General features: G+C 45.0%; 1 pseudogene; it reads left to right on the top strand.

Annotated features, from left to right (window-relative positions):
* Window positions 1-34885: 34885 nt before the first annotated feature.
* LOC120992857 lies at window positions 34886-35004 on the top strand (annotated as a pseudogene).
* The last annotated feature ends 37085 nt before the right edge of the window (window positions 35005-72089 follow it).

The raw sequence follows: 72089 nt of genomic DNA, 5'->3' as shown, positions 1-72089 counted from the left end.
GTCTTCATGTCATAGCAGAGAATCAGGGTTCACGTCACCCACCACTGGAAGAGGCCACTGTCACACATTTAGGCCCAGGCACCCAGGCAGAGGAGAGAGGTCCCGTAACAGAGATTCAGGCTTCATGTCAGCAGAGAATCAGTCTTCATGTCATAGCAGAGAATCAGGCTTCACGTTACCCACCACTGGAACAGGCCACTGTCACATATTTAGGCCCAGGCACCCAGGCAGAGGAGAGAGGTCCCATAACAGAGATTCAGACTTCATGTCAGCAGAGAATCAGTCTTCATGTCATAGCAGAGAATCAGGCTTCACGTCACCCACCACTGGAACAGGCCACTGTCACACATTTAGGCCCAGGCACCCAGGCAGAGGAGAGAGGTCCCGTAACAGAGATTCAGGCTTCATGTCAGCGCAGAATCTGTCTTCATGTCATAGCAGAGAATCAGGCTTCACGTCACCCACCACCGGAACAGGCCACTGTCACATATTTAGGCCCCGGCACCCAGACAGAGGAGAGAGGTCCCATAACAGAGATTCAGGCTTCATGTCAGCAGAGAATCAGTCTTCATGTCATAGCAGAGAATCAGGCTTCACGTCACCCACCACTGGAACAGGCCACTGTCACATATTTAGGCCCCGGCACCCAGGCAGAGGAGAGAGGTCCCGTAACAGAGAATCTGGCTTCATGTCAGCACAGAATCAGTCTTCATGTCATAGCAGAGAATCAGGCTTCACGTCACCCACCACTGGAAGAGGCCACTGTCAAACATTTAGGCCCAGGCACCCAGGCAGAGGAGAGAGGTCCCGTAACAGAGATTCAGGCTTCATGTCAACAGAGAATCAGTCTTCATGTCATAGCAGAGAATCAGGCTTCACGTCACCCACCACTGGAACAGGCCACTGTCACATATTTAGGCCCCGGCACCCAGGCAGAGGAGAGAGGTCCCGTAACAGAGATTCAGGCTTCATGTCAGCACAGAATCAGTTTTCATGTCATAGCAGAGAATCAGGCTTCACGTCACCCACCACTGGAACAAGCCACTGTCACACATTTAGGCCCCGGCACCCAGACAGAGGAGAGGTTCATTCAACTTTGGGTTGCCCCGCAATATAATGGTAAAATGAAATTAAAAATAGGATTGAATGAGGAAGTGCCCTGGAGTACAATAATATATTGTTAAGGGGAGGTAATTAATGTCTAATCTGCACAAGGGATGGACAGGTCCTGTGGGATAAATGCCTGGTTCATTTTTATGAACGTCAGCTTGTCCACATTGGCTGTAGACAGGCGGCTGCGTTTGTCTGTAATGACGCCCCCTGCCGTGCTGAATACACGTTCAGACAAAACGCTGGCCGCAGGGCAGGCCAGCACCTCCAAGGCATAAAAGGCTAGCTCTGGCCACGTGGACAATTTGGAGACCCAGAAGTTGAATGGGGCCGAACCATCAGTCAGTACGTGGAGGGGTGTGCACAGGTACTGTTCCACCATGTTAGTGAAATGTTGCCTCCTGATAACACGTTCCGTATCAGGTGGTGGTGCAGTTAGCTGTGGCGTGGTGACAAAACTTTTCCACATCTCTGCCATGCTAACCCTGCCCTCAGAGGAGCTGGCCGTGACACAGCTGCGTTGGCGACCTCTTGCTCCTCCTCTGCCTTCGCCTTGGGCTTCCACTGGTTCCCCTGTGACATTTGGGAATGCTCTCAGTAGCGCGTCTACCAACGTGCGCTTGTACTCGCGCATCTTCCTATAACGCTCCAGTGTAGGAAGTAAGGTGGGCACATTGTCTTTGTACCGGGGATCCAGCAGGGTGGCAACCCAGTAGTCCGCACACGTTAAAATGTGGGCAACTCTGCTGTCGTTGCGCAGGCACTGCAGCATGTAGTCGCTCATGTGTGCCAGGCTGCCCAGAGGTAAGGACAAGATGTCCTCTGTGGGAGGCATATCGTCATCGTCCTGTGTTTCCCCCCAGCCACGCACCAGTGATGGGCCCGAGCTGCTTTGAGTGCCACCCCGCTGTGAACATGCTTCATCCTCATCCTCCTCCACCTCCTCCTCATCCTCGTCCTCCTCGTCCTCCAATAGTGGGCCCTGTCTGGCCACATTTGTACCTGGCCTCTGGTGTTGAAAAAAACCTCCCTCTGAGTCACTTCGAAGAGACTGGCCTGAAAGTGCTAAAAATGACCCCTCTTCCTCCTCTTCCTCCTGGGCCACCTCCTCTTCCATCATCGCCCTAAGTGTTTTCTCAAGGAGACATAGAAGTGGTATTGTAACGCTGATAACGGCATCATCGCCACTGGCCATGTTGGTGGAGTACTCGAAACAGCGCAACAGGGCACACAGGTCTCGCATGGAGGCCCAGTCATTGGTGGTGAAGTGGTGCTGTTCAGCAGTGCGACTGACCCGTGCGTGCAGCAGCTGAAACTCCACTATGGCCTGCTGCTGCTCGCACAGTCTGTCCAGCATGTGCAAGGTGGAGTTCCACCTGGTGGGCACATCGCATATGAGGCGGTGAGCGGGAAGGCCGAAGCTACGCTGTAGCGCAGACAGGCATGCAGCAGCAGGGTGTGAACGCCGGAAGCGCGAACAGACGGCCCGCACTTTATGCAGCAGCTCTGACATGTCGGGGTAGTTGCGAATGAACTTCTGCACCACCAAATTCAGCACATGCGCCAGGCAAGGGATGTGCGTCAAACCGGCTAGTCCCAGAACTGCAACGAGATTTCGCCCATTATCGCACACCACCATGCCGGGCTTGAGGCTCACCGGCAGCAACCACTCGTCGGTCTGTTGTTCTATACCCCGCCACAACTCCTGTGCGGTGTGGGGCCTGTCCCCCAAACATATGAGTTTCAGAACGGCCTGCTGACATTTACCCCGGGCTGTGCTGAAGTTGGTGGTGAAGGTGTGTGGCTGACTGGATGAGCAGGTGGAAGAAGAGGAGGAGGAAGCTGAGTAGGAGGAGGAGGAGACAGGAGGCAAAGAATGTTGCCCTGCGATTCTTGGCGGCGGAAGGACGTGCGCCAAACAGCTCTCCGCCTGGGGCCCAGCCGCCACTACATTTACCCAGTGTGCAGTTAGGGAGATATAGCGTCCCTGGCCGTGCTTACTGGTCCACGTATCTGTGGTTAGGTGGACCTTGCCACAGATGGCGTTGCGCAGGGCACACTTGATTTTATCAGACACTTGGTTGTGCAGGGATGGCACGGCTCTTATGGAGAAGTAGTGGCGGCTGGGAACAACATACTGTGGGACAGCAAGCGACATGAGCTGTTTGAAGCTGTCTGTGTCCACCAGCCTAAATGCCAGCATTTCATAGGCCAGTAGTTTAAAAATGCTGGCATTCAGGGCCAGGGATCGAGGGTGGCTAGGTGGGAATTTACGCTTTCTCTCAAATGTTTGTGAGATGGAGAGCTGAACGCTGCCGTGTGACATGGTTGAGATGCTTGATGACGCAGGTGGTGGTGTTGGTGGTACATCCCATGTTTGCTGGGCGGCAGGTGCCAACGTTCCTCCAGAGGCGGAGGAAGAGGCCGAGGCGGCGGCAGCAGCAGAAGAGGCCGAGGCGGCAGCAGCAGAAGAGGTAGCAGGGGGAGCCTGAGTGACTTTGTTTTTAAGGTGTTTACTCCACTGCAGTTCATGCTTTGCATGCAGGTGCCTGGTCATGCAGGTTGTGCTAAGGTTCAGAACGTTAATGCCTCGCTTCAGGCTCTGATGGCACAGCGTGCAAACCACTCGAGTCTTGTCGTCAGCACATTGTTTAAAGAAGTGCCATGCCAGGGAACTCCTTGAAGCTGCCTTTGGGGTGCTCGGTCCCAGATGGCGGCGGTCAGTAGCAGGCGGAGTCTCTTGGCGGCGGGTGTTCTGATTTTGCCCACTGCTCCCTCTTTTGCTACGCTGTTGGCTCGGTCTCACCACTGCCTCTTCCTCCGAACTGTGAAAGTCAGTGGCACGACCTTCATTCCATGTGGGGTCTAGGACCTCATCGTCCCCTGCATCGTCTTCCACCCAGTCTTGATCCCTGACCTCCTGTTCAGTCTGCACACTGCAGAAAGACGCAGCAGTTGGCACCTGTGTTTCGTCATCATCAGAGACGTGCTGAGGTGGTATTCCCATGTCCTCATCATCAGGAAACATAAGTGGTTGTGCGTTAGTGCATTCTATCTCTTCCACCACTGGGGAAGTGTAACGGTCACGTACACACACACACAGGGGGAAGGGAAGTGACCACTGCGCTCCACCCTTAGCCCTGGCCCTGCCTACTTGCCTCGCGAGTCCTAATGACAGGGGACAACTGGATGGCAATCCCTAACTTGGAGTAAGTGCAGGGATGACAGACAAACAACAGGACGAGAACGGACCGAGTCAATACCAGGAAAGCTGCAAAGTACAAATGGAGCAAGCAGAGAATTGTCAGGAGAAGCCGGGGTCATAAATACCAGGAGAGCAGAGAAGTACAAGAGGAGTCCTAAGAGAGTAGTCAGGTGGGAGCCGAGGTCACAATACCAGGACGGATGCGCAGTACAGGAGGATCAGGCAAAAGGATGGTCAAGGAACAGGATCAGGTAAGTATTCAGCAGTCCAACAAATACCAGGAACCTAGAAATTAACAGGCAACCTGTAGCCAGCAGGCTGCCTGTATTTATAGTGGGGAGTGAGGGTCATGTGACGTGGCCAGCGTCACATGACCGACAGACCAACCAGTCGAGCACCGAGTGATCAGCTCGGCGCTCAAGGCAGACTTAGGAGCAAGGAGCCACCCAGCTAGTAAAGCCGCCCTGGGAATGAGGTCAAACACAGAACCTCATTCCAAAAGCTAAGCAACAGTTCTGCGGGCAATGGGGGACCGAGTGCACCTTCGGAACCCCGTGACAGTACCCCCCCTTTTACGAGGGGCCACCGGACCCAAGACTTCAGGCGATGGCTTTTCAGGGTGTTCTAAATGAAATTTACGAACAAGTCTAGGAGCATGAACCTCCCTGGCAGGTACCCAAGATCTCTCTTCAGGTCCATACCCCTTCCAGTGAATCAGGTACTGCAAGGAATTAAGCACCTTCCTGACATCCACTATTTTAGACACCACATACTCGACAGCATCATTAACAAGAACTGGCGGAGGCGAGGCTTTTGATGGTACTACCGGTTCAAAATATTTTTTAAGCAGAGATTTATGGAACACATTATGAATGTGGAATGACTCAGGCAGCTCCAACCTAAAAGATACCGGGTTAATCACTTCCGTGATCTTATATGGTCCAATAAAATGAGGAGCAAATTTTTTAGAAGTTACCTTGAGAGATAGATTCTTGGAGGACAACCATACTTTATCCCCAACCTGAAAGTTTACCCCCCTTGAACGTCTCCTATCGGCCTTGAGTTTTTGAGAACATTGAGCCTTTTCTAGGTTCGATTGAACCCGGGCCCAAACTGTGCACAGTTCGGAGGAGAGTTTATCAGCTTCAGGGTTAGAGGAGGAGACGGACGACCCAGAATGAAAACGGGGATGAAAACCATGGTTACAAAAGAAAGGGGAGACCCCAGCAGAAGAATTGACACGGTTATTCAGAGCAAATTCAGCCAATGGAAGGAATTTGACCCATAATTGCTGGTCATCAGCAACATACAACCTCAGGAATTGTTCCACAGACTGATTAAGGCGTTCAGTCTGCCCATTACTCTCAGGATGGTAGGCGGAAGAAAAAGACAACGAAATTTTACATCTTTGACAGATGGCTCTCCAGAATTTGGACACAAACTGCACACCCCTGTCCGAAAGAATATTTTCCGGGATACCATGCAATCGAACAATTTCTTTCACAAAAATAGACGCCAGGGTTTTGGCATTCGGGAGTTTAGACAGGGGAATGAAATGGACCATCTTGCTAAACCTATCCACCACTACCCACACTACAGTCTTACCCTCCGCCAGCGGTAGGTCAGTTTAAAGTCCATCGAGATATGGGACCAGGGTCTACTGGGAATGGGTAGGGGTCGTAGGTTACCAGCAGGGCGAGTCCTAGGTGTCTTGGACCTGGCACAAACCTCACAGGCTGACACATAGGACTTGACATCCCTAGTTAGAGTGGGCCACCAATAAGATCTAGAAACCAGATCCTTAGTGCCCTCAACACCCGGATGTCCACAAAAGGCAGAATCGTGACACTCACCCAACAGCTGGAGACGAAATTGTACGGGAACAAACAACTTATCTGTTGGGGTGGATACCGGTGCCAGATGTTGTTCCGACCTAATGCGAGCCGAGATATCCTGGGTAAGAGCTGCTAAGAAGATTTTTGCTGGTAGGATGGATTCAGGTGGTACCTCAGTAGGTTGAAAAGCCTGGAAGCTCCGAGATAATGCGTCCGCCTTCACATTTTTACTTCCCGGCCTGAACGTGATGGAAAAATCAAAACGAGTAAAAAACAGAGCCCATCTGGCTTGACGGGGATTCAACCTCTTAGCAGACTCGAGAAACATAAGGTTTTTATGGTCAGTGACAACAGTTACACAATGCCTTGCCCCCTCCAGAAAATGCCTCCACTCCTCAAATGCCCATTTAATGGCCAGCAGCTCCCTATTCCCTATGTCGTAGTTTCTCTCCGTGGGAGAGAATTTCCTGGAGAAGAAGGCACATGGTCTCAGATTAGTGAGGCTGGCAGGACCTTGTGAAAGGACTGCTCCTGCGCCGTCCTCGGACGCATCCACCTCCACAATAAAAAGGTTTCTCCTGATCAGGCTGGATCAGAATGGGAGCGCTACTGAATGCCTTTTTTAATTTTTCAAATGAAGAAATGGCCTCAGTAGACCAATTCTCCAAATCCGCCCCTTTCTTAGTAAGGTCGGTCAACGGTTTAGCAATTACGGAAAAATTCATAATAAATTTACGATAGTAATTGGCGAAACCTAAGAACCGTTGTAAGGCCTTTAAGGATGAAGGTCTTACCCATTCCTTAATTGCTAGTACCTTACCAGGATCCATCTTGAAGGCGTGAGGAGTCAGAACATGCCCTAGAAACAGAATCTCCTGCACACCAAAGACACATTTCTCTTGTTTAGCGGATAGCTGATTCTCCCTCAACACCTCTAACACTTGTCTAACATGAGACACATGGGATTCGAAGTCAGGAGAGAATATCAAAATGTCATCAAGATAGACAATAACAAATTTACCTAAGAATTCCCTAAGAATGTCATTCATTAAGTTTTGGAACACAGCTGGGGCATTGCTGAGTCCAAAAGGCATCACCTGATATTCAAAGTGTCCTACCGGAGTATTGAACGCCGTCTTCCATTCGTCTCCCTCCTTGATTCGGATTAGATTGTATGCCCCTTTCAGGTCAATTTTGGAAAACCAGGTTGCCCCCAGGACCTGGTTAAATAAATCCGGAATCAATGGGAGGGAGTATCTATTCTGGACAGTGATTTTATTTAATCTCCGGTAATCGATACATGGCCTAAGACCACCATCTTTTTTCTTAACGAAGAAAAACCCCGCCCCCATAGGAGAGACAGAAGGTCTAATATGCCCTTTACCAAGGCTCTCCTTAATATAATCTTCCATGGCCTTGCGTTCGGGCATAGAAAGATTATAAATTCGTCCTTTAGGAAACTTGGCCCCCTCTACTAGCTCTATGGTACAATCATAAGGTCTATGGGGGGGTAGAACCTCTGTGGTTGGTGATGAGAATACATCAGAATATTCTCTAACAGAGGGTAAAGTATCAGACTTTACTGAGACCCCAGCCTGTACCACGGACAGGCACGAGTCACACTTAGGCCCCCATCTCACCAACTCCCCATTGGACCAATCTATAGTGGGGTTATGTAGTCGGAGCCAAGGCAACCCTAGTACTACCTCAGCAGGTAGGTTCTCCAGGACTAGAAGCGAACATCTCTCTGAGTGGCACACACCCACGGTTAGAGAAATCTCCGAGGTACATAAGCTCACCGTACCACCAATAAGAGGAGTAGCATCAATAGCCATGACATGGATAGGAGTTGGTAAGGAAAACATAGGAATACCCAATCTAACAGCATACTCAGAGTCAATAAAGCTAGCCGCTGAGCCAGAATCAATAAAGGCCTTACCCGCCCATTTATCTACTCCCAGAGAAATCGTAATGGGTACCGAAAGCTTACATTTAGAAAATTCAGGGTGTACCTGGTCTTTAGGTTGCCTTGCCTTAGGAGACTTGACAGAGAGGACCTTCTTAGGACACTGGTTGATCCAATGGTCAGAATCTCCACAGTAAAAGCATTCTCCACGTCTGCGGCGAAGATTTCCTCGGGTCATGCCAACCTGCATGGGTTCCTCGGTGGAGACCTCAGCATTGTCTCTGGGATAGGCCTCTGGCTGGACCACCATCTGGGAAGAGAACTGTTGTTCCTGTCGTCTCTCTCTAACCCGTCGGTCAAGTCGGACAACAAGGGTCATCATCTCCTCTAAGGTCTCTGGAAGTTGATAACTGACCAGAAAATACTTTAATTTATCAGACAGACCTGACCTGAACTGACTCTTCAGGGCTGGTTCGTTCCATCCTGAGGGGACACACCACCTTCTGAATTGGGTGCAATAATCCTCCGCTGGTAAATTGCCCTGAACCAGTGCCTTTAGAGCCGTCTCGGGTACTAGAGCCCTGTCTGGTTCATCATAGAGGGTACCTAGGGCCTGAAAGAACCCCTCCACAGAATATAAACAACTGGCGCCAGCAGGTAAAGAGAACGCCCAGTCCTGGGGATCACCCTGTAATCGGGAAATGATAATGCCCACGCGTTGACTCTCGGGGCCAGAGGACACGGGGCGCAAACGGAAGTAAAGTTTACAACTCTCCTTAAAAGAGAGAAACTTCTTCCGGTCTCCAGAAAAGGTTTCTGGGAGCTTAATCTGGGGCTCAAAATGCGGACTGGAGGCCTGAGGAGTGGAAAAACCTTGCCCTAACTCAAAAGAGCTGAGTTTTTCCCCTAACTCCTGCACCATCTGCGTCAGATTAGAGACATAGTTAGTCAGGGTCACCAGAGGATTCATAATACAGTGGTTATTGGGCCTGTTAATCTGTAACGGTCGCGTACACACACACACAGTGGGAAGGGAAGTGACCACTGCGCTCCACCCTTACCCCTGGCCCTGCCTACTTGCCTCGCGAGTCCTAATGACAGGGGACAACTGGACGGCAATCCCTAACTTGGAGTAAGTGCAGGGATGACAGACAGACAAACAACAGGACGTGAACGGACCGAGTCAATACAAGGAAAGCTGCAAAGTACAAATGGAGCAAGCAGAGAATTGTCAGGAGAAGCCGGGGTCATAAATACCAGGAGAGCAGAGAAGTACAAGAGGAGTCCTAAGAGAGTAGTCAGGTGGGAGCCGAGGTCACAATACCAGGACGGATGCGCAGTACAGGAGGATCAGGCAAAAGGATGGTCAAGGAACAGGATCAGGTAAGTATTCAGCAGTCCAACAAATACCAGGAACCTAGAAATTAACAGGCAACCTGTAGCCAGCAGGCTGCCTGTATTTATAGTGGGGAGTGAGGGTCATGTGACGTGGCCAGCGTCACATGACCGACAGACCAACCAGTCGAGCACCGAGTGATCAGCTCGGCGCTCAAGGCAGACTTAGGAGCAAGGAGCCACCCAGGGATAGATTTAAAGTAGGCCTGATATAGCATAAACTACTTATTTTGAGAATGGCAAATTTGGGAATAGTTTTTCAACCCAGAACAAAAACTGTGCTTTTACGGTCACTACAAATAATTTGACCAGCTAAAACAGTACAGATTTGGTTGAATAGAAATGTGAGGCCTATTTTTTTTGCGCTGTGTGACAGATATACCTTTAATCACAGAAATAGACTTGTATCTGCACTGTAGCGTGTGTGTTAAGTTTTTCTGAATGACACTATCAGCACCTTCAATCTAAGATATCCTTTTTGGGATAGATTTAAAGTAGGCCTGATATAGCAGAAACTACTTATTTTGAGAATGGCAAATTTGGGAATAGTTTTTCAACCCAGAACAAAAACTGTACTTTTACGGTCACTACAAATAACTTGACCAGCTAAAACAGTACTGATTTGGAGGAATATAAATGTCAGGTCTATTTTTTAGGCGCTGGGTGACAGGCTCAACTTGCCCCTGATGTAGTATATGGCCAAAAAATAACCACACTATTGATGGTTAAATACACTTGGGTGACACAGGCTCAGCCTGCACCAGATGTAGTATATGGCCAAAAAATAACCACACTATTGATGGTTAAATGCACTTGGGTGACACAGGCTCAGCCTGCACCAGATGTAGTATATGGCCAAAAATTAACCAAACTGTTGATGGTTAAATGCACTTGGGTGACACAGGCTCAGCCTGCACCTGATGTAGTATATGGCCAAAAAATAACCACACTGTTGATGGTTAAATGCACTTTGGTGACACAGGCTCAGCCTGAACCTGATGTAGTAAATGGCCAAAAAATAACCACACTGTTGATGGTTAAATGCACTTCGGTGACACAGGCTCAGCCTGCAGCTGATGTAGGATATAGCAAAAAATAACCACACTATTGATGGTTAAAAGCACTTGGTGGTAGCTTGTGCTGGCGCACCACAAGCCACAAAATGGCCACCGATCACCCCAGAAAAAAGTGATATAAAAACGCTCTGTGCAGCCTAAAAAAAGTGAGCAATTCGATATTAGCACTTCAATGATCCACAGCTGGAGATCGATCACAGAATGAAGTCTTTTGGAGGAGTTAATCTGCCTAATCTCGCCCTAACGTCGCAGCAGCAACCTCTCCCTATGCTTGAATCAGCAGAGTGACGTGCAGCACTACGTGACCCAACCTTATATAGAGGCTGAGTCACATGCTGCTCTGGTCAATCACAGCCATGCCAATAGCAGGCAAGGCTGTGATGGCCTCTTGGGGCAAGTAGTATGACGCTTGTTGATTGGCTGCTTTGCAGCCTTTCAAAAAGCGCCAAGAAAGCGCCGAACACCGAACTCGAACCCAGACTTTTACGAAAATGTTCGGGTTCGGGTCCGTGTCACGGACACCCCAAAATTCGGTACGAACCAGAACTATACAGTTCGGGTTCGCTCATCCCTAGTCCCTATCACTAAATATAACTGCCTCACTTTGGACTTAATTAAGCCTACAATATTCAGGGCAGTGTAGGAACCAGCTACAAACATACTCTGCTCAGAAGTCCCAGGTAGATGGGCGTGTTCAGTCTAAAAGAGGTGCTACCAGTGGCGTAGGGATCGCCATAGCAACCATAGCAGTGGCTATGGGGCCCTACGCCACTAGGGGGCCCGTCCGACCGCATTCAAATTTTTTTTTTTTTTATTAACACACACAGACACTACACACAGGCAGCCAGGAGGTGGCGTAATTACCGGGGAAGCAGCCCGACAGTTTATTTTCAAGTTAGTTAAATATCGATGTCTTACTGTTCAGGGCCCCTTCACAGCAGCGGTCTTAATGTTCCCTCTCTAATGTGCTCTAATCTTACTGTATATACTAAAGTCTCCTGATGTGTCTGGGATTCGAACCCACAACCTCCAATGTATCAGTGTATCAGAGGCAAAGCATTAACCCTCACAGCCATAAAGAAGGCATTGCAACTGACTGAAAAAATTTGACACTTCTACTGTTATAGCTGGCTAAGTGTACATCTATACACATGACAGCTGCCCCAACACACCCAGCACTGCTATATCTCTATATGACAGCTATCCCAGCACACTCAGCTCTGCTATATCTCTATATATGAGCAGCTATGTGTATAGATGTACACTTAGCCAGCTATAACAGTAGAAGTCTCATAATTTTTCAGTCAGCAGCAAGGCAGCTGTTATGGTCTTGAGGGTAGGTGCTCTGCCTCTGATACAGAAGGTCGTGGGTTCGAATCCCAGCAGAAACCTTTTCTGAAATACAAGCAGTGACTCCATATATGGACATACAGGGCGGGACACAGGAAGAGGCTGCATCGCATCGCTGACATGGAGGTAAGTAGAAGTGTTTATTTTATTTTTTTTTAATACCCGACTGTTACTGCCATGGGGGGAGCGGGGGGAGCGGGGGGAGCGGGGGGAGCGGGGGGGGGGGGGGCACTTGATACTGGCACATGGGGGGGGGGGGGGTTGGCACCTGACCTGATACTGGCACCTGGGGGGGGGGGGGGGTTGGCACCTGATACTGGCACATGGGGGGGGGGAAGAGAGAGAGGCACCTGATACTGTGGATGGCACTGTTCAGGGGAGGGGGATCTGTGGATGGCACTATTTAGGGGAGAGGGATCTGTGGATGGCACTATTTAGGGGAGAGGGATCTGTGGATGGCACTATTTAGGGGAGAGGGATCTGTGGATGGCACTATTTAGGGGAGGGGGGATTTGTGGATGGCACTATTTAGGGGAGAGGGATCTGTGGATGGCACTATTTAGGGGAGAGGGATCTGTGGATGGCACTATTTAGGGGAGAGGGATCTGTGGATGGCACTATTTAGGGGAGGGGGGGATCTGTGGATGGCACTATTTAGGGGAGGGGGGATCTGTTGATGGCACTATTTAGGGGAGGAGGATCTGTGTATGGCACTATTTAGGGGAGGGGGATCTGTGGATGGCACCATTTAGGGGAGAGGGATCTGTGGATGGCACTATTTAGGGGAGAGGGATCTGTGTATGGCACTATTTAGGGGAGGGGGATCTGTGGATGGCACTATTTAGGGGAGGGGGGATCTGTGGATGGCACTATTTAGGGGAGGGGGATCTGTTGATGGCACTATTTAGGGGAGGGGGATCTGTGTATGGCACTATTTAGGGGAGGGGGATCTGTGGATGGCACCATTTAGGGGAGAGGGATCTGTGGATGGCACTATTTAGGGGAGAGGGATCTGTGTATGGCACTATTTAGGGGAGGGGGATCTGTGGATGGCACTATTTAGGGGAGGGGGGATCTGTGGATGGCACTATTTAGGGGAGGGGGATCTGTGGATGGCACTATTTAGGGGAGGGGGGATCTGTGGATGGCACTATTTAGGGGAGGGGGGATCTGTGGATGGCACTATTTAGGGGAGGGGGGATCTGTGTATGGCACTATTTAGGGGAGGGGGATCTGTTGATGGCACTATTTAGGGGAGGGGGATCTGTGGATGGCACTATTTAGGGGAGGGGGGATCTGTGGATGGCACTATTTAGGGGAGGGGGATCTGTGGATGGCACTATTTAGGGGAGGGAGGATCTGTGGATGGCACTATTTAGGGGAGGGGGGATCTGTGGATGGCACTATTTAGGGGAGGGGGGATCTGTGGATGGCACTATTTAGGGGAGGGGGGATCTGTGGATGGCACTATTTAGGGGAGGGGGGATCTGTGTATGGCACTATTTAGGGGAGGGGGATCTGTTGATGGCACTATTTAGGGGAGGGGGATCTGTTGATGGCACTATTTAGGGGAGGGGGATCTGTGGATGGCACTGCTATGGGGAGGGGGATCTGTGGATGGCACAGAGGGGGGGGGGGGCCATAATTTTTTTTTGCTATGGGGCCCATGCATTTCTAGCTACGCCCCTGGGTGCTACCCTCAATATATTGCAAGAAAATTTAGACTAGAACCTTCAGAATCACGGGTGCATATCCATGAAGCAAACATAATTACAAAAAACAAAATGGCTGCACACCGTTATATATGCAAACAATAGAGCTAAGAAATGGGGGTCATTCTAGATAAAAGTGGTACAATACCGACTATAAATTAATAATGGAAGCTCTTAGCACACATACGTGTCGGGCCCATCTACCAGGCATCAAGGTGGCTTCCGCAGATGGGTCCCTATCACTAAATATACTGTCTCACTATGGACTTAATTAAGCCTACAATATTCAGGGCAGTGTAGGAACCAGCTACATACATAGTCTGCTCAGAAGTCCCAGGAAGATGGGCGTGTTCAGTCTAAAAGAGGTGCTACCCTCAATATATTACAAGAAAATTTAGACTAGAACCTTCAGAATCACGGGTGCATATCCATGAAGCAAACATAATTACAAAAAACAAAATGGCTGCACACCGTTATATATGCAAACAATAGAGCTAAGAAATGGGGGTCATTCTAGATAAAAGTGGTACAATACCGACTATAAATTAATAATGGAAGCTCTTAGCACACATACGTGTCGGGCCCATCTACCAGGCATCAAGGTGGCTTCCGCAGATGGGTCCCTATCACTAAATATACTGTCTCACTATGGACTTAATTAAGCCTACAATATTCAGGGCAGTGTAGGAACCAGCTACATACATAGTCTGCTCAGAAGTCCCAGGAAGATGGGCGTGTTCAGTCTAAAAGAGGTGCTACCCTCAATATATTACAAGAAAATTTAGACTAGAACCTTCAGAATCACGGGTGCATATCCATGAAGCAAACATAATTACAAAAAACAAAATGGCTGCACACCGTTATATATGCAAACAATAGAGCTAAGAAATGGGGATCATTCTAGATAAAAGTGGTACAATACCGACTATAAATGAATAATGGAAGCTCTTAGCGCACATATGTGTCGGACCCATCTACCAGGCGTCAAGGTGGCTTCCGCAGATGGGTCCCTATTAGGGATGAGCGAACCCGAACTGTATAGTTCGGGTTCGTACAGAATTTTGGGGTGTTCGTGACACGGACCCGAACCCGAACATTTACGTAAAAGTTCGGGTTCGGGTTCGGTGTTCGGCGCTTTCTTGGCGCTTTTTGAAAGGCTGCAAAGGAACAAGCGTCATACTACTTGCCCCAAGAGGCCATCACAGCCATTCCTACTATTGGCATGGCTGTGATTGGCCAGTGCAGCATGTGACCCAGCCTCTATTTAAGCTGGAGTCACGTAGCGCCGCACGTCACTCTGCTCTGATCAGTGTAGGGATAGGATGCAGCTGCTGTTAGGGCGAGATTAGGCAGGGATTTACTCAGAAAAAACACTTAAAGAAGTGATCGATCTACAGCTGTGAATCATTCAACTTCTGCTAGTTAATTGCTCACTGTTTTTAGGCTGCCCAGAGCGTTTTTCTGTCACTTTTTTCTGGGGTGATCGGCGGCCATTATGTGTCTTGTGGTGCGCCAGCACAACCTGCCACCAAGTCCATTTAACCATCAATAGTGTGGTTTTTTTTTTTTGCTATATCCTACATCAGCTGCAGGCTGAGCCTGTGTCACCGAAGTGCATTTGGGGTGACATTCAATTGCCAAAATAGCAATACCCTAAATCAGTGGTTTCTGCTGTTGCAGGCCAAGTGAAAATCTGTCCGTAAAAGGGTATATTACACTCAGCGTGCATCTCCAAGTCAAATTTTTCCGTAAAAGGGTATATTACACAAATTGTTAAATTACAATTGCTGAAAGCATAAGCCTTTAAATTTGCACGCACTATTGTGCATCTCACATAGTCTATTTCTGTCCGTAAAAGGGTATATTACATTCAAGGTGCAAATTCAAGTGCTGATAGGGCCATCCTTAATAACTTCACACGCTACCGTGCATCTCCAAGTCTAATTCTGTCCGTAAAAGGATACCTTTCATCCAGGGCCTAAATACTAGGCCTACAATTTATATTCCCCTAAATCTGTGGTTACTGCTGTGCCTGTATTAGTGTAATACGGTTCTTAAATAGATAGCCAGATAGTGTTAGGTGCCTGTAAAAAAGGCCTGAATTTGAATTCAATACATTGGGACAAATAATGTTTTTCTTATTGTGGTGAACGGTAACAATGAGGAAAACATCTAGTAAGGGATGCGGACGCGGAAATGGTCATGGTGGTGTTAGTGGACCCTCTGGTGCTGGGAGAGGACGTGGCCGTCTGCCACAGCCACACGTCCTAGTGAACCAACTACCTCAGGTCCCAGTAGCCACCAGAATTTACAGCGATATTTGGTGGGGCCCAATGCTGTTCTAAGGATGGTAAGGCCTGAGCAGGTACAGGCATTAGTCAATTGGGTGGCCGACAGTGGATCCAGCACGTTCACATTATCTCCCACCCAGTCTTCTGCAGAAAGCGCACAGATGGCACCTTGAAAACCAAGCCCATCAATCTGTCACATCACCCCCATGCATATCAGGGAAACTGTCTGAGCCTCAAGTTATGCAGCAGTCTCTTATGCTGTTTGAAGACTCTGCTGGCATGGTTTCCCAAGGGCATCCACCTAGCCCTTCCCCAGCGGTGGAAGACATAGAATGCACTGACGCACAACCACTTATGTTTCCTGATGATGAGGACATGGGAATACCACCTCAGCACGTCTATGATGATGACGAAACACAGGTGCCAACTGCTGCATCTTTCTGCAGTGTGCAGACTGAACAGGAGGTCAGGGATCAAGACTGGGTGGAAGACGATGCAGGGGACGATGAGGTCCTAGACCCCACATGGAATGAAGGTCGTGCCACTGACTTTCAGAGTTAAGAGGAAGAGGCAGTGGTGAGACCGAGCCAAAAGCGTAGCAAAAGAGGGAGCAGTAGGCAAAAGCAGAACACCCGCCGCCAAGAGAGTTCGCCTGCTACTGGCCACCGCTACCTGGGACCGAGCACCCCAAAGGCAGTTTCAAGGAGATCCCTGGCGTGGCACTTCTTCAAACAATGTGCTGACGACAAGACCCGAGTGGTTTGCACGCTGTGCCATCAGAGCCTGATGCGAGGAATTAACATTCTGAACCTTAGAACAACCTGCATGACCAGGCATCTGCATGCAAAGCATGAACTGCAGTGGAGTAAACACCTTAAAAACAAGGAAGTCACTCAGGCTCCCCCTGCTACCTCTTCTGCTGCTGCCTCGGCCTCTTCCTCCGCCTCTGGAGGAACGTTGGCACCTGCCGCCCAGCAAACATGGGATGTACCACAAACACCACCACCTCCATCACCAAGCATCTCCACCATGTCACACGGCAGCGTTCAGCTCTCCATCTCACAAACATTTGAGAGAAAGCGTAAATTCCCACCTAGCCACCCTCGATCCCTGGCTTTGAATGCCAGCATTTCTAAACTACTGGCCTATGAAATGCTGTCATTCAGGCTGGTGGACACAGACAGCTTCAAACAGCTCATGTCGCTTGCTGTCCCACAGTATGTTGTTCCCAGCCGCCACTACTTCTCCAGAGCCATGCCTCCCCTGCACAACCAAGTATCCGATAAAATCAAGTGTGCACTGCGCAACGCCATCTGTGGCAAGGTCCACCTAACCACAGATACGTGGACCAGTAAGCACGGCCAGGGACGCTATATCTCCCTAACTGCACACTGGGTAAATGTAGTGGTGGCTGGGCCCCAGGCGGCGAGCTCTTTGGCGCACATCCTTCCGCCACCAAGGATCGCAGGGCAACATTCTTTGCCTCCTGTAGCCTCCTCCTCCTACTCGGCTTCCTCCTCCTCTTCTTCCACCTGCTCATTCAGTCAGCCACACACCTTCACCACCAACTTCAGCACAGCCCGGGGTAAACGTCAGCAGGCCATTCTGAAACTCATATGTTTGGGGGACAGGCCCCACACAGGAGTTTTGGCGGGGTATTGAACAACAGACCGACGAGTAGTTGCTGCCGGTGAGCCTCAAGCCCGGCCTGGTGGTGTGCGATAATGGGCGAAATCTCGTCGCAGCTCTGGGACTAGCCGGTTTGACTCACATCCCTTACCTGGCGCATGTGCTGAATTTGGTGGTGCAGAAGATTATTCGCAACTACCCCGACATGTCAGAGCTGCTGCATAAAGTGCGGGCCGTCTGTGCGCGCTTCCGGCATTAACATCCTGCCGCTGCTCGCCTGTGTGCGCTACAGCGTAACTTCGGCCTTCCCGCTCACCGCCTCATATGCGACGTGCCCACCAGGTGGAACTCCACCTTGCACATGCTGGACAGACTGTGCGAGCAGCAGCAGGCCATAGTGGAGTTTCAGCTGCAGCACGCACGGGTCAGTCGCACTGTGGAACAGCACCACTTCACCACCAATGACTGGGCCTCCATGCGAGACCTGTGTGCCCTGTTGCGCTGTTTCGAGTACTCCACCAACATGGCCAGTGGCAATGACACCGTTATCAGCGTTATAATACCACTTCTATGTCTCCTTGAGAAAACACTTAGGGTGATGATGGAAGAGGAGGTGGCCCAGGAGGAGGAGGTGGAGGAAGAGGGGTCATTTTTAGCACTTTCAGGCCAGTCTCTTAGAATTGACTCAGAGGGAGGTTTTTTGCAACAGCAGAGGCCAGGTACAAATGTGGCCAGACAGGGCCCACTATTGGAGGACGAGGATGAGGAGGAGGTGGAGGAGGATGAGGCTGAAGCATGTTCACAGCGGGGTAGCACCCAACACAGCTCGGGCCCATCACTGGTGCGTGGCTGGGGGGAAACAAAGGACGATGACGATATGCCTCCCACAGAGGACAGCTTGTCCTTACCTCTGGGCAGCCTGGCACACATGAGCGACTACATGCTGCACTGCCTGCGCAACGACAGCAGAGTTGCCCACATTTTAACGTGTGCTGACTACTGGGTGGCCACCCTGTTGGATCCCCGGTACAAATACAATGTGCCCACCTTACTTCCTGCACTGGAGCGTGATAGGAAGATGCACGAGTACAAGCGCACGTTGGTAGACGCGCTACTGAGAGCATTCCCAAATGTCACAGGGGAACAAGTGGAAGTCCAAGGTGAAGGCAGAGGCAGAACAAGAGGTCGCCAACGCAGCTGTATCACGGCCAGCTCCTCTGAGGGCAGGGTTAGCATGGCAGAGATGTGGAAAAGTTTTGTCACCACGCCACAGCTAACTGCACCACCACCTGATACGGAACGTGTTAGCAGGAGGCAACATTTCACTAACATGGTGGAACAGTACCTGTGCACACCCCTCCACGTACTTACTGATGGTTCGGCCCCGTCCAACTTCTGGGTCTCCAAATTGTCCACGTGGCCAGAGCTAGCCTTTTATGCCTTGGAGGTGCTGGCCTGCCCGGCGGCCAGCGTTTTGTCTGAACGTTTATTCAGCACGGCAGGGGGCGTCATTACATACAAACGCAGCCGCCTGTCTACAGCCAATGTGGACAAGCTGACGTTCATAAAAATGAACCAGACATGGATCCCACAGGACCTGTCCATCCCTTGTGCAGATTAGACATTTATAACTACCTCCCCTTAACCATATATTCTTATACTCCAGGGCACATCTTCATTCAATCCTCTTTTTTAAATTTTACCTTAATATTGCGGGGCAACCCAAAGTTGAATGAACCTCTCCTCTGTCTGGGTGCCGGGGCCTAAAAATATCTGACAGTGGCCTGTTCCAGTGGTGGGTGACATGAAGCCTGATTCTCTGCTATGACATGAAGACAGATTCTCTGCTATGGGACCACTCTCCTCTGTCTGGGTGCCGGGGCCTAAAAATATCTGACAGTGGCCTGTTCCAGTGGTTTGTGACATGAAGCCTGATTCTCTGCTATGGGACCTCTCTCATCTGTCTGGGTGCCGGGGCCTAAAAATATCTGACAGTGGCCTGTTCCAGTGGTGGGTGACATGAAGCCTGATTCTCTGCTATGACATGAAGCCTGATTCTCTGCTATGGGACCTCTCTCCTCTGTCTTGGTGCCGGGGCCTAAATATCTGACAGTGGCCTGTTCCAGTGGTGGGTTACATAAAGCCTGATTCTCTGCTATGACATGAAGCCTGATTCTCTGCTATGGGACCTCTCTCCTCTGTCTTGGTGCCGGGACCTAAATATCTGACAGTGGCCTGTTCCAGTGGTGGGTGACATGAAGCCTGATTCTCTGCTATGCGACCTCTCTCCTCTGTCTGGGTGCCGGGGCCTAAAAACATCTGATAGTGGCCTGTTCCAGTGGTGGGTGACATGAAGCCTGATTCTCTGCTATGACATGAAGCCTGATTTTTTGCTATGGGACCTCTCTTCTCTGTCAGGGTGCCGGGGCCTAAAAATATCTGACAGTGGCCTGTTCCAGTGGTGGGTGACATGAAGCCTGATTCTCTGCTATGACATGAAGCCTGATTCTCTGCTATGGGACCTCTCTCCTCTGTCTGGGTGCCGGGGCCTAAATATCTGACAGTGGCCTGTTCCAGTGGTGGGTGACATGAAGCCTGATTCTCTGCTATGACATGAAGCCTGATTCTCTGCTATGGGACCTCTCTCCTCTGTCTGGGTGCCGGGGCCTAAATATCTCACAGTGGCCTGTTCCAGTGGTGGGTGACATGAAGCCTGATTCTCTGCTATGGGACCTCTCTCCAATTGATATTGGTTAATTATTATTTTTTTTTAATCATTTCCCTATCCACATTTGTTTGCAGGGGATTTACCTACATTTTTCTGCCTTTTGCATCCCTCTAGCCCTTTCCTGGGCTATTTTACAGCCTTTTTAGTGCCGAAAAGTTTGGGTCCCCATTGACTTCAATGGGGTTCGGGTTCGGGGCGAAGTTCGGGTCGAGTTCGGATCCCGAACCCGAACATTTTCGGGAAGTTCAGTTGAACTTCTCGAACCCGAACATCCAGGTGTTCGCTCAACTCTAGTCCCTATCACTAAATATACTGCCTCACTTTGGACTTAATTAAGCCTACAATATTCAGGGCAGTGTAGGAACCAGCTACAAACATGCTCTGCTCAGAAGTCCCAGGTAGATGGGCGTGTTCAGTCTAAAAGAGGTGCTACCCTCAATATATTGCAAGAAAATTTAGACTAGAACCTTCAGAATCACGGGTGCATATCCATGAAGCAAACATAATTACAAAAAACAAAATGGCTGCACACCGTTATATATGCAAACAATAGAGCTAAGAAATGGGGGTCATTCTAGATAAAAGTGGTACAATATCGACTATAAATGAATAATGGAAGCTCTTAGCGCACATACGTGTTGGGCCCATCTACCAGGCGTCAAGGTGGCTTCCGCAGATGGGTCCCTATCACTAAATATACTGCCTCACTTTGGACTTAATTAAGCCTACAATATTCAGCCTGTCAGTGTCTGCCAAAGTGCACGTCAGCGCCGACGCGTGGAGCTGTAACTACGGTCAAGGACAGTACATGTTATTTACGGCCCATTGGGTGAATGTGGTTCCTGCGCAGCCACACCAACAACTTGGCCAAGTGATGCCGCTTCCGCCTCCACATTGCGACGCTGTTGGTCCAGTTACAATGTCCGCCTCTGCCACCTCATCCTCCACCGTGTCCTCAGCCTCCACTGCAGGGACAATTCACAGTCCAGCAGGGCACAGCAGTGTCACTGTTCTGCTCATTTTGTGCATAATAAATGGATGTAATGTGCTGTAAAGATTATACTGAAATGTTATGTTTGACGTTGCTGCCATCTAGTGGTCAGAGTTAGTTTCTACTTCGCCAGAACTTTACAGGAAGTGTATTGTCAGAGGCAGTAACCTTTAACCTGGAACTGTATTTCCTCCATTTCATCACTGCTCCTGGATGTGGCAGGCTGCATGCAGAGGAGCTCTTGATCTATTTCTGGACTAATGATGGAATTGTCTGTGAGTACTCTCACTGATGGAGTGAGGCTGCTGTATTATATGTAATGTACTGACACATATGTTTTGTTTATATTTATATTGTAGTTTTACAAAGTTATTCAGAAAAGAGAATACATACAGATCTGATGTCTCACGTTTCTTGACTTCTGAATTATTGTTAAGCTGTCTGACTAGTGTTATACAACAGTTCAATAACGCGAAGCAGAACAGTCACGCTGTTCTTGACCTCGTTTTTCTTGACGAACGGAGTCACACAGGGGAGGAGCTGCTCTGTGTCCTTCAGCAAGAAACTGAATCCTGGCTTTCTCCCCGACAACTAAAAATCAGTATCATGGTGACCGACAACAGGAACAACATTGTGTCGGCGCTGCACCAAGGAGGGCTTAGCCATGTGCCCTGCATGGCAAACATGTTCAATCTGTTTGCCCAGCATTTCCTTAAGCCTTCCACCTATCTGCAAGACATCCTAAAAATGGCCAGAAAACTTTGCTTACATTTAAGCCTCTCGTACACCGCAAAGTACACTCTTTTTGAGCTGCAGAGGCAGAACGGCATCCCCCAACATAGGCTGATATGCGACGTCTCCACCCGTTGGACCTATTGTACGAACATAGAAAGGCCATTAATGATTTCCTGATGATCCAAGAGGACAGAAGTTCTCCCCTATGTAACTTTGATGTCAGCCAGTGGCAGCTCATGTGTGACACCTGCTGTTTGCTCAGGCCCCGTTGAGGATGCCACGTTATTTGTCAGTCGCAAAGACTTCGGGATGAACGATGTCATTCCACTGCATGTCCTGGAACAGATGCTGCTAAATATGGCTGGTCAGGGGACTGGAGACGTGGCGCCTAGATCTTACGGACAAATTAGCCCTGTGGGGGCTGAACATGAGGAGGACATTGGAGCACAAGCAATGTGTAGCAAAATGGGTGGTTTTTCGACACATGTGACAGGAGAGAAGGAGCAGGAGAAGCCGGAGGAGCAAGAGGAAGATGAAGATGACGAGGCAGATGAACCAGGCACACCGTTGCAGTATACAGGGGAGATGGAGACAGGGAGTTTCTCCAAGTCACTAGCGCAAACAGCCAGCTGAATGCTCACTTGCTTGCTTAGTGACAGCTGAATTGTCGCCATTCGGCAGAGTGATTACTTCTGGTTCTCCACCATGTTGTACCCTAGCAACCTGTCCAAAATGGGGGGTCTTTTTTACACCCTCTGAGAGGGAGGACAAACTGAACTACTGTACTATACAGACATTCTACAGTGGCGGAAATAATTATTTGACCCCTCACTGATTTTGTAAGTTTGTCCAATGACAAAGAAATGAAAAGTCTCAGAACAGTATCATTTCAATGGTAGGTTTATTGTAACAGTGGCAGATAGCACATCAAAAGGAAAATCGAAAAAATAACTTTAAATAAAAGATAGCAACTGATTTGCATTTCATTGAGTGAAATAAGTATTTGAACCCCTACCAACCATTAAGAGTTCTGGCTCCCACAGAGTGGTTAGACACTTCTACTCAATTAGTCACCCTCATTAAGGACACCTGTCTTAACTAGTCACCTGTATAAAAGACACCTGTCCACAGAATCAATCAATCAAGCAGACTCCAAACTCTCCAACATGGGAAAGACCAAAGAGCTGTCCAAGGATGTCAGAGACAAAATTGTAGACCTGCACAAGGCTGGAATGGGCTACAAAACCATTAGCAAGAAGCTGGGAGAGAAGGTGACAACTGTTGGTGCGATTGTTCGAAAATGGAAGGAGCACAAAATGACCATCAATCGACCTCGCTCTGGGGCTCCACGCAAGATCTCACCTCGTGGGGTGTCAATGGTTCTGAGAAAGGTGAAAAAGCATCCTAGAACTACACGGGAGGAGTTAGTTAATGACCTCAAATTAGCAGGGACCACAGTCACCAAGAAAACCATTGGAAACACATTACACCGCAATGGATTAAAATCCTGCAGGGCTCGCAAGGTCCCCCTGCTCAGGAAGGCACATGTGCAGGCCCGTCTGAAGTTTGCCAATGAACACCTGAATGATTCAGAGAGTGACTGGGAGAAGGTGCTGTGGTCTGATGAGACCAAAATAGAGCTCTTTGGCATTAACTCAACTCGCTGTGTTTGGAGGAAGAAAAATGCTGCCTATGACCCCCAAAACACCGTCCCCACCGTCAAGCATGGGGGTGGAAACATTTTGCTTTGGGGGTGTTTTTCTGCTAAGGGCACAGGACAACTTATTCGCATAAACGGGAAAATGGACGGAGCCATGTATCGTGAAATCCTGAGCGACAACCTCCTTCCCTCTGCCAGGAAACTGAAAGTGGGTCGTGGATGGGTGTTCCAGCACGACAATGACCCAAAACATACAGCAAAGGCAACAAAGGAGTGGCTCAAGAAGAAGCACATTAAGGTCATGGAGTGGCCTAGTCAGTCTCCGGACCTTAATCCAATCGAAAACCTATGGAGGGAGCTCAAGCTCAGAGTTGCACAGAGACAGCCTCGAAACCTTAGGGATTTAGAGATGATCTGCAAAGAGGAGTGGACCAACATTCCTCCTAAAATGTGCGCAAACTTGGTCATCAATTACAAGAAACGTTTGACCTCTGTGCTTGCAAACAAGGGTTTTTCCACCAAGTATTAAGTCTTTTTTTGTTAGAGGGTTCAAATACTTATTTCACTCAATGAAATGCAAATCAGTTGCTATCTTTTATTTAAAGTTATTTTTTCGATTTTCCTTTTGATGTGCTATCTGCCACTGTTACAATAAACCTACCATTGAAATGATACTGTTCTGAGACTTTTCATTTCTTTGTCATTGGACAAACTTACAAAATCAGTGAGGGGTCAAATAATTATTTCCGCCACTGTATGTAGTCATCAGAAGTAGCCTGAGTCTACAGTCACTGATGAGCAGTTTTCTTCACCCGCCTAGTGAAGAAACATCTCACCAGCAGCAGCATCTAGACCTGGAGAATAACCTGAACAAGCAGGTGGAGGCATACTTGAAGTGCACCCTGTCAGCCAACATAGAAGATCGCCTGGACTACTGGGCAGCAGGGCTGGGACAAGGTCCACCACCAACAGAGGCTGAGCTGCCCAAGTGCACCCCCCCCCCTTGCCTGCGCCCAGGGCCGGTGCAAGGTTTTTTACCAACACAAGCGAACCTACATTTTGGCGCCCCCGACCCCCCCTCCCCCTTCAGCTCACCTGGGGGAAGGGGGGGGGGGGTGCGCCAAAATGTAGGTTCGTCCCATAAGACGCACCTAGGTTTTAAAGGAGGATAATAGGAAACAATATTTTTCATTCCACCTCAGGTCAGACCAGCCATCAGACCCCAGCTCACAGGCACAGCCCCAATGCCTCAGATCAGACCCCCATGTCAGCCATCAGCCCTCCATGTCATATTTCTCTCCGTCCATGGCACAGACAGACTACAGTCATTGTCTCCAGCCCATCATGTAACCCCATCCTCACCCATGTCACATTTCTCCCCCTCCATTTGATTGCTCTAACACCTAAAGAAATGTTTTTGGTTTTTTTTTTAAAACCTGATGTTTCTCCAGATGATCTTATGCTAAAAGTCATGGTAATAGAGTCTCAAAGGTCTATAGAAGCAGGAACACTATTTTTACAAACCTTTGAGACTCTATTAACACTACTATCAACATCAGGTCATTTAGAGAAACAGCATCTTTTTTTAATTATGTTTTTCCTTTAGGTGTTAAAACATAACTTTCATTTGATTGCTGTAACACCTAAAGGAAAAATCTTTTTAAAAACCTGCTGTGTCTCTAGATGACCTTATGTTGACAGTAGTGTTAATAGAGCCTCAAAGGTCTGTAAAAATAGGGTAACTGCTTCTATAGACCTTTCATACTCTATTACCACTGCTATCGACATAAGGTCATCTTGAGAAACAGCAGGTTTTTAATTTGTTTTCCTTTAGGTGTTCAAGAAATCAAATAAGTTATGTTTTAACACCTAAAGGAAAAAGATAATTTAAAAAACTTGCTCTTTCTCTAGGTGACCTTATGTTTATAGTAGTGTTAAAGAGTCTCAAGGGTCTATAAAAGCAGTTACCCTATTTTTACAGACCTTTGAGACTCTATTAACACTACTATCCACATAAGGTCATCTAGAGACACAGCAGGCTTTACTGTTAGAGTAAATTGCAATCAAATGAATGTTATGTGTTAAGATTAGGGTCAGAAGCAGACAAGCAGGGTTTCTTTAGCCTCTTGGCTATTAGTTTTTACATTCATAAAGCTCCACATTGAGCTTCCAGCAGCAGACAGATGCCAGGGCACTTCTGTGGTCACCTCACCTGGGCACATGGTCTTTGCTCAGCAGAGTCCTGCCATACATGCTGGGTAGATGCTAGAATGGATTTGTTAGAAGGAGGTCTGTGACGTCACTGGTCACATGCTCCTTCATGGTCACATGATCCACTGTGAGAACGCAGGCTTCCTGTCTTCAAAGTTCACACCCTCCTGCTGTGTTCAGCTCCAGAGAGAAGGGGGTGTGAAAGGATGGACCAATGGCAGGGCAGCTAGCTGATACTGGCCAATCAGCAGCCTCCTGCTCAGGGGCGTAACTAGAAGTGAATGGGCCCCACAGCAAATTTTTGTATGGGCCCCCCCCCTTCCCCCAGAAAACTACTGATCGTTAAACAAAAACAAGCCCTCACATAGACCGAAATATAGAAAAGTAATTTTTTAAAGTAATTAAACAAAATAAAAACCATACAAGTTTAGTATCGTATTGAGCCGCAGAATAAAGACGGCATTTTTAGTGAACGCTGTGATGTGAAAACCTCAAAAATCTTGGTGGAATTGTGTGTGTGTTTTTTTTTGTTTTGTTTTTTTAACCCACAAATATATTTTTTTCTGGCTTTCTGATACAAGACATGGTAAACTAATTGGCGGCATTTAAAAAATGCATCTTGTCTCACACAAAATAAGCCCTCATATAACTGAATGGAAAAATAAAAAGGTTATGGCTAATGTACAAATGAAAATGGGGCCGATCTTTAAGGGGTAAAAGGTATCAAACTACAATGTTTTATATTGCTTGCTCTTTTTGAGAGCATCAGGGTTTTTGCACATTTTACATACACAGCTCTGCTACATGCGCGCACACACACACAGCTCTGGGTGGCACATTATATATCACTGTGTTGCACATTTTACATACACAGCTCCGCTGTGCATATTATACATTCCTCTGTCTCATACAGCTCTGCTACATACACCACACACACTACTGTTCTGGATTCACACTATACACCTATCTTTGCTGCATTATACACATGAAGCACCCTCAGCTCTGCTACATGCACCCCACACACAGCTGCTCTGGGTAGGCAGACACACACAGCTCTGCTACATACACCACACACACTACTGTTCTGGATTCACACTATACACCTATCTTTGCTGCATTATACACATGAAGCACCCTCAGCTCTGCTACATGCACCCCACACACAGCTGCTCTGGGTAGGCAGACACACACAGCTCTGCTACATACACCACACACACTACTGTTCTGGATTCACACTATACACCTATCTTTGCTGCATTATACACATGAAGCACCCTCAGCTCTGCTACATGCACCCCACACACAGCTGCTCTGGGTAGGCAGACACACACAGCTCTGCTACAAGCTCGCTGTACATCTTGTTTGCAGATTTGACTAAATCTGCAATGTGTGAATGAGGCCATACACATCATCCCTGCATTAACCCCTAAGTACCCGGAATTGTAAGTGCTAGGGTGCTAACCTCATATGTTCAACAGTTCAAGCCAAAGTCAGGAGCAGATGAGGATCATAAAGGCACTACCAGTCCACAGCCTGGCTCCTCCCACCCACATGACCGGTCACATGGTCATGACATCATCAAAGGTCCTGTAGCTTAGAAGGATCTGGCATCTACACTGAGCTGCAGGGCGCAGAGCCCCTATGTCTGGTATACTGGGAGGGGGGGCGCGGAGCTGAGGGATCCCCATATGTTTAGCTCTGCAGGGATAGACAGGGCACGCTGCCGGGGGCCGGGCCCCTTGTCAGCCCGGGCCCCGAAGCAGCCGCTTCCCCTGCTTCCCTGGTAGTTACGACACTGCTCCTGCTCCTATCTACAAGCGCAGCTTAGAGTGAACACTGGCTGGGGAGGGGAGGGCGCCCGGCAGCAAGTAAGTGATAAAAAAAAATTAAAAAAAAGAAGAGGTTTGTTTTTCCGCCCACCCCAGCCTGCGCCCTGAGGCTGGAGCCTCCCCAGCCTCTGTGTCGGCCCTGCCCTGCTGGGCAGCCAAACTGGATTTGTGGACCTAACTGGCCGAGTTTGCCATGGAAAAGCTGTCCTGCCCGGCCAGTAGTGTGGATTTAGAGCGGGTGTTTAGTGCGGCGGGGGCCATAGTGACCCCAAGAAGAACTTGCCTGTCCACCCAAAATGTGGAGATACTGACCTTTGTCAAGATGAATCAGGCGTGGATAAGCCAGGATTTCCCCCCACCAATTCCTGATGCATCAGACTAGATAATCCATGGTGCCACACCAACACTTTGACAAAAGAGACCGGTTTCTTCTAGCTACCTGCCTCAGCTACTATTCTGATGCTGCCACCTGCCTGATGCCACACATCTGATGCCAAGGGCTCCTTCTTTCACCCACCATCTTTATCGGGTACTGGTATTGCCACCCACTTCCACACTATTTCACCTTGCCACTCTGTGGTCTCCTGATGCTGCTGCCACCTCCACACTATGTCACCTTGCCACACTGTGGTCTACCGATGCTGCTGCCACCTCCAAACTCTGTCATTGGGCCACTCTGTGGCCTCCTGATGAGGCTGCCACCTCCAGACTCTGGCATTGGGTCACTATGTGGTCTCCTCATGCTGCTGCCACCTACACACTCTGTCATTGTGCCACTCTGTGGCCTCCTGATGCTGCCAACACCTCCACACTCTGTCATTGGGACACTCTGTGGCCTCCTCATGCTTCTGCCACCTTCAGACTCTGTCATTGGTCCACTCTGTGGCCTCCTCATGCTGCCTCCACCTCCACACTCTGTTATTATGCCACTCTGTGGCCTCCTGATGGGGCCGCCACCTCCAGTCTCTGTCATAGGGCCACTCTGTGGACTTTTCATGCTGTTCACACCCTACCCACTTCATGACTGGGCCACTATTTTGCCTTTTTGGCTTGGCTGACATCATCATTTATTTGACCCTTCTCCTGATCTGTCAGAAGGAAGGTAAAATGAGATGCACAACGGATCGTGTCTGTGTAGCAGCTGTAAGGTCTGTATGGTCCCATCAGAATTGGCTTCTGATTTGGTAATAATTCCTTTCGAGTGTCATCTCTATTTTGGATCCACTGCTGTTTTTTTGTCATTAGCAATACTGATGGATTACTGACCAAATGCTGACCAAGTGAAGGCGGATGCTCCACAGATAGGACACATTTTTTGTGGGTTACTGTTCTGATGGATCAGAGGAAGGGCAAAATAATCAGTGACGTTGACGCAAACTTACTGCTGAAACCCTCTCCACTCTGTCGGGGGGCTGTACTTGTATAAGCATTTAATAGAACAGGTTCTGTAGACATCTATGTGGAATCAGCTGATGTCAGTGTAAAAGGAGTGCACTTCTTTTGGCGCTAACATTGCCCGGCAAGGATGAGTTCATACGTGAGATATTAGCTCAGTTTTGGCCCCGTGACTGCCCAAATAAGTGAAGTGTGTAGTGATTATAAGTGCGACGCCTGTCATCTGCATGTCATATGGACTGTAGGAAGGTGCTCGGGGCCGTCATTGAAGGAAGGTATGTGTCACCGAGATTCCTGGCCTTGGTGAGGTAAGAGACGGTAGTTTTAAGTGTCAGCGGGAGCTAGTACTAACTGACACTGTTTTGTTATTAGTATGGCTGTAAAGTCGATCTGTGCCAGTTCTTACTGGGAGTATCCAAAGTGCTGGGTGGGTGGCTTCATCCCACGCTCCAGGTCGGGTATTTTTTGGCCTATATAAAACCCAGCCAGGTTTATCCTCCATCTTACAGAGAAGCTGGGGAGTCTCTTTGTTTTGGGACCTGTAAATTTGTGTCGTGCTAAAGGGCTGAGAGCCACATGCCGGGAAACAGGCCCCTAAAGCCTGCTGTGGACTGCGGATGGAAAACTGCTAACCAGGTGAAGATTTTTTTCTTTGGACATTGAATGATGCGAACAGACACCAAGACTGTGAACGGTCATTTTGTTTTTCCATATGAGTGAATAAACACCGAACTGTGATTGCCTCTATACTGCGTCCGCTAGCCTGCCTACCAGTGAAAAAAACCACAATTGGTGTTGGATACGGGCAAATGCAGTGAGACAGGCCTGAAGGCCGAAAAGTTTTTTTGTTTTTCCTGGGCACAAGTGCATGTCCTACATTAAGCCGGCAAGGTTACGACCCATGTCCCCTGACAAAATGTAGGCAGTCGTGAAAGCCATTGTGGAGCTTAACTTGCAGCAGCAGGAGGCTAACAAGCAGCAGCAGGAAACTAACCAGCTGCTATTTCAACATGTCATGGAGTTGCAAGCGGCCAAAGCGTCAAAGGACGTCCACGATGCCCGGAAAGCTGTGCATGCAGCAATCCCTAAGATGTCCCCCTCGGATGACGTTGAGACCTATATGGCGATGTTCTGAAATGTGTCCGTGAGGAAGAAGTTACCCCAAGACCAGTGGGCTGAGGTCGTCGCTCCGTTCCTGGCATCTGGGCCCCTGCGAGTGTTTTTTGATCTTCCTGATGATCAAGCGGCCGACTACCTGACCGTAAAAGGTGAGATCCTGGCGAGACTGGGGTTGAATGTATTGGTCCGGGCTAAGCGGCTGCACCAGTGGGAATTTAACTTAGCTGAACCCACCAGACCACAATATTATTACCTGCTACACCGGTTGCAGAAATGGCTGCAGCCTGACATATTGACTCCCATTACTATGCTGGACCGTCTGTTGGCGGATGTGTTTTGGAGGGCTTTGCCGTACCCTCTAGAGCAATGGATCGGCCAGGTGTCTCCTGGTAATGCCTTAGAGATGGTCGACCTGGTAGACAGCTACGAGGCCACCAGAAATCTGCAGGGGGCTTCTTTTGGAAGGGGGCTCGTCAAACCCCGGAAATTTGCACCCCAGACCCGGTGGCCGGTGCCAACCAAACCCGCCCGGGACGCATCCCCTGCAGACCCAGCCCTGGTGGTTTGTCGGCGGTGTGACAAGCCTGGACACATAAGGGACCACTGTCCCCATCGGGGTAAACCCATAAATACCAACTATGGCTACCGCCACTCATTGTAGGCCAGGAAGCTGTGTGCCACAGGTACCTACGAGACTGTAGACAATAGCCACCTGTGCCAGGTGGAAGTGGGGGACACTCTGGTGGTGGCACTGCTGGATTCAGGGAGCTTAGTGTCCCTGGTAAGAGCTGCCCTGGTGAGGCCCATCGAGTATACTGGCCAAAGGGTCGGCATTGTGTGCATTCATGGGGACTTAAAGGACTATCCCACTGCCCTGGTCTCTATATCAACGGTAGCCGGCAGGTGGACTCATGAGGTGGCCGTTGCCATAAAATTATCGTATGAACTAATAACTGGGAGAGACAAAAGTTACCGATACCCGTGAGACAGATGTGACCCTAGCAAAGTGGCCTGGCTCAGGGGGGAGACCAGAACCCTGGGAACCTGAGTCCGAAGGGCCAGCGGTAGGGGTGACCGCCACTTCGGTGGCTGAGGGGGAGACAACCCCAATAAGGGTGATGTGGGAGACATGGAGGATTTGCCGCCAGGACTGGAGCAAGCCAACCTCAATGTCTCCAGGGATAATTTTGGTACTGCACAACATCGGGACCCAATCCTATCCCGAGCCTGTTAAAATGTATTAATAATAGATGGGGAACCACAACAACTGGGGGCAGAGTCAGTATTTCCCCATTTTGTGGTTCATCACAAGATATTGTATCAAGTAAACCAGCTGCGAGGTGAATGCATTGAACAGTTGGTGGTGCCCCAGATTTATCACAAACACGTTTTAGCATTAGCCCATCACCATGATCTCGGGGGTCATCTGGGAATGCAAAAAAAAAACGCAGGATCGGATTCTACAGCAGTTTTACTGGCCCAGTGTGTTCAGAGAGGTAGAAGAATAATGTAAGTCTTGACCAACCTGCCAGATAAGTAGTCCCCTGGCACCCCTCTCGATTATCGAGGTCCCCTTCGAGCGAAACACTATGGATGTCATAGGCCCGGTACCAAAGTGTGCTAGAGGACACCAACACATCTTGGTTGTCCTCGACTACGCCACTCGGTACCCGAAGGTGGTGCAACTGATTCATACATCAGACAAACTGATAGCTAAGGAGTTAATGGAGATGTTTTCTCATGTGGGTCTGCCTAAGGAGGTTCTGACTGACCAAGGGACCCCGTTTATGTCCAAGGTAATGAGGGAACACATAAAACAGCTATGGACATCCGTGTATTATCCTCAAATGGATGGCCTGGTAGAGAGGTTTAATCAAACATAAAAAAATATGCTAAAAAGCGTGGTCTCTAAGGATGGGAGGCACTGGGACTTTCTTCTGCCCTATCTCAGGTTCGCAGTGCGGGAGGTCCCCAGGCCTCTACTGGGTTCTCACCCTTCGAACTGCTATACGGCAGACACCCTCACGGTCTGTTGGCCGTGGCCAAAGCGGCGTGGGAACAACAACAGAATTGTTGTTGAGTACGTCACCCAGATGCAAGGACGGATGGAAACAGTTTTACCTCTAGTTAGGGAACATATAGAGGCAGTGCTAGGCAGTTCCTAGCTAGGTGGCAGGGGCCCTATGAGGTGCTTGAAAAAATTGTAGAGGTAGATTACAAGGTAAACCAGCCAGGGAGGCGAAAGCCGGAGCAGGTGTACCATGTTAATCTACTCAAACCATGGAAAAGGATAGGGAAACCTGTACGGAAGACAGCCCACAACCAGGGTTCCTAGGGGAACCGGTTTCGGCCCCTCTGTCTGAAGCAAGGGAGGCAGCTGCCACAGTGAAAATATTTCTGACAGCCTCTCCTCTAAACAGGCTCAGAAAGGTAGAGAAATCATTGATAGGAACACAGATGTGTTCTCGGACCATCCTGGACACACTTCCATAGTCCGACATGACATTGTCACTGAGCCTCAGGCAAAAGTCTGGTTAAAACCGTAAGGGGTACCCAAGGCTCAGCGACAAGCCATCGTGGAGGAAGTGCAGCTAATGCGCCAGCTAGGCGTCATTGAGAAATCAAAAAGTGAATGGGCCAGTCTGATAGTTTTAATACCCAAGCCGGACGGGACATTGCGGTTCTGTAACGACTTCCGCAAACTGAATGAGGTGTCCAAGTTTGTACGCATATCCCATGCCCTGAGTGGATGAGCTTATTGAGAAGTTGGGCCAAGCCTGGTATTTTTCTGTTTTGGACCTCACCAAAGGGTACTGGCAGGTACCCTTAACGGAGGCTGCCAAGGAAAAAAACATCTTTCATCATGCCAGATGGCTTGTATCCGTACAAGGTATTACCATTTAGTCTACATGGCGCTCCCGCCATGTTTCAAAGGCTAATGGACATTGTACTCAGTCCACATCGTCGGTACGTTTCAGCGTACCTGGACAATATCATTATCCACAGCACTGACTGGGAAAGTCACCTACCTAAAGTACAGGCTGTAGTGGACTCCCTTAGGAAAGCTGGCTTAACCGCTAACCCAAAAAGTGTGCGATAGGGTTAGAAGAGACCAAGTACCTGGGGTATGTAATTTGGAGCGGAATGATCAAACCTCAGGTGAACAAAATTGAGGCAATTAGGAATCAACCTGTCACTACTCGGCAAGTAAAGTCGTTCCTGGATATGGTGGGGTACTATATAAGATTTGTCCCCAATTTTGCTACAGTCGCCGCACCATTGACAGGCCTTTTGAAGGGACCCAAGTCAGTGACAGTTCAGTAGAATCAGCAGGCAGAAAAGGCTTTCTCTGCTTTAAAGTCTGCCCTGTGTGGGTCCCCAGTATTGGTGACGCTTTACTTCAAGAGGGAGTTTGTGGTACAGACCGATGCCTCTGAAGTAGGCCTTCTCTGTACTCTATCAGGACATCAATGGGGAGGAACATCCTGTTGTTTTCCTGAGCCGCAAACTTACCCCAGCCGAGACTAGGTACAGTATAGTGGAGAGAGAGTGCCTGGCCATCAAGTGGGCACTCAAGTCTCTCCGCTATTATCTGTTGGGGAGAAAGTTCCGTCTGGTGACTGACCACTTCCCTCTCAAGTGGATGAGCCAAGCGAAAGAGACGAATGCTCGAGTCACCAGATGGTTCTTATCTTTACAAAACTTCAAGTTTTCCGTGGAACATAGGGCAGGCAGGTTACAGGGAAACGCAGATGCCCTGTCTGGGTACACTGCCTGGCAGGTGTTCACCCCCTCAGGGTTGAACAAAGGGAGAAGGTAAGTAGGAAGGCGCAAGGGGCCGTCATTGATGGAAGGTATGTGTCACCGAGATTCCTGGCTTTGGTGAGGTAAGAGCCGGTAGTTTTAAGTAAATTGCAGAAAAAGAAAGGAGTGAGCACTCACACCATCTGGACCATAGGGTACAATATTTAATAAATGGTATGCAAATAAATCTCAACACATTCAAATCTAAAATTTCATAAAATGATGGTTGGCGCCAACATAAAATCACACTGGCAAATATAATTAGTTAAACACTGGCAGATGGAAATTGCACAATCTTTGCGTGCTTGATAATAGCACTTGGACCGCAGACCGCGGTCAGCAGTTCGAATGTCCCAATCAGGAGTAAATCTGACTCCAAGTTAGTACTCAAGTGTCCTCTGAATTATTGATAAACGTTCCGATGCAAAAGTCTCTCCACAGTTGGTCCGGTATAGCCGCACAGGGCTATGAATAAAGCCATTCAATGTAAAGTACAGGTTCCTACCTTATCCACAGTTGTACCAAATCACCGCGCTGAGCCCCCTTGCCACGAGAAGCGAGTGATGTCGGCCACTTCGGCGTCTCGCGTAGCAAATCTCGGGCTGCTGACGTCACGATAACGCGGGATCACGGGATTCGGCTAATGGGAATGGTAAATCGCTGGTGGAACCTGTAGTTGTCTCTTGTATCCTAGAGTGGTATTGGTGCAATTAGTTATCGCATGGCCATGCAATATCTTTCATCCGGATCCAGTGGGTTAGGTGGGCGCTTCTCTTCCAGTCACCATAACGGTTATTCTAAGCTGAATGTACCTGCACTCGTCAGATCGCAGAAGATAAACAGCTTAAGGCTTGGCAAGTACCAGCTTGGGAGTCTGGTTGGGAATCCCTTGTTCCGTTGACTCGTCAACGGTTATTCTAAGCTGAATGTACCTGCACTCGTCAGATTGCAGAAGATAAACAGCTTAAGGCTTGGCAAGTACCAGCTTGGGAGTCTGGTTGGGAATCCCTTGTTCCGTTGACTCATGGTGACTGGAAGAGAAGCGCCCACCTAACCCACTGGATCCGGATGAAAGATATTGCATGGCCATGCGATAACTAATTGCACCAATACCACTCTAGGATACAGGAGACAACTACAGGTTCCACCAGAGATTTACCATTCCCATTAGCCGAATCCCGTGATCCCGCGTTATCGTGACGTCAGCAGCCCGAGATTTGCTACGTGAGACGCCGAAGCGGCCGACATCACTCGCTTCTCGTGGCAAGGGGGCTCAGCGCGGTGATTTGTTTACAACTGTGGATAAGGTAGGAACCTGTACTTTACATTGAGTGGCTTTATTCATAGCCCTGTGCGGCTATACCGGACCAACTGTGGAGAGACTTTTGCATCGGAACGTTTATCAATAATTAAGAGGACACTTGAGTACTAACTTGGAGTCAGATTTACTCCTGATTGGGACATTCGAACTGCTGACCGCGGTCTGCGGTCCAAGTGCTATTATCAAGCACGCAAAGATTGTGCAATTTCCATCTGCCAGTGTTTAACTAATTATATTTGCCAGTGTGATTTTATGTTGGCGCCAACCATCATTTTATGAAATTTTAGATTTGAATGTGTTGAGATTTATTTGCATACCATTTATTAAATATTGTACCCTATGGTCCAGATGGTGTGAGTGCTCACTCCTTTCTTTTTCTGCAATTTACTTACCTTTTTGGGTTCGGGCACCCAAGTTGTGAGTTAGCAGCACCTGCCCATAGCCACCTTAGTGTGAGCCAACCACCAATTTATTACTATTTCGGTAGTTTTAAGTGTCAGCGGCAGCTAGTGCTGACTGACACTGTTTTGCTGTTAGTATGGCTATAAAGCTGATCCGGGCCAGCTCTTACTGGGAGTAGCCAAAGTGCTGGGTGGGTGGCTTCTCCCCATGCTCCAGGCCGGGTCTTTTTTGGCCTATATAAAACCCAGCCAGCAGTCCCAGCTGGGTTTGGTTTATCCTCCATCTGACAGAGAAGCTGGGGAGTCTCTGTGTTTTGGGATCTGTGAATTTGTACTGTGCTAAAGGGCTGAGAGCCGCATGCCAGGAAACAGGCCCCTAAAGCCTGCTGTGGACTGCGGATTGAAAACTGCTAACCAGGTGAAGATTTTGTTCTGTGGACATGTGAACGTTCATTTAGTTTTTTCTTATGTGTGAATAAACACCAAACTGTTTAAGTTAAAGACTTTGTGATTGCCTCTATACTGCGTCTGCTAGCCTGTCTACCAGAGCAAAACCCCACAGGACTCACAGTATTATTTCACTGCCAAAGCAGACTCCCTATGCGTGTTACTGCAAGGCACAGTGTTCTACACCACTATAAAGGCTCTGTGCAGCCAGGAAGTAGCAGTTTTTTAAGGTAATCGTTGCAAATTTATTCGGATCAAACCAAATTTAAAAAAAAAAAAACGGTGAATCGGCGAATTGAATTTTAGAAAAATTTGCTCATCTCTAATACTTACATACATATATATTTGAAAAATAAATTGGCATGATGTACAATATTTTACCTGGTATGTCCCCAAGCTCTATTTTATTGCATTATTACAGATGATAAAGCTACTGGAACATTCAAATGCTTACACTGAACATCCTATCATTTTGATATTTTGCACGGTCATGAACTTGTCCTTGCTAACTACTGCTTCTTTGCTCTCTGTTTAGTCATACATTTGCAGGCATGTACTGTTCCCTCTTTTTAATTGTTTATATTTTGATGTGGGTCTAATGTAAAATTAGAAGTTGAATATAAAGCATTCTGAACAGTTACAGCTTGGTTTCTACTGTTCTGTTTGGCATTGTTTTTATTCTAACTTGGCTTCAAGGCTTATGAACAAGAAATATATGTAAATATGAATAGACACTTGGATATATAGTCCAATCACATCAAAGCAGATGTGGTGTGAAATTCAGTCAATTATTTATCATCTGAATGAATACAAAAAAGATATCTAACAGCTCAAACAATGCTACCATATACACTAAATTCAAAGCTGAGCCTTCTCCAAGTATAATCTAGTTTAACAAATGCCTCCTCCAATCCACTCCATGACAAGTTGCTTTACTTTTGCTGAGACTTCTAGATCCACAGGACAAGAAACAATTGCTCTCCACACACTACCAGGTACTCTGTCAGCAAATAAAATCACACATAGTGTAAAACCAAATGGTTTTTAAAAAAGGATTTGCCTTTATAGCATTTAAAAAATTGAAGGAGTGCTTAGTAATAGCCTATCCTCAGGATAGGTCATAAATATCAGATTGGTGGGGTATGACATCCAAGACCTCCAACAATCTGCTCATTGAGGAGTTAGAAGCAAACCAGTAAACACCAAAGCCTCCTTGCAGCTTACCAGGCATAGCACCGTCCACTGGATAGCAGCTGTGCTGGATATTGCATCTCAGCCCCATTCACTTGATGTTACATCACTGGCCTAAGAAGAGGCCACATTGCTCACTAGGGCTGCGCAGCCACTTCCAACAGATGATCACCGGGGGTGTTGAGAGTCAGACCCCCACCAGGCAGATACTCTCAGAAAACCCCTTTAAAATAATATCAATCTTATTAAAAGATAAAACAGCAACATGCCAAGCTTCTGCCTGACCTTGGGTAGAACTAATCTGCCTGACCCTGGATATCACCATGTTCTTCCTGTAAGAAGCTTCTGGAAGAAGCAGTGAAGATGAAACCCGGGATAACTTTTTACCACATTTGCTTGACAAGCTAATATAAAGAACATATATGAAAGGTTTGACTGCCATAGTCATTAAGGTGCTAATTTTCAATATTTGCAATCTACTTCTTTAAATCTACTGTGCTGCTCTGACTATGAAGACTTGCCAGATGTCTTGATATTTTACCTCCAAGGTACATCATAAATAGTGAACGTTCAATGTGACAGATGATCATCCAGCTGAATGGCTTTAAACAGAATAGAGGGTATATTTTTCATTTTCTTTTCTTTAGTTCCTCTCTGATTAAATGAATTGTTCATCAGAAAATTGTATGAATCTGTGGCATATCAAATGAATAGTGTTTCATAATACTAATGTACAATAATTATGTCTACATACAGTATAACATTTATTAGGGTGTTATGTTAAAATAATTGCATAATGAAAAGTTCAGTTTTGTGTGTCAATTTCCTACTATTTAAAAAAAAAAATATATATATATATATATATATATATATATGGATTTGTCCTTGTGGGTGGGGTCAGCATTGACAAAGAAAATGAGTATCAATGGTTAAAAGTCCAAATAAGGTTTATGTTGCTTCACACACTCCACAGGGCATCCACGTTAGATATTCACTTGGGTGAATCCATGGCAAAAAAAAAATACAACATAAACAAAATACTTGCCCTTCTGGGTGCTAACTAGTCAGAAGATTACCTTATCTAGGTACCTCTGATCAAAGATGGTGATCAGGCTTTGCATAGCCACCACAGTTCAGGCAGTATCAAAGCTCTGACCAGCAAATATGTGCCAAAACCAAAAGTAACAGGCCCTCATAGGGTAATTAGTAAAGCTAATCGGGTCTAATAACCAGATGCTCACCTTTTGGTATTGTGCAAGCCTAGGCACAACACTAGTAATACACATGTATATAAATGCAATAGGTCGGTGCTGCCAATTGCATTGGATCCTCAGCTCGAGATGAAGCCAACCCTCCAGAGGAGAATAAACAGTAAGAATATGGAGGTGTAGAGAAGTAGCACTCAATGATCTCTTGGCACAAACCATGACCACAATTGTAAATTGTAATCTTTCCTTATTGATTACTGACTTGTGTGAAAACTCCTTTTGGAGTCTAAAACTCTTTCATCAAGTCTAAAAGGCAATAAAACCATTTGCAAGCCCAATTTATGTATGAGATAGCCAAGATGATTATCTATAAAATGATGGTAGTCTCATGCTCAAAGCTGTAGTGGATGGTGACATACAGTATGGAGCCTAAAAGTCAAAAGTTCAAAACATTGTTATCCTTTTGCTCGTCAGTGTATTTGACAGTTTGTGATAGTTGTCTAGACAATCTTCTGTGAGCTAAATACATCAACAAAATATTTCCTTTTCCTGTCCTGATTGTTTGCTACAGTCGACCAGTGAAAATCCATCAGGATTCAGGTTCATTTAGCTTACAAATACACTGCGTGCAGAATTATTAGGCAAATGAGTATTTTGACCACATCATCCTCTTTATGCATGTTGTCTTACTCCAAGCTGTATAGGCTCGAAAGCCTACTACCAATTAAGCATATTAGGTGATGTGCATCTCTGTAATGAGAAGGGGTGTGGTCTAATGACATCAACACCCTATATTAGGTGTGCATAATTATTAGGCAACTTCCTTTCCTTTGGCAAAATGGGTCAAAAGAAGGACTTGACAGGCTCAGAAAAGTCAAAAATAGTGAGATATCTTGCAGAGGGATGCAGCACTCTTAAAATTGCAAAGCTTCTGAAGCGTGATCATCGAACAATCAAGCGTTTCATTCAAAATAGTCAACAGGGTCGCAAGAAGCGTGTGGAAAAACCAAGGCGCAAAATAACTGCCCATGAACTGAGAAAAGTCAAGCGTGCAGCTGCCAAGATGCCACTTGCCACCAGTTTGGCCATATTTCAGAGCTGCAACATCACTGGAGTGCCCAAAAGCACAAGGTGTGCAATACTCAGAGACATGGCCAAGGTAAGAAAGGCTGAAAGACGACCACCACTGAACAAGACACACAAGCTGAAACGTCAAGACTGGGCCAAGAAATATCTCAAGACTGATTTTTCTAAGGTTTTATGGACTGATGAAATGAGAGTGAGTCTTGATGTGCCAGATGGATGGGCCCGTGGCTGGATTGGTAAAGGGCAGAGAGCTCCAGTCCGACTCAGACGCCAGCAAGGTGGAGGTGGAGTACTGGGTTGGGCTGGTATCATCAAAGATGAGCTTGTGGGGCCTTTTCGGGTTGAGGATGGAGTCAAGCTCAACTCCCAGTCCTACTGCCAGTTTCTGGAAGACACCTTCTTCAAGCAGTGGTACAGGAAGAAGTCTGCATCCTTCAAGAAAAACATGATTTTCATGCAGGACAATGCTCCATCACACGCGTCCAAGTACTCCACAGCGTGGCTGGCAAGAAAGGGTATAAAAGAAGAAAATCTAATGACATGGCCTCCTTGTTCACCTGATCTGAACCCCATTGAGAACCTGTGGTCCATCATCAAAGGTGAGATTTACAAGGATGGAAAACAGTACACCTCTCTGAACAGTGTCTGGGAGGCTGTGGTTGCTGCTGCACGCAATGTTGATGGTGAACAGATCAAAACACTGACATAATCCATGGATGGCAGGCTTTTGAGTGTCCTTGCAAAGAAAGGTGGCTATATTGGTCACTGATTTGTTTTTGTTTTGTTTTTGAATGTCAGAAATGCATATTTGTGAATGTTGAGATGTTATATTGGTTTCACTGGTAAAAATAAATAATTGAAATGGGTATATATTTGTTTTTTGTTAAGTTGCCTAATAATTATGCACAGTAATAGTCACCTGCACACACAGATATCCCCCTAAAATAGCTAAAACTAAAAACAAATTAAAACTACTTCCAAAAATATTCAGCTTTGATATTAATGAGTTTTTTGGGTTCATGGAGAACATGGTTGTTGTTCAATAATAAAATTAATCCTCAAAAATACAACTTGACTAATAATTCTGCACTCCCTGTAGTTTGTTTTACATTAAACCACATCATATCCATAAATATACATAAACATAATATTCCCGCCCCTCCCCACTGCTTGTGAAAAAAAAAAAAGAAGAGGATTCTCTCCCTCCTCCCCATCCGACCTCTCGTCTCAAGTCACTTTAGCCATTTCTGCCAGAGCCCATCGAATCTAGCTTTTTTTTTTTCTAGATACCAGATGAAATTTCTCTCTTGCAAGCGAGACTCTGTCCTGATTCTCCCACTCTCTGGCCTCAGGGACCGCACTATCTCCCCAATGTGCTACGATACATCTCCTAGCTTGGAATAAAAGTTTGGATGCTATTTCCCGGTACTTAGCAGACCCTATCCTGTCCAGCCTCCCCAATATGCAAGTTTCAAATTCCAAAGGAACTCTAAACCCATGATATTCTTGTATTATTTTGTGCACCTTCCACCAAAATTCTCTAATTTTTGTACATGTCCATAGTATATGCACATCATCCACCCCTAACTGCCCACATTTTTTGCAGCTAAATTCCTTGGTTTTATAATATTGCATCAGCTTTTTAGGGGAGTAATATAGGCAATATATTATACTAAATTGAGTATTTTTATGGGAGAAATTGTTTAGGACCCCATTTTTGGCCCTTATCACCCTTTCCCAGAATTCCTCCCGTTGAGGCTCCAGAACATCCTGCCATTTATACCTTAGGCAGTTAACTGCACTTTATTTTGTTTTTTGATATAACAGACTTTTATATATCTTGGACACCAATTTCTTTCTTGTTTTTAATTTAGAAATATTGGCTTAATCAATTTGTGTTCCCCTACCTAACGACGCTCGTAGAGCTTGTTTCAGTTGTAAGTAGAATAGGCTCAAATCCTTATTTCCAAACCCGGAAAATGCAAATGTGATCGCACACTACATCCAGCACTCTGCCCTCCATGCTGGATGAGACATTGGTTTATATTTTGGCCAAAGCATAGTAAGCCACTCACCGCATCAAGGTCGTCTCATGAGTGGTCCCTAACTCTTGTTCCTACCTGTTCATGGGCCATGACAGCCACATAAAATCCAGGGAATGCAGGTCAGCATGCAAGCCAAGTACACTTTGCTTGTAACCCCGTCCGGTGCCATTACAGCTTTCATCGGATCCAGGGATGCAAGTACCAACATGCATGCTGAACCCACCATACACTTCTCCTGGACCTGCATTCCCTGGATTTTATGTGGCTGTCATGGCCCATGAACAGGTAGGAACAAGAGTTAGGGACCACTCATGAGACGACCTTGACGCGGTGAGTGGCTTACTATGCTTTGGCCAAAATATAAACCAATGTCTCATCCAGCATGGAGGGCAGAGTGCTGGATGTAGTGTGCGATCACATTTGCATTTTCCGTTTATATATGTATTTCGCCATAGTGATCTGCACCTACAGGCAGGTTGTGCTGACCCAAATCCTTATTTTTTTCTTTGTAGTATATATTGGAGGCGTGGCGATCTCCTTGGAGTCATTGCACACCTGACCAGTTAATCTGTCCTTGAGGCTGGTTTTAAAGTCAGTATAAAACTGAGTCTGCTTGTATAGAACCTACCATTAGCCATCTGGCTCCAGGAGAAGTGTATGGTGGGTTCAGCATGCATGTTGGTACTTGCATCCCTGGATCCGATGAAAGCTGTAATGGCACCGGACGGGGTTACAAGCAAAGTGTACTTGGCTTGCATGCTGACCTGCATTCCCTGGATTTTATGTGGCTGTCATGGCCCATGAACAGGTAGGAACAAGAGTTAGGGACCACTCATGAGACGACCTTGACGCGGTGAGTGGCTTACTATGCTTTGGCCAAAATATAAACCAATGTCTCATCCAGCATGGAGGGCAGAGTGCTGGATGTAGTGTGCGATCACATTTGCATTTTCCGTTTATATATGTATTTCGCCATAGTGATCTGCACCTACAGGCAGGTTGTGCTGACCCAACCCCTTATTTATTTCCAAACCCGCCTTCATTTTTGAGATCTGAGTATGTGACTATATCTCCCTCCCGCCATACCTGCCCCAGTCTGAAAATTCCATATTTCCACCAGATTTTCTGTTCAATTGGTTTCAATTCTGTGAGAAGTATATTATCCCACAGTAAGGTGTCTGTGTGTAATCTAGTCTGGGGCCACAATTCTCTTACCTCTTTATAAATTTTAGTCCATAACCCAAATAGCGGTATTTTACTGATTTGCTGCTGTGACAAAATGTCAGCTTCCACTATTTGAAAAATGCTGCATTTATCCAGTTTTTTATTAATACTTGCCACCATGTTCTTATATCTTTGTGAGTTGCTCCATATTATCATATTTCTAATGTGGCAAGAAAGGAAGTATAGTTCCACATCCAGAGCTGATAATCCACCCTCCTTCTCCGGGGCCTGCAATATTTGTGCTCTTATTCGCGGCTTTTTGCCACGCCATATTAAATCCGCCAGTAAGGAAGCTATTTAAAAAAATATCTTTTTTGGGATTATTATCGGCGCGTTCCATAAGATGTAGTTCATGGAGGGTAAAATGCACATTTTCACTAGTGAAATTCAGCCTGCCATTGAAACATATAATTTTTTCCATACTTCTACTTTCTTCCTGGTTTCTTGTATTTTAGGTATTACATTTAACTGAACATAATTTTTAGAGTTAGGCGTTATTTGGATCCCTAGATATTTTATGGGTTCGTCTACTCTCTTGATTTCCAATTGACCCGGTATTAACCCATTCAAGGGATCAATCGGAATGCATGCCGACTTAGACCAATTTATATTGAGTCCAGCATATTCGCTGTACTCTTCAAAGATCTCAAAAATCCTAGTAAGTGATCCATGGGAGCCCAGAAACAGCATAATGTCGTCTGCATACAGAGCAATTTTTTCTTCATGAAATCCATACCTAAAGCCTTCAATATCATTATCTTGCCTAATCAAATCTGCCAAAGGTTCCATAGCTATAGCAAATAGCAGGGGGGAGAGGGGACAACCCTGTCTGACCCCCCTGCGAATAGGTATACCTTCAGAGTGTTCTCCATTCAAAATCACCCTCGATGTTATATCAGTATATAATAGCTTAATCCAGGAGACAAATATTTCACCAAATTCCATTTTCTTCAGGGTTGCCATTAAAAAGGGCCACTCTATAGTATCGAAGGCTTTTGAAGCGTCTATAGTTAGGATCATTCTCTCACCACTATTTGTGGGCTCCATTTGGATATTCATAAAATACCTCATGATATTTTCAGTTTTAGTTCTGCCCGGCATGAATCCCGCCTGGTCCTCATGCACAAGCCCTTGCATTACTTCCCCACCCCGAGCCTAGATGCCAAAATCTTTGCAAGTATTTTATTATCTGTATTAATCAGTGAGATAGGGCGATATGAGTCTGATAGCATTGGATCTTTCCCGGGCTTTAAAATAAGTGTGATTAAGGCTTCCCTCAGTGAGTCCGGCAATTTACCTGACTCTCTCGATGCTGTCCACATCTTTAATAGTTTCGGAATCATTATTTCTCTATATTGGGCGTAAACTTCAAACGGGATGCCATCTATCCCTGGCGTCTTATTTTTAGTTATCTTTGATAGTATTTTATCCACTTCTTCGGGGTCTATTGGGATTTCCAAACTTCCCCTTTGTTCTGAGGTTATAGTGGTGATAGTAATTTTATCCAGGAACAGTTGTATTTGGGACATATTTTTCTTTATTTTGCTGCTATATATATCCTCAAAATATTCCTTAAATAGTTCTATTTTGGCCATTTGTTCAGTTATTTTATGTCCTGATTTGTCTACTAAACAGTGGATATCGTTTTTTTTTTTTTGTCTGTGCTGCATCCATGGCCGCTAACTTTTTACCCGGTATATGTGCGTAGATGTAATTATCCCTTACATAATTTTCCTTTTGTTGTTCAGCCTGCAAAAACATTTCATCTTCCATTTTAGTGACTCTGTCTCTCCATTCTTTGTAGTTTACTTCTATGGAATTTTCAACATATTTTTTTTTCATACATTTCCACCTCTTGTTCTAGTACTAGTAGTTTCTTCCTTAGACTTTTCTTATATAATATTGTGTATTTTGTGATAATCCCCCTAATGAAGGCCTTTGCGGCCTCCCAGACCGTATTATTTGTCGCTGAACCCTCATTTATATCAATGTATTCCCTAATCTCTTGCAAAACCTTATCATGTATACCCATTCTATTTATCCACCCTTTTTTTTTTCACCTCCCTTTTTATATTTATATTTATAAGATTGTGATCCGAGATCCTGTGTTGACCATACCTAACTCGTTCAATATCCAGTGTACCTTTATTATTGGTGAAAACTAAATTGATCTGTGATAAACTCCCATGTGTTTTTGAAAAACATGAATATTTCTTTAACTTCGGGTGCATTATCCTCCAAATATCAGTCCATATCAGTCCAACTCTTCTGTGATAGTTTTTAACTTAGTGTCCGTACCTCTTCCCTGTATATTACCTATTCTACATCTATCTATATTACCATCCATTACATTATTAAGATCTCCCATTACCAAAAGTGATTTATCCCCCGCTTTAATCTCAAGATCATGGATCTTTAACAAAACATCTGTTTTAAAGGGCGGCGGTATATAGACATTTGCTATCAGCCATGCTTTTCCTTCCAATATACAGTCCATAAAAACATAACAACCTTGAGTATCTATCACAGTTTTAATCACCTTGATATCTATGTCATGATGTATTAATATGTTTACCCCTCTCGCATATGATGAGTAAACTGAATGGAAGGCACACTGGATCCATGATCTATCTATCCCGCCTTTCGTCTCTTCTGTCAGGTGTGTTTCTTGTAAACAGATTATAGCAGGTAATGTCCTTTGGATTGCATTGAATACAGCGGCTCTCTTTACGCCCCTACTCAAGCCCCTAATATTCCATGAGATTATTCTCATATAGGCTAGTTAATTCTAACTATCTTTTACCCGATTTGCACAAGCCGGTAAGAAAAGGAGAAGGGGCGGGAGAACTCCCCGGGTCGAGGGGAGGGAAGAAGGAGGGGAGAGAGAAAAAAAAAAAACACAACCCACAAGTAGGTAACAGCCCAACCCCCATCCCACCCTTGCCAAATGACCCAGAATGGCATCTAGCCCTGGGTCTCTTCCTTAGCATTAATCCTTCTCGGCCCCTCCCCAGCCCATTTTTCACCTCAGCTTTTTATTTTTCATCTGATCCATTCGCCCGCCGCCTCTGCAGTATCAAAAAAACTGGTTTTATCTTCCCATTCGACCCGTAACCTGGCTGGAAATATCATTGAATACTTTACGTTATGTAAGCGCAATTTTTTTTTATATCAATGAACTGACTCCTTTCCCTTATAGTCTCCCTAGCATAATCAGGAAATAACATCACTGCTGCACCCTCACACTCCAGACTCCCTTTCTTCCTGGACCTACGTGCAATCTCCTCCTTATCCCTTACTGATAGTTAATTAATAATTATTGATCTCTGTCTTGTTCTGGGAGGGGGTAGTTTTGCCGGCACTCTATAGGCCCTTTCCACATAATTTTTGTGATCTGAGATATCTTGGCCCAATTGTGCCCTCAACCAAGTTTGTATATAATCGCGAAGATCTCGTCCTTCTATCCCCTCCGAGATCCCTAGGCATCTCAAATTGGCGCTTCTGGACCTATTTTCTAAGTCTAGTAATTTATTTTTTAGTTCTACAGGGAGTGCAGAATTATTAGGCAAGTTGTATTTTTGAGGATTAATTTTATTATTGAACAACAACCATGTTCTCAACGAACCCAAAAAAGTCATTAATATCAAAGCTGAATATTTTTGGAAGTAGTTTTTAGTTTGTTTTTAGTTTTAGCTATTTTAGGGGAATATCTGTGTGTGCAGGTGACTATTACTGTGCATAATTATTAGGCAACTTAACAAAAAACTAATATATACCCATTTCAATTATTTATTTTTACCAGTGAAACCAATATAACATCTCAACATTTACAAATATACATTTCTGACATTCAAAAACAAAACAAAAACAAGTCAGTGACCAATATAGCCACCTTTCTTTGCAAGGACACTCAAAAGCCTGCCATCATGGATTCTGTCAGTGTTTTGATCTGTTCACCATCAACATTGCGTGCAGCAGCAACCACAGCCTCCCAGACACTGTTCAGAGAGGTGTACTGTTTTCCCTCCTTGTAAATCTCACATTTGATGATGGACCACAGGTTCTCAATGGGGTTCAGATCAGGTGAACAAGGAGGCCATGTCATTAGATTTTCTTCTTTTATACCCTTTCTTGCCAGCCACACTGTGGAGTACTTGGACGCGTGTGATGGAGCATTGTCCTGCATGAAAATCATGTTTTTCTTGAAGGATGCAGACTTCTTCCTGTACCACTGCTTGAAGATGGTGTCTTCCAGAAACTGGCAGTAGGACTGGGAGTTGAGCTTGACTCCATCCTCAACCCGAAAAGGCCCCACAAGCTCATCTTTGATGATACCAGCCCAAACCAGTACTCCACCTCCACCTTGCTGGCGTCTGAGTCGGACTGGAGCTCTCTGCCCTTTACCAATCCAGCCACGGGCCCATCCATCTGGCCCATCAAGACTCACTCTCATTTCATCAGTCCATAAAACCTTAGAAAAATCAGTCTTGAGATATTTCTTGGCCCAGTCTTGACGTTTCAGCTTGTGTGTCTTGTTCAGTGGTGGTCGTCTTTCAGCCTTTCTTACCTTGGCCATGTCTCTGAGTATTGCACACCTTGTGCTTTTGGGCACTCCAGTGATGTTGCAGCTCTGAAATATGGCCAAACTGGTGGCAAGTGGCATCTTGGCAGCTGCACGCTTGACTTTTCTCAGTTCATGGGCAGTTATTTTGCGCCTTGGTTTTTCCACATGCTTCTTGCGACCCTGTTGACTATTTTGAATGAAACACTTGATTGTTCGATGATCACGCTTCAGAAGCTTTGCAATTTTAAGAGTGCTGCATCCCTCTGCAAGATATCTCACTATTTTTGACTTTTCTGAGCCTGTCAAGTCCTTCTTTTGACCCATTTTGCCAAAGGAAAGGAAGTTGCCTAATAATTATGCACACCTAATATAGGGTGTTGATGTCATTAGACCACACCCCTTCTCATTACAGAGATGCACATCACCTAATATGCTTAATTTGTAGTAGGCTTTCGAGCCTATACAGCTTGGAGTAAGACAACATGCATAAAGAGGATGATGTGGTCAAAATACTAATTTGCCTAATAATTCTGCACGCAGTGTATATTCTCTGCCTATAAGATGTTTTTCTCCTTGGCCGTAATTTGTAAGAGATCCTCTGAATCCGATATTCTTTTCTCTGCCTCTGTCAATCTCTCTTTATATTTTGTAGGTCAGTTCTTAAAAGCCCAACCACCTCCTTAATATTTCCAATCTGAAGAGAGAGGTCCTTTATTGCCAGACTGCAGTTTTTGATTTCTTGAAATATGTCTTGCAGACTAGGCGCCTGCTCCCCTTTATTACTATTACATTCAACCACCTCCTTTGTCTGATTAATACCTCTCTCTCCAGTCTGGGAATCCTCATTCAAGATCTTCAGGCTGATATTTTCAGCTGACCCAAAGAGTTCCCCCTCCCCTTCCAGATCTTGGGATATATCCTCTTTTTTTTCTTGGGGGGGGGGGGGGGGGGGGCTCTGCATTCTCATATTAGTCAGAAGTTGTTGCTTAGTCCTTTCTGTTTTCTTGAGCCCTGGGGAAATTGAAGTGTTTAATTCTAGTTGCCCTCGCCCCTTTTTCCCAGCTCCCTGTCTAGCCATTTTATCCTAATGTAACTAGCGAGCTCAAAAACTATCCAACCATGAAACCGCCAGGCCTTAAATTCCTCCTAGCATCCCACCAATTAGTATCTCACTAGTAAGTATTCAGCTTTTTACATGAATTCCATGTTTTTTATGTTTGCGTCCTCCTGCCCACATACAGAAGTCCCTCACACTGACCATCTATTCACACTCTTAATACAGTTAGGTATTAGAAGGTGTATTGGTCTGTTAGAAGCAGGCCACTCTCTCTTCCTCTACTGGGCAGCCCATGTAAGCAGGAGGCGGAGGCTACATTTATATGTATACAATGAAACCTACTCGCAGTCTGTTTAATATATACAACACCCTTCAACAAACAAACCAGTTATCAAAAAATTTCAGGTTAGTATAGTAGATCAATTGACTGGACTCGAAGTTCAAACGTGTCCATTAGTAGCCTCTTCATTACCAATTAGTCCAAAAGTTAGTTCATGACGCACTGTTAGTGTAGTTAATATAGTTAGCTCAAATAAATTCAGGTTCCCATTCATATAGTAGTATCTCTAATATCGCTAGCCCATTGATATAGCTAGCTCTTTGACCTGCAGCAAAAACACATCATCAGGGGTTCCAGAAGCAATAGAACCCAACAGCTTTTTCATCCATGTAGTGAGCAACCTATTAGTCCCAGCAGTTGATTCAACACGATATTATAATTAGTGCGATTAAGTCACTCAATTACTGTTGGCGTATATCGCTATAATCCAGAACAGTTGCTATGGTTAGTTACGTTTAGGCAATTTGTGGTATGTCTGCCGATCATTAGCATATCACATCACATCTTTGCATTTTTTATATATTTTTTCCTTTCCCTTTTTGTTTTCCTTCCTCCCTTTTTACAAACACAGTGTTAGTAGGGTTAATAGATTCCCCGCAGATAATTTTTCAGCCCATCACATCTTTTTGTAGGCCGGTCACTTCTCCTCTTATCGATATGCCGCACTTGCTCCGCCAGGCCTCCCTTCAAATAGTGAAGTCCACTCTCGATTCTGGTTTTCATCGCACTTCATACGTTTCAAAGGCTTTTATCGACAATTACATGACATTTAGGCAAAGAGTCAGTATTTGCAGTGTTGGCCCTTCTTTTTCAGGACCTCTGCAATTCGACTGGGCATGCTCTCAATCAACTTCTGTGCCAATTCCTGACTGATAGCAACCCATTCTTTCATAATCACTTCTTGAAGTTTGTCAGAATTTGTGGGTTTTTGCTTGTCCACCCGCCTCAGCATAGCTTGCTGCTTTTCCAAGGCTGCTAGTTCAAGTGCTGCTGTAGAAGTGCAGTGGAGATATTCAGGAGATACTCAGGAGGTAATCTGGAGGTGGATACAATCTAAACAAGTAAGATTTGTTTGTTTAAAATCTTTCCCCTCTTTACAATGGCAGATCTGGTTCTGTGCAGGAATTGTTGTGCTTTTATTTCAGGTTCCACTCTTCAAAGGTTTGGATACTGTATGATCTGTAGACAGCTCTCCATAATGCAGCAGGAAATTACCTTTTTGAAATATGAGATTTGGAAATTAACCACTAAACAAACTCAGGCTGAGAACATTGCAATGCCACTGCCACAGAGGCCCCCTAGAAATGGAAGATGGGTTACTGTAGGTTCAGGTAGACTGAGAGTTGTGGATAGAAGGCATGTCCCACAGTCTGTGGCTCTCCATAATTCATTTGCAGCACTTTCAGAGTGCAAGAGCAACATGGAGGATGGCTCAAGCACAGTGGGTGAGAAACAATCATCTCCTATGCCTAAAGTATGCAAGACTGCAGCCAAAGACAAAAAGGAGAAGGTGAGGATTGATAGTAAGCAGCTGTTGGTGGGCGATTCCATCATAAGAGGTGTGAAGTTTGAGGAGAATGGTGTTGTGAGATGTCTCCCTGGTGCTACCGCTAGCAGGGATAGACGACGGATCCTAAATATAGTTAGGCAAGCAAAGCAGGAAAGGGAAGTGGATGTTATTGTCCATCTTAGGACAAACAATCTGGCTTGCAATGAGGTTCCAAAGGTGAAAGAAGCTTTTCATACACTTGGAAAGAATATACGGGAGGTTGCATCAACTGTTTCATTCTCTGCAGTTTTGCCTGTGCATAACCTTCAGCATGACAGGAAGATGCGCATTAAGGAATTCAATGTATGGCTTGGTGAATGGTGTCTGAACCAAGGGTTTGGCTTTGTGACTCATGATAGCTCTTGTTGGAATGGAAAAGAACTGTACAAGAAAGATGGTTTGCATCTTTCTCTCAAGGGAACGAATGTCCTCGGTGAACAGTTCCAAGTATTTGCTAAGAAGCATTTAAACTAGGAAAGGGGGGCAAAAGAGTGATAATCCAGCAGTCCGACTGCCCCCCGGAACAATGTCAGAAGAGGCCAGTAGCACAAAGGTTAAGAAATGACAAGCTCAGAGTCTTGTCTACAAATGCTCGCAGTCTAGGGAATAAGATCAATGAGCTTGAGGCTATAATGGCATCTGAGAATATAGATGTAGTGGCTGTTACTGAGATGTGGTTCAAGGGGAGTAATGACTGGGATATATCAATACCAGGGTTCTCTCTATACAGGAAAGACAGAGAAGGCAAGAAGGGGGAGGGGTGGCCCTGTATGTGAAAGATAGCATAAAATCGAATTTGATACAAGTTAGCGAGAACAATTTAGAGTCAGTTTGGGTTACCTTGCAGCTTGATAATCATAAGGTAACTCGTGTAGGTGTTATATATAGACCACCTACCCAAGTCAAAGAATTAGATGATCTACTAGTTGAGGAAATAGCTAAAATGACATTGAAGGGGGAAGTTATAATTATGGGAGACTTCAATCTTCCAGATGTAAACTGGAAAACCAAAATAGCTAGTTCTGCCAAGAGTACAGATATTCTAAATTCCCTACTGGGATTATCTCTACAGCAAGTAGTGGAGGAGCCAACCCGGAAGGAGGCCATTTTAGATTTAGTATTCACAAATGGGAATTTGGTATCTGATATTACTGTAGGGGAAAGCTTGGGTTCTAGTGATCACCAGTCAGTGTGGTTTACTATCAGTACAGTGACTGAGTCACACCACACAAAAACAATAGTTTTAGATTTTAGAAAAACTGACTTTTCTAAAATTAGATTAGTGGTATACGAGTCCCTATCAGACTGGAACAGTTTCATTGGCGTCCAGGAGAAATGGGACTACTTAAAAGTGGCACTATTGAAGGCAACAGAAGATTGCATTAGGCTTGTCAGTAAAAGCAAAAAAAGGAAGAGACCACTGTGGTACTCAGCAGAAGTGGCCAAAATCATTTAAAACAAAAAGATAGCATTTAGGAATTATAAAAAAAAAAAAACGAGGATGACAGACAAATTTATAAGATTAGGCAGAGAGAGGCCAAACAAGTTATAAGAGCTTCTAAAGCACAGGCAGAAGAGAAATTAGCTCAGTCAGGGAAAAAAGGCGATAAGGCATTCTTCAGATACATAAATGAAAAAAGGAAGCTAAAACAAGGAATTACCAAATTAAAAACTAAAGAAGGAAGGTATATGGAAGAGGATAAAGAACTAGCTGACTGCCTCAATGAATACTTCTGTTCAGTTTTTACAAAGGAAAATGAAGGAGAAGGACCTCAGTTGGGAAAGAAGACTAATGAATCTTTTGACGCATGTGTCTTTACAGAGGAAGAGGTTCTAAGTCAACTGTCTAAAATTAATACAAATAAGTCACAGGGGCCTGATGGGATACACCCGAAGCTATTAAAAGAGCTCGGCGGTGAACTAGCAAAACCATTAACAGATTTATTTAACCAATCACTGGCAACAGGTGTCGTCCCAGAAGATTGGAAATTAGCAAATGTTGTGCCCATTCACAAGAAAGGTAGTAGGGAGGAATCGGGCAACTATAGGCCAGTAAGCCTGACATCAATAGTGGGGAAATTAATGGAAACCATACTTAAGGAGAGGATTGTGGAACATCTAAAATCCCATGGATTGAAAGATGAAAAACAGCATGGGTTTACTTCAGGGAGATCATGTCAAACTAATCTTATTGATTTTTTTGATTGGGTGACTAAAATAATAGATGGAGGAGGTGCAGTAGACATCGCTTATCTAGACTTTAGTAAGGCTTTTGATACTGTCCCACATAGAAGGCTTATCAATAAAGTGCAGTCATTGGGCTTGGACTCCCATATTGTTGAATGGATTAGGCAGTGGCTGAGGGACAGGCAACAGAGGGTTGTAGTCAATTGAGTATATTCAGACCAAGGTCTTGTTACCAGTGGGGTACCTCAGGGATCTGTTCTGGGACCCATATTGTTTAATATCTTTGTCAGCAAAATTGCAGAAGGCCTCAATGGTAGGGTGTGTCTTTTTGCTGATGACACAAAGATTTGTAACAGGGTTGATGTTCCTGGAGGAATACACCAAATGGAAAAGGACTTAGGAAAACTAGAGGAATGGTCAAAAATCTGGCAACTAAAATTTAATGTTGATAAGTGCAAGATAATGCACCTGGGACGTAAAAACCCAAGAGCAGAATATAAAATCAGTGATACAGTCCTAACCTCAGTATCTGAGGAAAGGGATTTAGGGATCATTATTTCAGAAGACTTAAAGGTAGGCAGACTGTCACAGAGCAGCAGGAAATGCTAGCAGAATGCTTGGGTGTATAGCAAGAGGAATTACCAGTAGAAAGAGGGAGGTGCTCATGCCGCTCTACAGAGCACTAGTGAGACCTCATTTGGAGTATTGTGCTCAGTACTGGAGACCATATCTCCAGAAGGATATTGATACTTTGGAGAGAGTTCAGAGAAGAGCTACTAAACTGGTACATGGATTGCAGGATAAAACTTACCAGGAAAGATTAAAGGACCTTAACATGTATAGCTTGGAAGAAAGACGAGACAGAGGGGATATGATAGAAACTTTTAAATACATAAAGGGAATCAACAAGGTAAAAGAGGAAAGAATATTTAAAAGAAGAAAAACTGCTACGAGAGGACATAGTTTTAAATTAGAGGGGCAAAGGTTTAAAAGTAATATCAGGAAGTATTACTTTACTGAGAGAGTAGTGGATGCATGGAATAGCCTTCCTGCAGAAGTGGCAGGAGTTTAAGCATGCATGGGATAGGCATAAGGCCATCCTTCATATAAGATAAAGCCAGGGGCTATCCATAGTATTTAGTATATTGGGCAGACTAGATGGGCCAAATGGTTCTTATCTGCCGACACATTCTATGTTTCTAAGTTCTCAAAGGGATTAAGATCTGGGGAGTTTCTAGGCCATGGACCCAAAATGTCAACGTTTTGGTCCCCCAGCCACTTAGTTATCACTTTTGCCTTATGGCACGGTGCTCCATCGTGCAGGAAAATGCATTGTTCTTCACCAAACTGTTGTTGGATTGTTGGAAGAAGTTGCTGTTGGAGGGTGTTTTGGTACCATTCTTTATTCATGGCTGTGTTTTTGGGCAAAATTGTGAGTGAGCCCACTCCCTTGGATGAGAAGCAACCCCACACATGAATGGTCTCAGGATGCTTTACTGTTGGCATGACACAGGACTGATGGTAGCGCTCACCTTTTCTTCTCCGGACAAGCCTTTTTCCAGATGCCCCAAACAATTGGAAAGAGGCTTCATCGGAGAATATGACTTTGCCCCAGTCCTCAGCAGTCCATTCACCATACTTTCTGCAGAAGATCAACCTGTCCCTGATGTTTTTTTTGGAGAGAAGTGGCTTCTTTGCTGCCCTTCTTGACACCAGGCCATCTTCCAAAAGTCTTTGCCTCACTGTGCGTGCAGATGCGCTCACACCTGCCTGCTGCCATTCCTGAGCAAGCTCTGCACTGGTGGCACTCCGATCCCACAGCTGAATCATCTTTAGGAGACGATCCTGGCGCTTGCTGGACTTTCTTGGACGCTCTGAAGCCTTCTTAACAAGAATTTAACCTTTCCTTGAAGTTCTTGATGATCCTATAAATTGTTGATTGAGGTGCAATCTTAGTAGCCACAATATCCTTGCCTGTGAAGCCATTTTTATGCAACGCAATGATGGCTGCACGCGTTTCTTTGCAGGTCACCATGGTTAACAATTGAAGAACAATGATTTCAAGCATCACCCTCCTTTTAACATATCAAGTCTGCCATTTTAACCCAATCAGCCTGACATAAGGATCTCCAGCCTTGTGCTCGTCAACATTCTCACCTGAGTTAACAAGACGATTACTTAAATGATCTCAGCAGGTCCTTTAATGACAGCAATGAAATGCACTGGAAAGTTTTTTTTGGGATTAAGTTAATTTTCATGGCAAAGAAGGACTATGCAATTCATCTGATCACTCTTCATAACATTCTGGAGTATATGCAAATTGCTATTATAAAAACTTAAGCAGCAACTTTTCCAATTTCCAATATTTATGCAATTCTCAAAACTTTTGGCCACGACTGTACATTGTCTGATCAGCCAGGTGGCTGCCCATCCCCCATCACTGTCAGCATGGACCCCATTCAATACTGCTCAGAGTGACCAGTATCTAGTGAAGATCATTCTACTGGTTCTTAAAAATTTGGGACTATCTGCAGGACATTGCTACGGCTATTGTCAGTATACGGTACAAGTATACCGACAAGGCAGATATACATGTCTTAAAAGCAGATATGTTTCTAGAAAGGGATAGCGAAGCCGCAGCAGAGGTATAATATGTATCTCTCGTTATGCAGACTTCACTTCTCTAATGTGTATAGACATTTGAAGGGAAGAAGCCCAGCACATTGCAATTAGTGCTCACAAACCGGCAAACGCCCCCCTACACACTGAGAACACGTCTCCAAGCCCATGAGAAGGTTTTCATACTGAACGTTTTACCGCTGGTCCCGATTCAACCCAAGTACCCTCTGCTAGAGTGTTCCTCGGTTAAATCCGACACAGGGAAACAGATGACAATCTATAAAACACACACATCCTAAGATAAAATGTCTGCATAATTCCATATAATAAAATTTCCACAACAGCTGTCAGTTTAAAAAAAAAAAAAAGGTAATCCCAGCAGACGTACTTTCTCTTAATGGTATGCTTTATTAAGAACGGTTCACAGAACGCGTTTCGGCTAGAACAGCCTTCCTCAACTGCACAATGTGAACTGACACTTTATCACATTTTATAGGCATAGATCACAATCACATGGTCATGACATCATCAATCAATTAGTAACACAGGAACTGACATCACTAACTAATGGTGAAAAAACCTCATATCCTGATTCATGGCCATCAAGACTAACTTCTTGGCACTGCAGTCTGCAAAAAAATAACAAATATAGAAAAACAGATTAAAAACACATGACCTCATAATCCCTATTAAGCCCCTTTGGATATAACGTATCCAACATATGGATCCAAAAGGGCTCCCTACGCAACAACAGTCTCTTCAAATTACCTCCCCTCCTTGGTTTAAAAAAAACAATGGCGCCTGAGGCGGAGTGATCTGAAGTGAACAGGACGTAGCGGAGAAAGTAGGTCCGTGCTGAAAGAGCAAGACGCAGTCCTCGTGCAGTTTCTGTGCTGCAGAGAAGTCCCCGTAGTGTCCAGTAAGCAATACCGCAGATAGATGCGGGCTGGTGTGAATTAGTTCGCATTTTTGTGCAGGGTTCATGCAAAGTGTATTTACCTGTATTTGTGCGACACTTTTATGGACGTCGTCACGTAAGCGCGCAGTGTGTGAAATTTAAATACAAAATTTCACCACAACGTAATTTGGGCCATACTGCATAAAGGACTTTCGCACATATAACTGCAGTGCTCAATGCTGAATATATCTTTTTTTTTCTACTAAAATATGCCACTAAAAGCTTTACCACATATAACTGCAACAGTAAAAGCTGAATATATCTTTATTTTTCTAGTGATTTACATCAAGAAAGGTTTTTCAAGATATAAGTGAAGCAGCGAATGGCAAATGTATATTTCTTTTTCTACTGATATATGTCACTAAAGGTTTTTCAAGATATAAGTGCAGGAACGAATGGCGAATGTATATTTCTTTTTCTAATGATATACTTCAGTAAAGTTTTTTCTACATGTAAGTGCACCAGTGAATGGCGAATGGATATTTGTTTTTCTACTGCAATACGCCAGTAAAGGCTTTGCCAGATATTACTGCAACAGTGAAGTGAGAATATATTTTTCATTGTAGTACTGAAATACGCCCCATAACAACATTTTCTTGTTGGACTGAAATTGGCCACTACACGCTTTGACCAGAAAAAAATTAGAGTGAAGTGCGTATATATATATATATATATATATATATATATATATATATATATACACTACAGACCAAAAGTTTGGACACACCTTCTCATTCAAAGAGTTTTCTTTATTTTCATGACTATGAAAATTGTAGATTCACACTAAAAGGCATCAAAACTATGAATTAACACATGTGGAATTATATACATAACAAACAAGTGTGAAACAACTGAAAATATGTCATATTCTAGGTTCTTCAAAGTAGCCACCTTTTGCTTTGATTACTGCTTTGCACACTCTTGGCATTCTCTTGATGAGCTTCAAGAGGTAGTCCCTGAAATGGTTTTTACTTCACAGGTATGCCCTGTCAGGTTTAATAAGTGGGATTTCTTGCCTTATAAATGGGGTTGGGACCATCAGTTGCGTTGAGGAGAAGTCAGGTGGATACACAGCTGATAGTCCTACTGAATAGACTGTTAGAATTTGTATTATGGCAAGAAAAAAGCAGCTAAGTAAAGAAAAACGAGTGGCCATCATTACTTTAAGAAATGAAGGTCAGTCAGTCAGCCAAAAAATTGGGAAAACTTTGAAAGTAAGTGCTATTTGACCATGAAGGAGAGTGATGGGGTGCTGCGCCAGATGACCTGGCCTCCACAGTCACCGGACCTGAACCCAATTGAGATGGTTTGGGGTGAGCTGGACCGCTGAGTGAAGGCAAAAGGGCCAACAAGTGCTAAGCATCTCTGGGAACTCCTTCAAGACTGTTGGAAGACCATTTCAGGGGACTACCTCTTGAAACTCATCAAGAGAATGTCAAGAGTGTGCAAAGCAGTAATCAAAGCAAAAGGTGGCTACTTTGAAGAACCTAGAATATGACATATTTTCAGTTGTTTCACACTTGTTTGTTATGTATATAATTCCACGTGTTAATTCATAGTTTTGATGCCTTCATAGTCATGAAAATAAAGAAAACTCTTTGAATGAGAAGGTGTGTCCAAACTTTTGATCTGTACTGTATATATATTATATATTTTTTTTTTACTGAAAAATGCCCCTATACGCTTTTAACAGAAATAACTGCAACAGTGCAGTGCGTACATATTTTTCTTTTTTTTACTGAAATACAACCCTATAAACTTTCACCAGAAATAACTACAGAAGTGAAGTGAAAATATATATTTCTTGTTGGACTGAAATAAGCCACCCTACGTTTTGACCAAAAAAATAAATAAAGAGTGAAGTGCGTATCTATTTTTCTTGTCGTACAGAAATACGCCCCTATACGTATATATATATATATATATATTTTTTTTTTTACTGAAATACAACCCTATACGCTTTCACCAGAACTGACTGCAGAAGTGAAATGCGTATATATTTTTCTTGTAGTATTGAAGAATAAGATACTAAGATATAAGCCTCTAAGAGCTTTTCAACATAACACTTGCAGCCCAATAACAAAAAGCTGGAATGACACAGCTGTCTAATGACTATTTGGATGCCCAAATAATTATTCCCTGCACTTGGAAATCACTTTTCTATCAATGTCCCTAGAGCCTTCTCTTGTCTCTCCCTGCACTAAGATGCTTTGAAATGATTCCTCCCTATCTTTTCAATGCACTTATAAATCGTTTTTTCTGTCTTTTTTTCCCCCCACAATGAGGCTTTTCCAATTGCTGTCCCTAGCTCCTTCACACGTCCATCCCTGCAGTCTAATAGCTGGAAAATGGCAGAATCTGAAATGGCTGCCGTATTTATAGGGCTGTGATCTCACAGGGCTGGCTGCATGCAGGCATGTCAATATGGGTGATTCTGCCTTCCCAGAGTTCCTTGCCACATGTCCTCAGTCCTCACACGTGTAGCCGCCATTTTAGGAAAATTGCGATTCGTTACCACGGAAGCGCGAGGAAATTCATATTCGTTGCAATTCGAATTTTTCCTGAAATTCGAAATGAATTCCACTTCGTCAGCTTTGATTAGCTCATCTCTAATTATAAGCATAGCGCTTGTTTTATTTGTTGGCTTTAACTGGAAATAGATTGCAAACGTTAGGGGGAGAGTTATTTTCTGTAATGACTTTATTGCTGACTATATTGAAAAAAATTATTGCAAAGACAATACCTCTGCTGTGTAGATATATATTTTGTGGATAAGTGAATGCAAAATTATGCTTTTTTTATTACACTGTGGACTATAATAAACTAAAATATGAAAGTTCAGAATTACATTGTCACGGCTGGGGATGGGGGAAATCCTCAGCCGTGCGATGCCAGATGCTGTTGGCCTACTCGGCCAGGAGAACAGGATAGGGAGCAGGTCACCTCCTAACAGCGTCCCTACCCTGACCCTAACTCCTAACTGCATGGGCCGACCTTAAAGGTAGGAGGACCCATGCGCAGGAACCTCGGATCCCTAACTCACCCTCCGTCCGGTCCCTGCGCTAGGAGTCAGGGTAAGATGACCTACTCCTCCTATCCTGTTCTCCTGGCCGAGTAGGCCAACAGCATCTGGCATCGCACGGCTGAGGATTTCCCTCATCCCCAGCCGTGACAGTATGACCACAGGGGTGGCTCTCACAGGCAGGTAGAAACACAGGAGGCTGCTCCAGCCAGCATGACTGAAGCAACCTACTGAGCCATGCAAAAGTGAGAGTCTTTATAGGCCAAGAAGCCACACCCCACAGTCGGACACACCCAGTGACACACAGACACACTGGGAAGGGAGTTAACCCTTCCAGCACCACAGAAGGGAAAAACACCACTTAAAAGGGAAGTGCACATAATACATACAACGTGCATAACATACACACACACACACCTAACATAAAGGTTGCTAGGTGTGACCGCATGCCGAAGCAGCAAGCAGGCTGCTTAGCTGACAATGCTGAACACAACTAGTTGCCCACGGCAACCACAAGTGAGACCACAAACAGCGACCCTCACCTGTGGTTGAACACACAAACTAAAACCGCAGGCAACCCCATGCGGTAAGGAGTCACGGACATAGCCATAGCCGTGACACTCCCACCCCTCAAAGCCCCCCCACCAAAAAAAAGGAAACTGGTGAGAGACTCGCACAAGGGGATAGAAGAAGGGAACGTCCACTCTCAGGACATGGTTCCCAGGAAGTCGCTGGCAGATGCATCCTCTCCCAGCACTCACTCAGCCAGTCCAGCGAGGCCTGCAGCCCGACACAGCGACACGGAAATGGAACCACAGAGAGTGGACGAGGGGACTCTCCACTCACGTCCCCACTCCAGTCGCTGCCAGCAGACACTCCCAACCAGCACGCAGCCGGACCACTACGGAGTGCTGCCAGCAAACGACCAGAGATGGGAACATGGAGAGGGATGAGGGATCACCAACACGGACACGGAAGGTAAGGTGGCGGGGAATAAGCCACCAACCGTGCCGCTAACGGTGATCCCCCCGGGACGCTCTCCCTCCGGAGAACGATCATGCAGGCCACAAAGGGATGGCACTGCATGCTGCACCCTCTTGAGAAGGTATGCAAAACGCACACCAAACAAACACCACGTGCTATAAAAATATCAGGGGACGCCAAGACAGAGCACGGTGAAGGAATGGCGGGGAATGCCACTCACCGCGCCGTCAGAGGCGAAACCCCCAGAACGCTCTCCCTCCGAAGAGCGCGCATGTACGCCTAAGAAACAATGGGAGGGGGGAGGGGAAAGACAAACAAAGGGGACACCAACACGGACAACGGTGAGCAAGGAATGGCGGGGAATGCCACTCACCGCGCCGTAAACGGTGAAACCCCATAACGCTCTCCCTCCGGAGAACGCGCATGCACCCCATACGCAGATAGCGGTGCATGCTTTACCCTCTTCCGAGGGAGCGCCACGTAAGAAGCCTCTGTGGTCATACTGTCACGGCTGGGGATGGGGGAAATCCTCAGCCGTGCGATGCCAGATGCTGTTGGCCTACTCGGCCAGGAGAACAGGATAGGGAGCAGGTCACCTCCTAACCACGTCCCTACCCTGACCCTAACTCCTAACTGCATGGGCCGACCTTAAAGGTAGGAGGACCCATGCGCAGGAACCTCGGATCCCTAACTCACCCTCCGTCCGGTCCCTGCGCTAGGAGTCAGGGTAAGACGACCTACTCCTCCTATCCTGTTCTCCTGGCCGAGTAGGCCAACAGCATCTGGCATCGCACGGCTGAGGATTTCCCCCATCCCCAGCCGTGACAGTATGACCACAGGGGTGGCTCTCACAGGCAGGTAGAAACACAGGAGGCTGCTCCAGCCAGCATGACTGAAGCAACCTACTGAGCCATACAAAAGTGAGAGGCTTTATAGGCCAAGAAGCCACACCCCACAGTCGGACACACCCAGTGACACACAGACACACTGGGAAGGGAGTTAACCCTTCCAGCACCACAGAAGGGAAAAACACCACTTAAAAGGGAAGTGCACATAATACATACAACGTGCATAACATACACACACACACCTAACATAAAGGTTGCTAGGTGTGACCGCATGCCAAAGCAGCAAGCTGCCTAGCACCGCTCAGGCTGCTTAGCTGACAATGCTGAACACAACAAGTTGCCCGCGGCAACCACAAGTGAGACCACAAACAGCGACCCTCACCTGTGGTTGAACACACAAACTAAAACCGCAGGCAACCCCATGCGGTAAGGAGTCACGGACATAGCCATGGCCGTGACATACATGTTGTAATTAGGGATGAACGAAGCGAGCTTTGGATCCTAGATCTGATGTTGCTTCGCTCAAAACTTCCGTTTAATGCTATACAGAGACTACATGCTGTGAATGGTGACACAGTGTCTAGGTGCTTCATGAATTTCTATGGGATTGAGTGTGAGGAAGAGGGAATACCTAACTAACAGTTCCAAAGTGCCAAGTTGACTCACCACCAGGTGCTAGCCTCTGACATGCAGATACCAATTGGCTCACAACAGACTATCGCAGACTTCTATGAACCATGAGGCCACCTTTATCATATGCATAAGACTAAGTACAATATTATGCAATGAGACATATGACATGCTCATAAAATCACCTAACAGATAATATGTGCTACAAGATAGGACATCCATTTACCACATCTTATTCTCTGGAACTATCCATTCTAGACTGCATCAGGCCTTAGTTACCCATTATGGACTGCCCATAGTATGCCGGGAAAAGCCCTTCACTGAGGAAACAGTCAACAGAATACCTGTCCCTGAACCTATCCTGTATTCCAGGCAAATTCCCCAAAACCTCCAGGGACCTTCATATGCCAGTTATATGAATGGGAGGCTGAAACTGTCCCACTTCATAGACCATATTATTGTTCAATCAACCTCTGTAATGTCCTGGCTTTGTTGTAGGAGTTTGTCAATGACATCTTCTATGATCTGTTCTACATCTTTGTGGTGGTATATCTCAACGATATCCTGATGTACTTTATTAACTTGATTTTGCATCAGAAGAGTTTGTACTGTCCTACATAACCTGTAGTAGAATAAATTGTAAGCCAAGTTTGACAATTGAAAGTGTGTAAAGGAGCTCACCCTCCTATTTTCATGTAAGGTGCTATACGTTTAATTTGGCTCACCCAGCCAGAGAGATGAATATAGTTATATTGTTTGGAGTAGACTAGCACACTATATTTGGAGTCAAAAAGTTCTGTTAAAAATATATTTATTTTGTATGTTATAAGACGTTTTAAGTAAAATGTTATAGTGCAATTGGCAGTATAACAGAGGTCCCCCAAAAAAAGAGTCTCTTTAGGGTAGGGGGGTATTGTAAAACTTATAGTGATGGAGATGGGGGAAATATGGTTAAAAACTGTAAAAATACGTCCAATTCTCCTAAAGTCTCATGAATGTCTGAAAATATCACAAGTTTTTCAAGTAGGCAATGTTTGCCATGTATGACATAAAGGGTTAATGCATGGTCTTAGTTGTTAGTAGAAAAAATCACGTCAATCATATGTCATATAAATTACTCCATTGAGTTCAATGGTATATTCAGTGCTTTGCTTCGGAAATCCAATTGTATGTAAATATATAAGTGGACATATAAAAGTTTGAAAAGGGTTAAAAAAGATTGGCACGCAGTCGATGTTGTTACATCCCCAGAGGCGTCCCACAGGGAGATATAGCACTGCCTGCGGTTACCTCTTCTCAATGATGTTTCTGTATTAGATGTCCGCTGGCTGCCTGTCTCTCCCCAGCTGCGCGCGGAATGTTCGGCGTCCCACGTGTAGCAGAGGCCCCAGCGTCCCACGTGACTCGCTGTAGGCTCGGCTCTCAGATGCAGGGATTGCACTTGAAGCTGCGCTGACCTGGGTGAGCAGTCGGGACTTTAAGTGGAAATAGCTTATATGTTGTTTGGTGCAAACAGCAGAAATGTTTTTGGTTTATCCAAGTGCGGGCATGACACCATACGCGTTTCGGGGTCTTTCTTGACTCCTTCCTCAGTGGTTACTAACCACTGAGGAAGGAGTCAAGAAAGACCCTGAAACGCGTATGGTGACCCCATTTTGTAAACTACGGGATGAGGTGACAGTTCTATTGGGACAATTTTAGGTACATATGATTTTTGATTGCTCAATATTAGTATGCTTTTGTGAGGCAAGGTAACCAAAAAAATAGGTGTTATGGCACAGTTTTTATTTTTGTTCTCCTGACAGGATAGATCATGTGTTGCTTTTATAGAGCAGGTTAGCAGGTTGATACCAAATATGTGTATTCTTTGTTGTTGTTTCAGTTTTACATAATAAAGCATTTTTGAAAACAAAAATTATGTTTTTGTGTCTTCATTTTCTGAAAGCTACATTTATTCTACTTTTCTGCCAATTGTCTTGTGCAGGGGCTCTTTTTTTGCAGGAAGAGCTGACATTTTTATTGGTACCATTTTTGTCTACATATGATTTTTTAATAATTCAATATGATGCTTCTTTGGGGCAAGGTAACACAAAAATGGCTATTTTGGCAGGTTTTATTTAACACCGTTAAATGATATTTTTTATAGAGCTGTTTTTTACGGACGCAGCAATATCTAATATGTCTATTTTTTATATGTATTTCAGTGTTACACAATAAAAGCATTTTGGAAAAAAAAATCATGTTTTTGAAATTTCTGAAAGTCATTTATTTTTATTTTTTGGGCGATATGTAGGGGCTCATTTTTTTCAGGAAGAGACAGCAGTTTGATTGGTATTATTTTGGGCAGCATATGACTTTTTGATCACTTGGTATTATACTTTTTGTGATGAAAGGTGACCAAAAATAGCATTTTTTGCACAGTTTTTTTTTATGATGTTCACCTTAGGGCGTAAGTCATATAATATTTTTATAGAGCAAGTTATTACAGATGTGGCGATACCTAATATATATTTTTTTTTTTTTCAGTTTTACTCTATAAAATAATTAAAAAAAAAAAAAAATCATGTTTTAGTATCTCTATTTCTGAAAGCCATATTTTTTTAATCGTTTGGGCGATTGTCCTATGTAGTGGTTTATTTTTTGCCGGAAGAGATTAGAGTTTGACTGGTACTATATTGGAGTACATATGTCTTTTTGATCGCTTAGAATTACACTTTTTGTGATGTATGGTAACAAAAAATTAAATTTTTGGTACCGTTTTATTTTTATTTTTTATGGTGTTCACCTGAGGGGTTTAGGCCATGTGATATTTTTATAGAGCTGGTTGTTATGGACATGGCAATACCTAATATGTATACTTAAAAAAAAAAAAAAAAAATCAGTATTGTACTATAAAAGCATTTTTGAAGGAAAAAAAAATCTTGTTTTGGACGATTGTCTTAGGTAGGGTCTCATTTCTTGCAGGAAGAGATGATGGTTGATTGATACCATTTTGGGATGTGTATGACTTTTTGATCGCTTGGAATTACACTTTTTGTGATTAAGGTGACAAAAAAAATGGCATTTTTGGCCGTTTTTTTTTATTTACTTTGCGGCGTTCACCTGAGGGGATGGATCATGTGATAGTTTTATAGAGCAGATTATTCCGGACTCGTGCTACCTAATATGTCTACTTTTTTAACATTTCTTTCAGTTTTACACAATGAAAACATTTTTGATGAAAAATAAATCATGTTTTAGTGTCTCCATTTTCTGAAAGCCATATTTTTTTTTATCTTTTTAGGCAATTGTCTTAGTTAGGGTCTCTTTTTTTGCGGGGAGAGATGATGGTTTGATTGGTACTATTTTGGGGTACATATGTCTTTTTGATTGCTTGGAATTACAGTTTTTGTGATGTAATTACAGTTTTTGTGATGTAAGGTGACCAAAAAATTGAATTTTTTGCTCAGAGTTTTAGTTTAGCATTTTTTTTACAGAGTTCACCTCATATGGTAGATTATGTGACATTATTATAGAGCACGTCGTTACGGACGTGGAGATGCCTAATATGTCTGCTTTTGTTTTTTTTACACAGTAAGACGCTGACAGTTGCCTAGGAGACCCAGTCCTCAGGCTGGATCTCCTGGGCTTTGGTAGCTGCCAGGCCCTGATGCCTGTGTAAAGCATCGGGGCTGCCATGGCAACCATTGGCCCCCTGTTAGCACAGCGCGGGGGGCCGATGGAGTCAGCGGAAGCCCCCTGCTCTGCAAACCCTGCACGTTCCACGGTCAGCGCTGACCGCGGCATGTGAAAGGGTTAATTCACCGGCATCACTGCATACAGCAAGGCCGGCGGATGCAGAAGGGGCCCGGCTATCAGTAGCTGATAGCCGGGCCCATGCTGTCAATCGGGCGGGTGAAGCTCTTGCACCCGCCCAATCACATCACGTACATACATGTGAAGATGCAGCAAGAAGCCTCATTCCCTCACATACATGTACATGAAAATGCGTGACTGGGTTAAGACCAGCATCTAAAATGCCAGTCTAATTAAATGTGCCCCAAGCATCTATTTATGCCTTCACCAGAAAAAGTATGAACGTCAAGAAGTGTACAAGCCAGAGTCTACATTCCATAGCTTAAAGGGAATCTATTTTTATTTTATTTTATTTTTACTTTTAATTTGTCATAGACACATATCTAAAGTTTAGATTAGTGGTGGATCTGAGAGCTGATGGTATATTACTATTACTACTACTACTAATAAGTATTATTATTTTAACATAGTTGTTCTGCCAATCAGGGTTAGAAAATGATTCTAGTTCATTCTGCCAGAGCCTTGATAATTCTGAAGTGTTTAATGTGGTGTTAAGTTGTATTATACTTGGTTTTTCCTGTTACAAAGACTACTGCATTGTGGGCAGTGCACTGCATTGTGGGAGAGCAAAGCATCCTGGGAAAGATAATCCTCCAGTCTCCAGGAGACCTCAGCAGAGCTGTCCTATGCATGTCTCCTTCTCAAACTCCACCATCCTTGTAAAATCATATCTGGTGCGAGATCTACCTTTGTTTCAGGGACATTATGTTATGCAGAGCTGTTCAGATAGTTGTAATTGTTACTCAGGGAGTTGTTACTACTGTTAGCTAGACATGTAATCTTATGTACAGGCAGCCATTTTACCATGTGCTTCAGTGTTAATGCAAATGTTATAGTACATGCTATTTATACTTTATACTTATACATGCTATTTGTATTCTTGTAGTTTTACCAATCAACAAGCCTGTTTTACCAATAAACAAGTTAGACTACAAAGAACAGTCCTCTTATTTGGAAGACAGGAATGGTTTATGCTTAATGTCAAACTGCACACTGTGTGAATGTATATGAAGACAGAACAATAGTAGTTAAGGCAGGGTGCTGAATCTCCTTAAATAGAGCAGTCCTTTATCAAGACTTACTGGATGTGCTCCATAGAATGGAGACTTATTGGCAATGCTCCATAGGAAACAAATATGCAAAGAGTTATGTCCCAAGGGAAAAAAAAAAAACATCTCACCAGTGCCACCTTTTGAAAATGGCTCCGTATTAGTCCAAATTTCAACTTTGTTAGAGAGGCTTGTTGGAAAGTAAATTTTTGACTCATAGGCAGCCACTTCCAAGAGTTGGCACTGGTGAGATAGTTCTTTTCCATTACAATATAGTAGGTAGGGATGAGTGAACCTGTGGAAGTTCGGGTTCACCGGGTTTGGCCTAACTTCAGGTCAAAGTTCGAGTTTGGGACCCGAACTTGACCCCGAACAGGGACCCCATTAAAGTCAATGGAGACCCGAACTTCACTTTATTATTTTTCATTATAACATGGTTATAACAAAAAATAATAACGTTAAGACAGAATGCTAAATAAAATGGTCATTGAGGGGTTAAAAATTATTAGAAAAAACTCACCTCATCCACTTGATCGTGCAGCCGGTATCCTCCTCTTTCTGCAGAACCTGCAAAAGGACCTGCGATGACATCACCGCACTCACCACGTGGTGAGCGCGGTGACGTCACCGCAGGTCCTTCTATTTTCATTCAACAGGACCTGCAATGCCGTCACCATGTTCACCACGTGCAGGTCCTGCAGAAAGAAGAAAGAAGAGGATATCGGCTGCACAATCAAGTGGATGAGGTGAGTTATTTTTATTTTTTAACCCCTTAAAGGGAGTCTGTCACCACTATATGACCATATACAGCACTTACATGGCGCTATAGCACACCTATACAGGATTCTAATGGTACCTTTGTTAGATTCTTTAGACATCCAGAAGCAGGAAAAACAACGTTTATTTCATATGCAAATGAGCATTGACAAGTGCCCAGGGCGGTGTTCCGTGTGTAGGTTCCCAGGCTGCCCTTTTAACAGTTACTCCTCTCCCAGCCTCTTCCTTTGCCCGCCCTCCTATTCCCTTGTATCATCCCTAGGTCCGGCCGAGATCCCTCTCCTGCGCATTGCATCACCGGCTGGCGCATGTGCACTAGTTGAATTGATGCCGTACCCAAAATGGGCATTGCAGTGTGCATGCCCCGGCCCGTCGAAGCAGTGCGCACGCGCGGGATCTCGGCCGGACCTAGGGATGATACAAGGGAATAGGTGGGCGGGCAAAGGAAGAGGCTGGGGGAGGAGTAACGGTTAAAAGGGCAGGGCAGCCTGGGAACCTACACACGGAACACCGCCCTGGGCACTTGCGAGTGCTCATTTGCATATGAAATAAACGTTGTTTTTCCTGCTTCTGGATGTCTAAAGAAAATAACAAAGGTACCATTAGAATCATGTATAGGTGTGCTACAGCGCCATGTAGGTGCTGTATATGGTCATATAGTGGTGACAGACTCCCTTTAATGGCTATTTTATTTAGCATTCTGTCTTAAGAATGCTATTATTTTCCATTATAACCAGTTATAATGGAAAATAATAAAATCACCTGAACACCGAACCTGAACTCCAGTGAAAAAGTCTGGGTTCGGGTGCGGGCACCAGAACTCGCAAAGTTCGCTCAACCCTAATAGGTGAAATATAATTATATAATTGTTTTCCCAGAAAAATGGTATATAAAAGCATGCTAAGTTAAATGTCAAATGTTTAAACTAGAAAGTTAATATTTAAATTCATACAGTATTGTCAATTGTATTTATTTTCCCATATGTTTCACTCTTAGAATTTTTGACATGCAATTTAGGTACAGTATATAAAATGAGGAGTGTATAACACTGTCACTTGGTATGAATGTGTTAAATATTTGCTAATTCTATACTGCCTTATAGGTATCCATTGATAGATATTGATCTTTTTTGTGCTATGACAAAAAACCTGTAAGTAGCTGTTTTTAACTACTACAGTAGTATACACTACAGTATAATTACATGTATAATCAATCATCCAACGTTAAATAACATATCTTAAATAATCTCATAGAATTAACAATCTATAGCTATATTGTAATTATAGCTTTAACATTAAGGTAATTGTATAGAAATAAGCAATGACTAAACAGTTATTACTTAGTTGAAAGGCCAGTGTTGGGGATTTTCTGTGATATTGATTTTACATGATGATATCCAATACCATGAGCAGCAGTACAAATAATCTTCAAAACTGTATCCAGTCCCTCTTTACTCTATTTTATTTAAATTCCACATTTGTTTGTTATATAATTAATTATTATGGTTCACTTCTAACTAATTTAATAGAAATATATAAATAAGCAAATTGATTCTATTGATTCAGAATTCATCCCAAATTTATGAGATTTATTTTGGGCAAATGAGAGAAAAGAGATCCGCAAATTCCAGAAAAGCAAAAGGAAAATAAAATTTAGTGTCTCATGCCAGCAAACATACTTTATTTATTTTTAACAGCGCTGAGCAAAGAAAAATAGCTTAGCTTCATGAAAGGCCTTGGTTTGAGTTTTGGGGGTACTATTGATCACAATTCTCCTCTGCATTTCTGGGAAAAATATGCAAATTAGCACATGTTACATCTGCTGGCATCGAGAGGCTAAACTTTCTTTTCCTTTTGAAATAAATTGTAATTTGCATACATTTTTCCCATAAATCCATATTTGTATTGTCTGGACTACAATAATGAAAAACAGTAAACTCACCTCTACCCAGACCCCAAACCAGAGCTCTCAAGTAGCTAAACGAATTACCTCTCTGTTTAGCTCTGTTAAAAAAAAAGTCTGCTAATATGAGACATTTCTTTTAGAAGGGGGACTGATTTGCAGGTTTCTTTTTTCTACATGTTAATATTTTTCTTTTTCTGATGCAAACTGAATTTGTTAAAAAAAAAATTGCAGATGGTACCCAATATTTTGCTCTAGTTCCAATATTTTAGTTTGTAATGAACGTACTATAAATTCAGGCAAGTCAAAGACAGAAACCAGCATTATTATCTTTCTTACAAAATGAAAAGAAAACCTATCTAATGCCAGCAAGATATAATATGTGATAACTTGCATATATTTTTTTTAGAAATCAAGAGTAACATTGCCTGGACTACATTACACATCACTAGGAATGAGTTATCCGGGGCCGCACTGTTAGGGTTTATACTGAACATTATGGAACCCAGGTACCTGAACGCGAACATGGACATTGGTGCGAAAGTCCGTGTTCGTTTTTTAGAGTTTAAATAAAGCTTGTTAAAAGGCTGCAGCACAGCCAATCAACAAACGTTTAAGCTGTGAGCATTTGGAAGCCATCACAGTCATGACTAGTATTGGCATGGTTGTGTTTGGAAGGCACACCATGTTACTCTGCATGCATAAATTCCGGATCACGTGGTGCGTCGCCATTCTGCTCTGACTAGTGTAGGGACAGGGCGCTGCTGCAGTGAAGGACAGTGTTAAGCTTTTATTCTTTTTAATAAGTCTGTGGGTGACCTGTAGGCATTTTTGGTTGGTGCAATACAACACCTTGGCACCAGTGACACAGAAATACAATACTTAATTGGGCTGTTCAGTCTGTGGGTGATCAAAAGGCATTTTTGATCGGTGCAATACAGCACCTTTGCACCAGTGACACAGAAATACAATACTTAATTGGGCTGTTCAGTCTGTGGGTGACCAATAGGCATTTTTGATCGGTGCAATACAGCACCTTAGCACCAGTGACACAGAAATACAATACTTAATCGGGCTGTTCAGTCTGTGGAAGACCTGTAGTCATTTCTCGTCGGTGCAATACTACTTATTTGCACCAGGGACACAGAAATACAAAACTTAATTGGGCTTTTAATTCTGTGGTTGACCTAAAGTCATTTTTGGAGTTCAAACTGTGCATTTTCATCTGTCTTACTGTTATAAGACAGTTAATCAGTGTGTTAATTGTGTGGGTGACATAAAGTAATTGTTGGGTTTTATAACACCCCTTTTCCTCCCTCTAACTGTTATAGGAGATTTAATCAGTATGTTAATTGTGTCGGTGACATAAAGCAATTTTTGGGATGGATAGACACCTCATCTGCTGGTGTTGGTGGTGATCTGTGCCAGCTACACACCCAAATGATACAACTTCCATTGGTGCAAGCAGGCCACAAGATTCTGCGTCAATTTGTAGGCCCGAATACCGCTCTACGAATGGTGAGGCCAGAACAAGTAGAGGCTGTAGCAGATTGGATGGCTGACAGTGCCTCAAGTTCCTTCACATTTTATTCCACCCAGTCCCCTGCTGAAAGCAAAGAGCTGAGAGCGGCAGCCCATGGGCATTCGTCTGTGCAAATCAGCCAAGCAGCCAAGCAGTCTGAGCCCCAATTAATGCAGCAGTCACTTATGCTTTTTGATAACTCTACTGGCAGAGTTTTTGTGGGCCATCCACCTAGCCCTGCCCTAGAAGTGGAAGAGATTGAGATGCACTGACGCCCCCTTCTTCCCCCTCTGGAGCTAAAGGGCCACCTGGCACTCTTCAAAGTGAGGATGTGACAGAAACACCACCACCACCAGTGTCACCAGGCATCTCCACACTGTCCCATAGAAGCATTCAGCTGTCCATCCCCCAAACACTGGAGAGAAAGAGGAAGTACCCCCCTACCCACCCACGAGCCCTGGCCCTGAATGCCAGCATTTCCAAATTCTTGGCCTTTAAAATTCTGCCATTACGTCTGGTGGAGACGGACAGTTTTAGAAACTTAATGACAGTGGCTGTCCCACAGTACGTGGTGTGCACTGTGCAATGCTATCAGTGGTAAGGTCTATATAACCAGCAATACATGGACCAGTAAGCATGGACAAGGATGTTATATCTCCCTAACTATCCACTGGATAAATGTAGTGGCATCTGGGTCCGAGGTGGTAAGCGGTTTGGAGCACTTTATACCACCACTGAGGATTGCTGGATGTTTCTCCGTGCCTCCTGTTGCCTCCTACTCCGCTTCCTCCTCCTGTTCCTCCTCTACCACCTCCTCATCACGTCAGTGCAACACCTGCACCACCAACTTCAGCACAGCCAGGGGGAAATGACAGCAAGCCATTCTGAAACTCATATGTTTGGTGGAAAAACCCCACACTGCGCAGGAGCTGTGGCGGGCATGGAAGAACAGACCAATGAGTGGTTGGTGCCACCTCAAGCCTGGCCTGGTGATGTGCGACAATGGGCGAAATCTCATAGCAGCTCTGGGCCTAGCCAGTTTGATGATAGAAAATTGCGGGACATGTATGCCGTGTTGCACCATCCTTACTTCTATGTCTCCTTGAAAAACCACTTTGAGCGGGGGGCGCAGTCAGCGCCTGAAGTGGATGGCTGTGTGAGTGCTGAGCTCCGTGTGAACAATCTCCCTTACAGCCTGGAAACCCAGCTCTGAGAGATCACTATGGTGAAAATCGGGTGATCCAAAGCCAGTGAAGGTCCCGATCCACAAAAATCTGTGGTAAACAAGGGAGAAATGGATAGATTTATCAAAAAAGCCGCTT

This window comes from Bufo bufo, chromosome 2, assembly GCF_905171765.1.
Source record: "Bufo bufo chromosome 2, aBufBuf1.1, whole genome shotgun sequence".
Lineage (NCBI taxonomy): Eukaryota > Metazoa > Chordata > Amphibia > Anura > Bufonidae > Bufo > Bufo bufo.
Note: the sequence above shows the minus strand (reverse complement) of the source record. Positions and strands in the feature narration are given on the sequence as shown.